The 72,089-nt window shown below is 32.0% G+C and overlaps 2 protein-coding genes across 2 annotated transcripts; one reads left to right on the top strand and one right to left on the bottom strand.

Moving 5' to 3' along the window:
- Positions 1–21,357: 21,357 nt before the first annotated feature.
- On the top strand, positions 21,358–27,572 carry LOC8286286 (polyadenylate-binding protein-interacting protein 12). Its single transcript, XM_002532007.3, has 11 exons — positions 21,358–21,758; positions 21,893–22,486; positions 22,750–22,860; positions 22,969–23,013; positions 23,113–23,185; positions 23,329–23,441; positions 23,580–23,639; positions 23,746–23,793; positions 23,878–23,946; positions 27,084–27,145; positions 27,253–27,572. The coding sequence occupies exons 2-11, from the start codon at positions 21,968–21,970 to the stop codon at positions 27,308–27,310; spliced, it is 1,158 nt and encodes a 385-aa protein (XP_002532053.1). The 5' UTR covers positions 21,358–21,758; positions 21,893–21,967; the 3' UTR covers positions 27,311–27,572.
- Positions 27,573–45,102: 17,530 nt separating this feature from the next.
- On the bottom strand, positions 45,103–46,667 carry LOC8286284 (small heat shock protein, chloroplastic). The gene is made up of 2 exons (XM_002532008.4): positions 46,308–46,667; positions 45,103–45,749 (listed from the first exon to the last, which is right to left on the bottom strand). Exons 1-2 carry the CDS (start codon positions 46,573–46,575, stop codon positions 45,313–45,315), a joined length of 705 nt encoding a protein of 234 aa, XP_002532054.2. The 5' UTR covers positions 46,576–46,667; the 3' UTR covers positions 45,103–45,312.
- Between the last annotated feature and the right edge of the window lie 25,422 nt (positions 46,668–72,089).

The raw sequence follows: 72,089 nt of genomic DNA on the forward strand, positions 1-72,089 counted from the left end.
TATGAGATATGTAATGGTAGGGAACCCAGTCTTAAACATGTTAAGATTTGGGGCTGTCCAGCTTTTGTGAAAAAGCTAAAAGTGGACAAATTGGAAGCTCGATATGTTAAAGGAAGATTTGTTGGATATCCTAAAGAATCAAAAGGACATTATTTCTATCTTTCTTTTGATATGACCATTGTTAATAGCAGAGATGCTCTCTTTCTTAAAAAATAGTTTATTCAAGATAATGGGAGCACAAGAAGATAGAACTCGATGAAGTGTCATCTGAACAATGAATCAGTCAAGGACCAATCAATGAACCAATGCCTATCAACCCTGTCATTACATTATCTCAAAGATCTAGTATAATTTCTCATCCACTAGAGAGATATGGCATGCTCCATGAGAATGTAAAAGAGTTATTCATTTATGGAGATGCAGATCATATAGATGATCCTAGTAGTTACGGACCAATATCAAATATTAATTCTAGTAAATGACATGAGGCAATAAGATCAGAAATGGATTCCATGTATAAGAATGAAGTCTGAGATCTTGTAGACCTTCGTGAAGGTATTATACCTATAGGGAATAAATGGGTTTATAAGAGAAAGATTGGTTCTGATGGGAAGTTTGAAACCTTCAAAGCTAGCCTAGTGGCGAAAGGGTATCGCCAAAGGCAAGGAATTGACTATGAGGAAACTTTATCGCCTGTAGCTATGTTTAAATCCATTAGGATTTTATTAGCCATTGCTGCACACTATGATTATGAGATTTGACAGATGGATGTCAAAATAGTCTTTCTTAATAGATACATTGAGGAGGACAAATATATGGACTAACCTAAGGATTTTGAATCCAAGGGTACTCATAATCAAGTATGCAAGCTCAAGAGACCCATTTATGGTCTTAAGCAAGCTTCATAGAGTTGGAACATCCGTTTTGATGATGCAATCAAATTGTTTAGTTTCATAAAAAATATGGATGAACCATGTGTGTACAAGAAGGTTAGTAGGAGTGCTATCACTTTTCTTGTACTTTATATAGATGATATATTGTCGTTAGAAAATGATATAGGGATGTTGACTTCCACAGAAGTATGGTTGTCAAAGATTCTCTTCATGAAAGACTTAGGTGAAGCAACCTATATTCTGGAAATTCATATCTACAGAGATAGATCGAAAAGGACTATAGACCTTTCCCAAGGTCTTTACTTAGATAAGGTGTTGAAGAAATTCAACATGCTTAATTCTAAGAGAAGATTGTTACCTTTTAAGCATGATATTCATCTTTCAAAGAACATGTCTCCAAAGACATCTAGTGAAAGAAAACAAATGGCTAGGATTCTATATGCTTCAGCAATTTAAAGTTTAATGTATGTTATAATGTGTACTAGGCCAGACATTGCTTATGTTATCAGTATGATTAGCAGGTTTCAGTCTAACCCAGGCGAGGAGCACTGGGCAGCAATCAGGAATATCTTTAAGTACTTGCGAAGGACTAAAAATGTATTCTTGACATATGGTGGAGGATAATTGAATTTACATGGTTATACGGATTCTAATTTTCAATCAGATGTGGATGATAGAAAGTTTATCTTAAGATTTGTATTTATATGTAATAGAGGAGCAGTAAGTTGGAAAAATTCCAAACATGATACTACTACAGACTCCATTACAAGGCCGAGAACAGATGCAGCAAAGGAAACGGTTTGAATTAAAAAGTTCATGATAGAACTTGAAGTGGTTCCAACCATCGAGTTAGTAGTACCTCTCTTTTATGACAACAATAGGGCTGTTACACAAGCCAAGGAACTTAGGTATCATCAGAAATCTAAATATATCAAAAGATACTTTTATCATACGTGAAATCATTGGTGGAGGCGACATAGTCATGCAAAGAATAGAATAAGATCATAATGTAGTTAATCCCTTTACCAAAACTATGATGCAAATATAGTTAGAATGCCATCTTATGAAGATGCTGTCCTGATTGGCTTTAGTACAAGTAGGAGATTGTTAGATGTAGGTCCTAAAATCCAATTGGACTTTTGCTTTTTAGTTCATACATTGTGATATTGTTATGTAATGAATATCATTTTATTAATGGTTCAAGAGTTGAGAATATGAGTGACAGATGATCTTTAGAATAAATATTATAAAATAGTCCTTCGTTGTAGGATTAAATATTGGGAATCTTTAATCTGAAAGACCAACATAATGTGTTTAACTTTATGATTAGTATAAGATACTAATACATATAGGATGGTGAGTCTCATGCCATTTAGTATAAGTTACTAAGTTAATCATTATGGGTCACTTGTAAGATGAGTGGACTGAACATGACTTGAAGAAATAATGAATCACATAAATGATTTACTTATGTCACTGATTCATTATTAAGTTATGATGGTGTAACTAATCCTCAGACTTGAGTTGACAGAATTGTCTCATAAATATGTAATTGGAATTTGGTTATGCTTTAGGTATCCGTTCATACCTAGAATGGGTACTTCCAGATAGTAGCTCCAATTACATATGCATGGAGGCAGGTGTTCATCAACAGGGAATCCATTACGTTAAGCAAACAAGAAGAATATCCTATGTGATTTGATAATATCTTGACTAAAAAAATTTTGGCTGAGGTAATTATAATTAATGGAAAAAGGGTTTTCGCATTAACCATATTAATCATATTTAATCGAGATGTATTCTGGATTTGGTCATAGAATCAAGTTAGTGGATTTGACTATTTTATGATCCTACTTGTTCAGGATATTGTTCAATGGAAGGATTTAATTACACGGTAATCATAAATAAAAGATTCATGGATGATCAATGCCTTTACTTTTAATTGGATAATTATAATATGTTGCTAGACCTTACGTATAAGTTATGGGAACGATTGAGGGACAAATATTTAATTGTTTCCTTAGTTGATTAAAGTATTTTAATTAATATTAAAGAGTTTAATATTAAATTTTCATTGCCGATTAATAATGAACCTAGAAAGTCACACACGTTAAGATTACCTCAAGCACGGCGATGGACTTGACTTGTACCTCGAGTAAGAACACTAGCATCTTTGAAGGTTAAAGTCCGTAAATGTCCAACGAATGATAATATATAATATATAAGTATTATTTATTGAAGGAGCTTGACACATGTCATTATAAAAGAGTTTGTAATGACATGTATTTGTACAGTAGCTTGACCCGTGTCATCACAGAAGGATTTTATGATGAGACATATTAAGAAAGTAACTTGACACATGTCATCATAAAAGGATTTATGATGACATGTATGGAAATAGCATCTAGACATATGTCATCACAAAAAGAGTTTTATGATGACATGTGTTAGGAAAGTAGCTTGACACATGTCATCACCAAAAGAGTTTTATGATGACATGTGTCAAGAAAGCAGCCTGACACGTGTCATCACAAAAGAGGTTTATGATGATATTTGTCAATATAGCTTGACACATCTCATCACAAAAGAGTTTGTAATGGTATATATTTGTACAGTAGTTTGACACTTGTCATCACAGAAGGGTTTTATGATGAGACGTGTTAAGAAAGTAGCTTGACACATGTCATCACAAAATGGTTTTATAATGACATGTGGAGAAAGTATCTACACACGTGTCATCACAAAAAGGATTTTATGATGATATGTGTTAGGAAGTAGCGTGACACATGTCATTACCAAAAGAGTTTTATGATGATATTTGTCAAGAAAGCAACCTGATACGTGGTGTCAGTATAACTTGACATGTGTCATCACAAAAGAGTTTTATGATGATATGTATTGATATAGCTGGACATGTGTCATCGCAAAAGAGTTTTATGATGATATGTGTCGATATAGCTTGACACGTGTCATCACAAAAGAGTTTTATGATGACATGTATCAATACTGCTTGACACATATCATCACAAAAGAGTTTTATAATGGCATGTGTTTGTATAACTGTGTTGAGGATTATGAATCCTTAACACTATATAAGAGAGTTTCTTCCTCTTATTATCATGAGAAGAAGAGAGATAATCAACATACTTACTATCATAACAAGGTTATCATAGTAGAAAACTTGAGAGAGGAGAATGAGTTTCCTCATCTTCAAGAATTGAATAGCTTTACTTGAGGTTGGTTGTGTGAGATCTAGAGGATTTGCAATTGCAAATCTCTATTTGATTCTCTAACAGAAACATCATCAACAATCAAGAATTGAATTCTACTCTTCAAAAGTTATAGTCTTTTTGTTTATGTTCTTCACGTTCATAAAAGAAAAATTATTTTCTTTTTCAACTTAAATCCTCAATTTCAACTTGTAACCTTAATTTTCATGAGATGTGAAATGTTAGAGCTTTTGATGTGCCACTGTATGTGTTTTTCTAACATTATATTGAGCAATTTATTAACTTTATGTCTTTCTATTAATATAGATTGTCAGCAAAATTTATATGTAATTTATAATTATCTTTATAAAGTAAAATTATATAATGAATTTCATAGCTATTATAAAAGTTTATACCAAATAAAAATAATGTATATTAAAATATGATTTGGTTTTTATATCTGAGGGATAAAAATAACTAATTATTTCATATAATTAAAAAATTTAACATCTAATTATATTATAAAATTATTAATATTAAGATATTACCAATTATTAAAAATTATAAAGTATTATAAACTCGTGATATATTAGTAGAAAAATATTAAACATTCTGTCTTGATTTATCTTGATTTTTGCTCATATAATGCAATATATAATGTTTTCACAAAATTACTTTGTCAACAAAAAAATAACCTTAAAATATCAAGACTAATTTATAAATACTATATCAAATGAATATAAAAATATTATATATCATATTAAATAAATAAAAATTATAATAAATTAAGAAAGTTACATATCATTCCTGATATTAGAATGACCCATAATTTAAACACATAACAATATTTATATTAGATGCGTATCAGAAGAGTTTGTCTAAATATTAACTCAAGTTTTATATATTTTTATACATATATATGTGCCCCACATGCTCCTTTCTATCTACTCCTCATTTTCTATTGTGTGTATGTTGCACATGATATATAGTGACGTCTTGGATTTTTGCTTTTCTTTTTAATTGGGAAAAATCATTTTTGCAAGAAAAACAAATAGAGTGGTGGAACATGTGGAACAAAACAACCAATACAAAAATTAATTATATTAACTTTAATTAATAATTATAATATAATAAGTATATTTTGGTGCATTAGGTAAAATTGATCCTCCACAACTATTAAAAATATAATTTATTTATCATTTACCGATTATCATCCAAATATCATTTTCTTATCTTCTTGCAAACTAAGTTTGTATCCTCATTCCATTCCTTGAAATTTGCAACTAAACTGCAATTATATTATTATTCATATTAATAGAGAATATTTAAGATAATACAAAATGTGTATTAATATGAAGGTTAAAAATTAGCTTTAAAGCACAAATATCAAAGATTTGAACATCACAACATATTCTCCTTTAGACAGAATATGCGCATCAATATCTTTCATATGAAGCTGACAGATGAGAATATTCTAGTTTTTGGAAAACTGTCCCCTTTAGACCCATAAACTCTCTAGACTAAAATATCTCTAAACACATAATGCTTCTCGCACATAATTTTCAATTTAATACATATAGTAAGTTTCTTTGAGCAGGCTGTTATATATAATAAGTTAAAAATTATTCACAAAAGTTAGAATAATTTTATAAATCTTAATGAATACCCATTTTGATAGTACTATTCATATTGACCTATAAAAGTATTTTAATTAGAGATTTATTTAAATCCCATATATATATATATATACAAACTTATTTAATACGTTTACAAAGACACAAGCTTAAACAAAATTATATATATTAATAATAAATACATGTCCAGAGCACCATTTTATAGACACTATGGCATAAAATAACAAATAGCCATTTTATAGACACCATTTTATATAAAAAATTGCACGTTTATGATTTAAAAGTTTATAAAACAAATAGCCGTCAAAATGTAAAAGATAAAAAAATAATCATACACTTTTCAATGTATTATATAACTTGTTCTAAATGTAGTAAGAGGAGGTTTTAATTCTCTTCAAAATTGTCAACAAACATAACTTTGACAATCTAACATTAATTTCTGGATAATCAATGTTTTGCGTGCATTTTTTTAAGTCAAACAAAGATTTTCTATTCACCGGGATGAAAATTTTGTGAGGCACGCTTTGAAAGCCACCCAATAGGAGGACGGTAAAAAGGTGATGCAAGATTGGGGAAGTTACGACAGGTGCAATTATACTAATGTTAATGCTGTGGATTCCTTCAAAAGTCTAAAGGTAAATGTGCTTGGATGAAGATAATATTAAGATTGGTGATTTTTGGGAAGTTTTTGTGTTATTTTTTATTTTTTAATTTTCTTAATTTCTCTCATATAAGTCGGTTTTTTGTATGTTTAGAGACAAAGGAGAAAAATATCGAATAGGAGACGACAGGGAGGCTACGAAGTGATGATAAACTAAGACTGAGTAACATATGACAAATACGATCAACAGAATTAATGCATTGGAATCTATCAAAACTCTAAAGTTAAACGTGCTAGGATGAGAGTAATACTAAGATGTAAAATCTCGGTATTGCATCTCTCATTTTTTAAATTGATATCATGCAACTTGTTTTTTTTTATATTTATAGAAATGTGAGAAGGAAATTTCGCGAGGTACGCTTTATCCCAGAAGGATTAAAAGAGTCGACTAGGAAGGTAACAAGGGGGCAACGAAGTAGTGATATACCATGACTAGGCAGGATATTATTGGCGTGATTATACTAGTACTATTGCACTGGATTCAATTAGAATTTTAAAGTTAAATGTATTTAGACGAAAGCAGAACTAAGATATATGTGACTTTTTTTAGAAGTTCTCTTGTTCCACCCATCATATCGTGCTACGGGACGGAAATTCTGCGAGGCACGCTATAAGACCCTGTAATTTAAAAAAAAAATTGTTTCAAATAATTCTGAGGGTATGTTAGTAATTAATATTTTAATATCAAATATAAACATTAATAAGTACTTAATTAATCAATTATCAAGTGTAAAATTAAATTCTCTACCTTATTATTTTTACAAATAAATATATTTTCTTGATTGATGACTTCAAAATGGGTATGAATATATGTGTGTATATATATGTGTGTGTAATGGAGGGAGAAAATGGGCACATAATAAGGTTGGGGGACTTTTCTGTAACTAGGCTTGATTAGAGGGATTAAAGGAGCAATTTTTCCTTAAGAAAAAATCCAAATCAGCCCTCCCCCTCTCTTCTTCTTCCCTGCATATACCCACCTCCATCACCTGTCACCACCATTTCCAACCATAACCACCACCCACACCTCCAACCAACCACCAAAACTTCCATCCCCTCCCTCTCTTCTCACCGGCGATCCATTTCCCTCTATTTTCTTGCTAGAAACTTGTTGAAGGAAGGGAGAAAGAGGAGGCCACCTATTGCCACCGTCGATTCAGCCCCTTGCCGGCCTTATTTCGCCAAACCTACACCAGCATTGGACTCCCCATCATTAAAAACTTCAAGACCAGCCCTCCCCATCATTTTTCTCTCGCTAGCAAACTTATATTAGCCTCATCAGAGCTGAAACTTTCCGGCCTTGATTTGATGAGTTTTAGGCGGTGGTTCTTGCATTTCTGGACTCCACACTTCACAAGCTTCGCATAGATATCTTTGGAACCAATTTCCTACACCATTTGTGATATTGGCTATCTGACCCCGATATTTTTGGGACGCGCGTGTTAATGGTTATTCGTCTCGGTATAAATCTTTTGGACTCGAAAAATTTAAATCAATATTGTTGGTAATTATTAGATTACTAATTTTAAAATTATTGATGTAATCAATGTTATTAATTTTATTAATTAATAACTAGTTGAATGTATATTATTGTGGATGATTTTAATGAATTAATTATTAATTGATAACTGTAGTAGATAATTGATTGCGAGTAATTTTGATTAATTTTTGAAAGTTGTTTGTAAATTAATTGTGGACTTTGAAAATTAACTCGATTAATTTATTATTATTTATTGTATTGCGATGTGTTGTTGAGTCAAAAAAATATTATAGATGTGGGTGAGTCGACACTTGCTAAAAAGAGTAATAATTATTAGAAGTATTTTTAGCAGGTTTTAGACCCGTTCTATAGGGGTAAACGTCTGTACTTTAGGGGAGGTTATGCCGAATTTTTCAGTAGAATTTTCCGATCGGGAATAGTCAAGATTTCTAGGAGCCTAGATATAAAATTGATTATGAAATACTTTATTAATTAAATTATTTCTGAAAATAGATAATTCAATGGTTCAACTAATTTCATCGAAGGCATAGGAGCAGCTAGAGGGTTCAGTAAAACTGTGAGTTAAAATTATATAATCAACCATATTTATGTCATATCATTATTAAAATTCAATGTTATTTAATTAGTAATATTATTGCTGCTATCACTATTAGTATTAGTATTATTATCTTTATTATCATTATCATCACAATAATAATAATAATAATAATAATAAATAATAATAATAATAATTATTATTATTATTATTATTATTATTGTTGTTGTTATTATCATCAACTTAGTTGTCGATATCATTACCATTACTTTTATTATTATTACTATTATTTTGATTACTGCATTTTCAATTACTATGTCTGTTTTAACCAATGCTATTAAATCTAACACTTAATATTAGATTGAATAATGTCATGGTTACCTTTGTGATTTATCACTAAATTTATTATTGATGCTATAATTTTAATATTATTCGGGATGAGGAAGGCAGTAGAACATGTTGCATGATGGTTTGTATTAGGACCGCGTGCACATTGGTGTAAATCATAGACAAGTGATAAAAGTATATATATATGATATACTCTGATCGAGCACAACTCTCTGGGCTTACGGGATTCAAAATTGCCAAAGAAAAGGTTCATGTTCGAGCATAGCTCTTTAGGCGCCGACTGAATTAGAAATTAAGTGACCAGACTGGACTTAAGGACTCTAGTCGAGCTTTGCTTTCTTTACACCAGTCTTATTGGAAATAAAAGAGCCTATTGGGTGATAGAATTGGAGTCTAGGATTCTGCTATTGTTCTCGTCATGCTTCTATAAAAATTGAATTTTAAAAATAAATGGCATGACGCGTGATTTATTATTTATATAATTATTTATATATATTTAAATAATTATTCTATTACAGTGTTGCATTTATATTTTTGGATTATGTGATTTTAACTTACTCTCGAGACTAACAGTCTCAAATTTAATTTTTCAAGTAACAGTTAGGACTTCCTGCAGCTCCTCTATTTTGCCATCCTGATTTTCTATCCTTTAGGCTTAGCATAATTTCTAAATATTTAAAATTCTAGATACTCCGCAATACTTTTATAATTCTGATTTAGCATGTTATACCCTTTAATGTCGTATTAACTAGTATATTAACAAACTGATATAATTTATGGATATATGAAGTGGTCTCTGATAAATATTATTAAGTAAAATATTGGCATGTTGGGCATGAATATGTTTACTTATGTTATTGATTAGTCATGCTTGCTATGGGTCTTGGTGGTTGTATACCTACCATTCCTTAGCACCGGTCACGGGCCTACAGATCGAATCGTAACAAAGTTGGTATCAAAGCCTAGATTTAGATTTTCTTCGACCTATGTTAGCTTCTTTGCTATTATGAAGTTAAGTTTGAGTTTGTCTTTGCATGTTTTCGTTGATTCTAGTATCTACATTGTATGTTAGAGAGTCGATTGTTGTTTTGATCTTTTGCTTGTTTATTTTCAGTTTTTGCTATGCCGATGACTAGAGCAGCAGCAACGGCCTAACAGGCCCAGGATGAGGTCTCTACCCAATCGACCCCGCCAACGACAGTTCGTGATACTAGGAGGCGAGGTAGGCCTTAAGCTGCATCCCAACAGTATCGGGTTGAGGCTCAAGAGGCACCCAGTGTTGATGGAGTCCCAATGATGCTTTTGTGGCTGATATAACTATGGTGCAGCGGGCTTTAGAGTAGCTTTTGGTTTATCAGTAGCAACAGGCTGCTCAGGGTTCAAGAAGCAGTGGAAGTAGGTTTGGTACTAGAGATCTGGACGAGGTTCTTATACTGAGTATACTAAGCTGAGGCTGATGGAGTTTGATAGGGTATTAGGGGACCCTTTGGATTTTCTAGATGAGGTTGAGAAGACAACATCAGATTTACGGTGTTTAGATAAGAAGAATATCGAGATGGCAGGTTTTTTTCTAAAATGGATAGCTTCTCAATGGTTCAGGGATTACATTCATCCCTTTTAGATGCTATAACTTAGAGGCAGTTCAAAGACATTTAAGGAGTTAATTAATTTCTTGATAACCTCGACATAATTTAATCGACCAATTAAATTCTCCAAATATAATAAATTACTCAATTAACCCTAATTTCTCAATTGAGTCATCACCATAATTGACAATTTAATAATAATCACTCACGAAATTGATAAATTGGCTAATGTAACTTCTCAATTAAAATATACTAATGATAAATTCCAATTTCTAATTAATTTATAATTAATCTCTATTAAGTCTCCAGTTATCAATTAATCCTAATTTAATGATTATTATCTAATTACTAACTAAATATTAGCAAAATAAATAAATAAATAACCAAGTTGGGGTTCAAATTTTTCATATCGAGCCGAAGAAAAAACACTAATATCACACGAGAGTTCGAAAACACAAGTTAGAATTACTGCCCGATGGCATACACCGGAATGACAATGAATGGAAAGGGAAAGTACATCGCTAAGAGAGAAAGTCGATATAAGGGCCAATATTTACCTATGGTGAAAATTGTTGTTAGGTAGCTGAGAAGTTAAGGAAAATTGCGTTATAGATCTAATATATATATATATATATATATATATTTATATATATATATATATATATATATATATATTTATATATATATATATATATATATATATATATATAATAATAATTAAAACTCTATGAGTAGAATAGTAATTTGATATTGTAAGTGTCTAATTAAAAAATAAATCTTTATTTTAAATACACAGGTCTCCAAAATATATTTTACAATCTTAAAACTGTTGTAATTATATATTTTTATCAATTAAATTAAATTAAATTGGATTGGGATAAAAAAAAATACCATACAATGAAATAAAATAAAATAATTTAAGAAAGAGACAATAATTTAAATTAAATTCATGAATGGAAATAAAAATAACATGTCCAATTGTATCTTGAAGTATTTATTAAGCCAAAAAATGTTAAATTGCTGAAATATCTCTAGAAAACAGTAAATAAATGAAATAAATATTCTGAGTATTATAAGGAATCCGACAAAAAAGTACAAGCTCAACATATCCATTCTAACACATAACCATAGTTCAAAGCATCTCCATAAACTCTAACCACATTCCTTGTTTTTAACTCAATACAAGTCCACCCAACACAACCATTGTTAAATGTATGTAGAGTTATATGTTAAAAAAATATTATTTATTGAGATCATAAGAGTTACATACCTTGACCATTAAATTAAAATTGAATCGAAATAATAAGTGGATAAAAGAAAAAGGCACTGTACCTTCCTCTCTAAAAACAGGACCTAAAAGCTCATTTCTGAGGGTATTGTCGCCTCCATGGTTGGTAGTAGCCTCCACGTCTCTTTTCTATATTTGTTTCTTCTTTTTATTAATAAAAGAGTTTAATTTCTTAGATCTATGATATTTAGATCATTGATCTTAAGATTTTACTCTTTTATATTCTGATTCAATTATTTTATTGTAAATTTTTAGTTTATTCTCTCTAGAAAAGGTATTAGTATCTCCCATATTAAAGTTTTTTTTTATCCATCTTTTGTATGAGGAGGATTTTTTTAGAATTAACACCATGTATATGGTTCATACATGAAAAGAAGAATTCTTGTGTTATTGAGGGAGTCTTTTGAGTCTGTTTGATTTTTTTTATTATGTTTATATCTTAGTCTCAAATTTACTATTGAACTGGTGGGTAAAATTGAAAATATCATAACACTCCATTTACACCAAAAGTGAAGCTTTGGAGGGCGATGTCCAAAACACACCGTGATCGTGAAGGCCATCATTAGCATAGCTACTGGTTATTGATATAATCATTGATGCAGTTAAAGATTTCTAGTCTAGGATTTCATTAAGCTTAGAGAAGACAATGTAATTTGAGCTTGGTTTTAATTGGGTTTTAGCTTTTCCCTGTATTTGGGCTCTTAATGAAATGATTCTCATTTCTCTTGATAAAATAAAAATACCTTAGTCGTTAAGTATATTGTAAATCCCTTATTTATTGCCTTTAAATTGATGGAGATAACTAGTACTCAATTGCAACTTAACTCAAAACCACATAAATAGATTCAAAAGAAGCAATTAGGGTTACAATTTTCAATTATTTTTATAGTTAGGAAATTCAACAACCAATATTGATCTTTTTGTATATTTAGAGATTTTTTCATAATGATATAAAACGGTAATGATATGTTCATAATTAGAGATTTTGAGTTATATCTTTACTAATCCACATTATTGGTTATTGATTAGGCATGACGTACCATATTTTATAATATATTTATGTTAGGTCAACTATTTAATGTCGTAACATAGATTTACCTTTATATACTAATATTGGAAATCACAAGATAGTCCCTTATACCAAATAATTCCATTATTCTCTATATATAAAAGGATCAAACCACAAGGCAGTTTTATAAACCTTTTTAAATCTAATATGCTCATTAATTTACAAAAATAGCAAAGAGAATTTAAAAAAAAGAAAAGAAATAGATGGTTAAGACAATGAGAGAAATATGATACACAAAAGAAAGTAAAAAAAAAAAGTATTTGCACAAAAAGATAAAGAATGCAAAGAAAAAGATTAAAAAGAAAAATGCTCTGGCTCACTCAAATATATTTAATATGATATTCTATACTATATCAAGAATGAAATGTTTATTACTGACCTATTTTATAAGTTGAGGTGTTTGAGAGTAATTTCTTTTTGTTTTCTCTCTTTTTTTTTTAAATTTTCATACATAAATTATAGAATTATTTACAAATTTAGGCGCCCCAAGCTATATTGTGTTTAATATAACTACTCCTTAGTTATATGTTGACTATATGAGTCAATATCTTTTTTTTTCATATCTATATATAAACAATAAAAGAAGAAATACTATGAACATTGTTTCTAAATCAATTGCAACAAATAAGTTCACTTTTTTATCCTTTGTTTGGCAGGGAGAAGTCTACAAAATCCACATTGCATGGATACACTTTTTTGTCATTTATCAAAATGCATTCACACAAATAATTTCAGCATAAGATTTACCTTTTCACCCCTCGCTTACCTTGAAAACACATTTCAAAAAACTGCGTTCACACTCATTAGTTGAAAAATTACTCATTTGCACTTATATCATGCAAATTGAAGCTACGAAATGGTGCGCATTAAAGGATGCAATGTCTTCTACACCCCAAACACATAATGGTACTAACACATGTGGACCCTTTCTCAACAAATATTCTTTTACCCCTATACCCTCCATTTAAAAGAATGAAATGCTTAATATTCTAAGTGCATATATGATATTTCCTAAAGAAGTAGTGCAAAGATCCAAAACCATACCCACGTCCCACTTGCTACCAAAATTACGGGTGCAAACGAGCCGAGCCGAGCCGAGCTGAGCCGAACTTTTCAATGTTCAGGCTCAATTTGCAAAGATTTAACTGAGCTCGAGCTTGATAATTTTTAATGTTTCAGAGCTCGAGCTCAACTCGTTGTAATTTTGATATGCTTGAGCTTAGTTCGAGCTCGGCTCGTAATTGGCTCGATAGTATATATAAACAAGTCAAACTCAAGCTCGGCTCGTTATTAGCTTGGTATTTATATAAACAAGCTTAGCTCGGGCTCGACTCGATTTCAAGCTCGTTAAGTAAGCTCGTTAAGCAAGCTCGTTAAACAAGCTCGATTTCAAACTCGTTAAACAAGCTCGATTGTATCAAATATGTAGCTGTAAATTTTCAATTATAAATTATACATAAAAATAAAATATGCATATAAATTCAAAAACTAAAATATTTAAATCATGTTCTTGATAAAAAAAGAGTTCAACAAACTCCACAGAATTCTATCTCAAACTCATTCCAAATTCATTTATAATTCGATAAGGACTAGGGGTGCAAACGAGTCGAGCCTACCTTCATAAGTTTCATATTAAGCATATTGCAAAATATTTAGTCATGTTAATTTATAATAGTCTTACTATAGTACTTTTTCTTTATCAGTTAGACTATAACACTTTTTATATTAATATATAAAGTTCTTACTCTATTTACAAGCTTGACATTAAGCATATTGTAAAATCATTTATTAATGCTTCGTTAATTTATAAATGTATAGATTATAATTTTAAAATATCTTTAAGCATTTTTATAATATATGTTTGTTTATTCAATACTAAAACTACTAAGTTTTATAGTAATATATGCTTGTTTATTCAACATTAAAACTGCGTAATAGTTTATGTTGATTTAAATTAACTATATTATACACAAAACTAAAATATTATTTTCATACATAGTTTTTATTTTATATTATACTTAAATTAATTTATGACAGAAAGATAAATTGGTAAGACATTAATAATAATTAAATATGCATAATTAAATGCCAACTTAATTAACAATGTTATTAAACTAGCACTTGCTTATGTGACACTAAAATTATTTAATTAAAATATTTATAATTAAAACCTAATTTATTGGTATATATTGTTACTTTAATATAATAAAAATTGAGTTCTTATGATTTTTTTTTTATTTATTTTCTAATTAAAATATATGAGTTATTTATTTATTTATTGAGCTAATACACAAGCTAGCTCGTAAGCTCTTTAATAAGCCAACTCGCGAGCTCATTAAAAGAGCTAGCTCGCGAGCTCCTTAACGAGCCAGTTTCCGAGCTCAGACGAGGCAAGCACTATTAAGCTCGAGCTCGGCTCATTTGCAGCCCTAACCAAAATCGCATATTGAGACGTGGATAAAGAAAGTAAATGAGAGTGAAACTGGAACGAAAAAAATGAATTTGTAATTTCTCTATTCTATTTAGCCACCTTCTTAAAGAGGATATATAATGAAATGACTGTCATTTTTATCTTTTTATCATGTGTCATTGATAAAGATTTAAATGAAAAGTCATTAAAATCTTGTAAAATGTAAATTAAGTCATAAAAAGTAATTATTTGGAATTTATTATGAATTAGATTGATATTTTAGTTTTAAAATATTAATGAATAATTGAATTAAAAAAATAATGAAAATACTTAATTTTTATATGTGTTATATATATATATATATAAAAAAATAACATAAATAAATAATATTTTTATTTAATATTTAGCTATATTTTGTGTAAATTTTTATTAAAATGTTTATATGATAATAATAATAATAATGAATATAAAAAAATAAATTAACAATCGAATCAACCGCTAAAAATGAGTCAGATACTTAATCGGTATAAAAGTTTAAATTTATAAAATTGCTAAATGTGTTTGCTAAACGGACCACAAATACTTTCATTTTGGTTGGAAGCTTTTTATATTTTTATTTTTGTTTTGTTTATAAAAGTAAAACTTAAATTATTATAAAAAGAATAAGTCTATTAAATTATGAGAGCATTAAAATTAATTAATTTATATTTTAAATAAAATTATACTATATTTATAATTAATTTTATTTTATATAATATAATGTTTTAAAAACTTTTTACAATGATGTTTTATTATCGCAAGTCACAAAGTATGATGATTAAGCTTACATGGATTTAAATATATAAATTTTTAAACAAAATAACAATTTAATTTTACAAGCAATAAAAACATTTACAATAATTATAAAATTTATTAATTTTTCCAGCTTGCTCGGAGTGAAACATTTTTTTCATTTTATGTATTATCCTCATTTTGCTGTGTAATTAGATACGTAATAATTATTAAAAAATATATATATACCTTTCAAACAATATATATAACAAATGCTTGAAATCCTCTCCTATTATTAATATATTATATATTTTAATTATATTTATAATTTATATAATATTAGATTTTGCTTGCAGCATCACGCGGGTAATTTATCTAATATGAATATATAAGAAAATCCATTAGATAGTTTATCAGAAGAAAATATTACACTGAAATCACTCGATTAAGGAATTACATATAATTATTAATTAATTTTCTCAATTTCTAATATCCTCGTTTCTTCTTTGAGATATTAAATTATTCATTTTTAATAGGTTGAAATGGAGTTTTCTCTGATTAAACATTTCTCATTGCATTCGAACTTTAGAAAAAAAAAAAAGTTATTTACAAACAATATAGCTGATCAAATGATTAAAAAAAGAAGAAGAATTGGCTGATAATCCTACATTCATCCTAATATTTAATTAACCTATATAACCCCAATAAGTTATAAAATTGCTGTCTCTCACTCTCTGTTCAAAACCAAATGGAATAAATACCTATTCTCTATCCCTTTTATTCTATCTTATCATAAATGTTTCAGACAAATATAATCTAAAGATAAAAACAATAAAGTAAGACATAAAGGTTAATAACAACAAATCATATTTCCTTTTCAATTTTGGTACGCATAATTTTTCTTTTCAAGATTCTAAAATTAAGAAATTACTATTGAAATGGGAGAAGTCATAATGAAAGACATGTTATGTATTAAAGCACTGCTACTTTCTCTCTTAATTATAAACAATTTTCTTTTTAATTTTGTTTTAAAATGTCATTTCGTTGATAGAAAACTTCTGAAAAGTACTAGAACTAATTTGATTGTTATTAAAAAATAATCTTTGAGCAGGTTATTGTTATTTAGAGGTTTAAATTGTGAAGTATAATTAATCAAATGGTGGAAATTTTGGCACTCTTCAAAAGGAATTTTTTGTTTTAAATTACCATTTGAGACCTCTCAAGTGTTATATTAAAAGCAATTTAGACAAAAATATAATTTCTTCAAGTAAACAACGGCATTTTTGAGATGTGTGATTGATAATAATAATTTTTTATTTTTATATTTTCAAAACTTTTTACTTTCATTGCACCTTTTTTTTCTGGCAAATCTAACTTTTCCTTATAAAAATTATGAATTTCTATTCATTGAAAAATATGAATATAATTGGATCAATGAATTTGTGCTCATGCGAATAATAACAATTTATGCTCATTCTTTTAATTTTGCTGCTTAAGCTTTTCTAATTTGCAACCAACCGATTGGTGCACTCTATTTAGTAGCCACGAATTTACTCTTTAAATTTTAAATAGTTCCAAAAAAAAAAAAACAGTAAATTTTTTTTCTGATTGATGTTTTAGGTCTATTAAACTTTACGAATATATCCATAAAATAAGATTTTTAATATTTCATAAAGAATATCATCACAAATTTCACAAAAATAATTAAAAACTTCATAAAATAAGTTTAAGTAATTTTAATAATTAGCAAAAATACATCTAAAGGTATATATTTATTGAATCAAAATATAATAAAATAAAACAAAAACAAATAGATAAAATAAAAATAAGAAATTTAATGAACAATAAAATAAAATAGAGAATTGGTTAACAAAAGAAATACTTTTTATCAAATGAAGATAGATGATATGGTAAAGTTCTTTACAGTGGAATTCTAGCTAATTTAATAAAAATGTAAATGAAAGCATTAGAGACTTTAAGTTTATTTATTACTCGAATGTACTACATCCAATGGTTGGAAGAGTAATAAATTATAAAAATTTAAAATATTTTATTTTTTTATTATCTAAGTATAAAATATTTAATATTTACACGAAGTTTGATATTAAATATATATTTCGATTTGTGTTAGATATTAAATTTGAATTTCTTTTCTCTTAGTTGTAATTTATAAAATATTAATCATTTATTTAACAATCTGAGGCATTATACTAAAATTAGCCAATTCATTCTTTTCAAGAATATCAACAATATCCTTACATATTTCAAAAGAAGGTAAATAATAAATGTGTCTAGAGAAATAATCACAAGTATTTTATATTTTATTTTTGTTTATTTCATGCTATCCAAATTTAATGGCTGGCCATGTATCATAAAATAACAAAATTTAGTTGAATGAAATTAAGAACTTAGATTTCATTTGATACATAATTAAACAAATAGGATGGAAATTACAAAAGTAACATTTGAAAGAAAATTGTAAGAAAGTAAAACTTAGGCAGCAACATTTATGTTTGTTATATAAAATTAATAGCTTTGGACCAGAAATATAATTAATCAAGTGGATTATTAATTATTCAATAAATTAATAATTTATTAGTTCATAACTTAATTGCATGCATAATTTTTTTACTTGAAATCTGTATCTTTTTTTAACCAAGTAAAGTTCATGAACTATTCATTATTTTCAAATAAATTGTATTTTTATTTAATATTACAATATTTCATTTTATGGGCAATTAACTAGGCAACAATTTCATTCAAATAAATAAATACCATGATATAATACAACACATAATAATTATTCATCTTAGATCTGTAAAGTCAGAGATGATTCAATTCGGTATTAACTTAAAAAACAAACAATATTCTCAAAAGAAAAAAACAAGCAATTTATTAATATATTCAAATTTACTAATTTATAAATTGATGGGTCTTTAAAGATTTTTTCAAATATGTATAGTTAAATTTTTATTTTATCAAAATACTGTAATTACCGACGAAAAGAGAGCTAAGAAGGGACAAAAAGAGATCTTCTCTATGTTTTCCTCTTTATCCTTGCACTAAACATATGAACACTTTTAATCTAAAAAAAAAAATGTATATACCTTTTGTTTTTAAAAACATTAACAAGAAAGAACATACTTCCTAGACTTTACTTGTTTCTATCCACTTTGATGTATGGTTATTAAAAAATCTAAATCACTTTGAATTCTTATATCCAATGAATGGAAAAGGATTTTTCATATCATAATAAAACTAGTTTAATATACGCACATTCCGCTCAATTTAATAAAAAACTATATATGTTTTATTTATAAATTTGTATTATATTAATATTTTATGATTAAATTTATTATATTTTATATAATAATTATATTATTTAATTTTCATCTAAATTATTATAAATTCTAACATAAATTAAATAACTAATACAACATATATATTATATATTTCCAATTGATATTAATTTGTATATAAAATATAAATATAATAACTATCATGGTATATATAAAAGAAGATATTTTGACAATAGAGCTGGCTGATTCCAGTTTCAACTTGATCCAACAAATATTTAGAAAATAAAAATTTTACGAGTTGGAATTGAAACTAATAGATCTGGTACTAGTTGAAGGGAAATCGATCTTGACTGGCTTCTGATTTTGAGCCGATTTCAGTCTGTTTTAACCATCACGGTATTATTAATCCAACTTATAAATTTTTGATCTGAATATTGAAAACTAATATAGATAATATAAAAGTTTATAAAATATAAAAGAAAATAAATTCATACTTAAACTCTAATTTTATGATAATATAAAATATACATGAAAAAATACAACTGATTATTTATTATTAATTATAATTCAGTAATATAAAATAAAATAAAAAATAAAAAATAAAATGGAAATATTGAAGTATTGAAACATAAAGAAAAAAAGTTCATACGATTTAAAAAAAGAATCCTAAATGGCTTCAATCTCTACCTTATAATTAAAATTAAGTTTCTCATTTTCTTCTCTAAGGCTGTTTCTTGATAGAAATCATAAAATATTATAAAATTATATAATATTTAGATTTTTTCCTACAATTAATAAATTAAAATGAAAAATAAATCATTGAAAATAAAAAAATAAAAGATATAAATAAATGTAAATTTTAGATTAAAATGAATAAAGCAAAAAAATAATTAAACTACAAAAATATAAAATTCATTAATGAACTTAAATAAGTAAATAAAAAAATAAAAAAATATCAAATAGATAATTAAGATTTTGTAATATAGTAAAAAGACACTATATGGAAATAAATAAATTAAAATAATAATAAATGAAGTACATATAAAAATTAAAATTTTAAAAATTATTGTCATTATAATAATAATTTAAAGGACAAAAATATTATTTTTTATTATTAATATTTATAAAAAAATAACAAATGTCATTCTTTAGTAGTCCTATGTAGCACGCTTTAGTTAAACTATTCTCTTGGTTTCAGCTTTAATATATATTATTTTTTTAGAATTAGAACTAGTATTTAATTAGAAATATAACTTATAAATTAATAAATTAATAGAGAAAAACAATAAAACTACACATAAGCTTAAATCTTATGTGTCAAAAATTAAATATACAAATCAAAAAGTTTTAAATCTCAAAATATAAATAAATATATATATATATATATATATATATATATATATATATATATATATATATATATATATATATATATCTAAATTTCAATAATCTGATTTATTCTTTAATGACAACATTTATTTTCTTTAACTTAAACAAGTAAGAGATAACGATGAATAAGCAATTAGAGGAAGGTAGATTTTATTCATACAAATGGAGGAAACCTATTTGATGTATACTCAATTATCTTATATTTAATATTTAATAAATCAAAATTTTTATTAATCAATGAATTTTTAAAAACTAATTTCAGTATTTTTTAAATAATTAAATGTAATAAACTAATAATTTTAATATCTAATGATTTTTTAATCTATTAAATGTATTCATTATAAAAATATCAGCTATATTAAATATTATATTTTAATTAAAATGACACAACTAAATACCAATTTGGTATGCACCTAATTCTACCTACTCTTCAAACCTTTTGATATCAACTGATAAATAGTTGGACTAGAAATGTGAATCATATTATGGCATGGCTATAAATCTTATAATTGCTTAGATATTAAAGATTTCAAATGCGTTATTTGAATGGTGAGATTTCGAGTTAGATCACGATTGATCGGAACCGATTGAATAAATTCTTTTAAAGTAACTGATTAATAAAAAAAAAAGAAAAGATTAGAGGATATTTATGAGAGAAAAAATAACAGGAAAGGGAAAAAAAAATGATGGGTTGGTCACGGTGATGGGTGCTGTGGGTTTTGCTTACCCAATGTAATGTATCATCAATTTGGGATTTTTGTGAGGAAGGTCCAAAAAGGCAGTGCTGCACAAACGGACGATCCTAAGAACAGACTTTCTCTCTCTATCTCTCTTTTCTCTCTCACAACTGTCCTTTATCTACAGAAAGAAGAATCATCGCTAAAATCAATAATAAATAATAATATAAATATATAAATTAATTATTGCCCTTTCTCTCTCATATATAAAATATATACACATTATACCAAAAAAAAAAGAAGCAAAAGTTGCTCTCTGTTTTACCCATTTCTTTTCTCTCTATCAAGATTGTGTGTTTTTATTGAGTCTTGTTTCTATTTTTTTTTTGTTACCATTATAGTACAGACGATCTCAACTGGGTGGGTGGTGCTTTGCTCTTTTGCCTTTTTATTTCCATCAATGGAAACCCTTTAGATAAGGCAGACAGGTAGAAATATATGTGGTATTATTGAAAAGATTTCTTTTGTTATTTATTTTTATTTTGAAATTTTCATTTTGCTATATAAAATCATAACTGAATCGTTTTCTTTTTAATCTTTCTATATAAAAAAAACTTTACAGGAAAATCTGAAGAAGAGATCTTTTGGGTGATTTTCATTTCTTTTTGATAGAAAAGTTGTGTGTTTGTGCTTGATCATGGCGGTTGCTGAGAATGCTGGAGCCAAAAACGCTACTTCAGGTCAAAATTTTGACAGTACTGTAACCGTAGTATCATCGGACTCCAATGATCTTGAAAGATCAAAACCTAGAAATGAATCTTTGGTCAACTCTAAGGAATCAAAAGATGATGATGATGTGGCTGTTAATAATAACAGCAAGTGTGAACTTCAAGAAAGTGTAACTAACGGGACCCAGATGCAGAAAAGGTTTGATACGAGTGAGCAGCAGCAACAGATTGTGGCGAAGTCTGTTGTTGTTAATGGTGGTGGTGGGTATGGGACCAATCATCAGATTCAAAGGGCTAAATCTGATAATGGGTTGAATGATATGAGTGATTTGGTTGAGATTTTGTCTAATTTGAATCCTATGGCTAAAGAGTTTGTTCCTCCTTCACTTGTTAACAATCATGGCTATCTGGGTAATGGGTTTGGCTATACTAACAACTTTCCAGCTCAAACTAATCCTGGGAATGCCATTGGAAATACTATTAAAAGGGTATGATTTGATTCTTCTTATTTGTTTTTGGTGGAAATACTATATGATTTGATTCTTCTTATTTGTTTTTGGTCTCAATTTAGTTTTTAGCCTTGAAAAAATATAAGTGAAGAACTAAATTATAGGTTTTAATCATGAGTGTTGAGTAAAGAACAGATTGATTATGAAAGTGTTTCTTTGGAACTAGAAAAAGGTGTGATTTTCCTATATATTTTCTTTATTTTGTTTGGTCATTCACTTTTCATATTTATTTTTTGTGGCAGAAGAAGAATAGCTTTAATCAAGGAAGGCGAAGGATGAACACTAGGACAAGTATGGCTCAGCGTGAGGATGTTATCAGGAGGACTGTATATGTTTCTGACATTGATCAACAGGTAATAAGTTGTATTGGGCTCTTTTGTTTTCTTTGAGGTTTCTTTATGTCTTTGGAGATTGCTTGCACACTTACTCTGGAATCACTTTCTCTTGTTGTTTGCATGTAGGTTACTGAAGAGCAGCTTGCAGGTCTCTTTGTTCATTGTGGACAGGTATATGGCTCTGTTTGGCTCATGTTAGCCCTTTCAGTTTCCCGATGATGGAAACTGTTTCCAGCTTAATTATACTCGTTTCCTTTTTCTGGAATAAAGGTGGTTGATTGTCGAATATGTGGTGATCCTAACTCTGTTCTCCGATTTGCCTTCATTGAATTTACAGATGAAGGTAATGTTGAAATCTTATATACCTTATCCATCTTGTCCAACACGTGTTAATAGACTATGAATGTGCTTGTCTACACGTGATAATTACATTAATGAAATGTGCTTACCAACACGTGTTAAATACGCTATGAAATGTGTTTGCAGAAGGGGCCAGAGCTGCTTTAAATTTGTCAGGAACAGTGCTTGGTTTTTACCCTCTAAGGGTGCTGCCTTCCAAAACTGCAATTGCACCTGTTAACCCCACATTTTTGCCAAGGGTGAGGACTTCTGTGTAATTAACAATTCCATTCTGTGTCCCTTTTATCAACAAAATCAATGCTTTGTACTTGAATCTCCTGTGCTACCCTTTTTTCTAGAAGTTGGCTTTTTAAGGTAACTGTGTTTGTACTTGGCAGTCCGAAGATGAACGTGAGATGTGCGCAAGGACTGTTTATTGTACAAATATTGACAAGAAGGTAATGTATGAAGTTGCATTTATTCACAATAATTTTATTATTTTTAGAAGCAAATATTGGAAACTATTTTCCTTCTTCCTTGATTATCTTAGTTTAATTGATGCAGGTTACTCAGGCAGACGTCAGGCTCTTCTTTGAATCTTTTTGCGGAGAGGTTTGTTGATACTTACACACCCAGCCCTAAAGCCTGCTAGTAATTGGGTTATGTTATTTTTCTTATTAAATTTTTCTTTGGTAGGTTCAACGCTTGAGGCTTCTCGGGGACTATCATCATTCGACTCGCATTGCTTTTGTTGAATTCACAGTGGTAACTACACTAATCTTGTACTTTTGGATGCCTTTTTTCTTCTAAAATTAATTTGTCTGAATTGAACAGATATATCACACATTTGTTTTGAACTTTATATGCAGTAATTATAACTTATTAGATGTATTTTTATAGTCTATTAGAGCCTTAATTTCTATATATCCTTGTCTGTGCTGTCTTCTTACTGCCAGTGGTCGTCTCATACTGCAGTTTCACCTTTAACCTGAAACATTTGCAGTTGAAGCATAATGTATATAACTTATTAGATGTACTTTTATAGTCTATTAGAGCCTTAATTTCTATATATCCTTGTCTGTGCTGTCTTCTTACTGCTAGTGGTTGTCTACTGCAGTTTCACCTTTAACCTGAAACATTTGCAGTTGAAGAATAATGTATGTTTCTTTTCTTATCAAAACGTTACCTATATAGTTGTAGCTGTCAGAACTGGATGGAGGAGTTCTGGTTATTAGCCAGCTCTCTCATTTTCGGATATTTGAAGTCTGGCATCTCAGGGTGCTTTTTAAAAGAATATGCATCATATGTACTGACAATAATTCTGAGTTTGACGAACAGAATTTGTTTTCCCCCGTTTTTCAATTCATGAAAGTCTGATATGTTCATTGTAGAAAGCTAAACATTAAAAATATTGTAAATTTAAGTGTATGATTTCATTATGTTCTAGATGGTGTAGGCCTACTAATGCTCTTACGCCTCTTAATATATTGATAAATTTTAGAGTAAATTGAAGGGTATTTTGGGGTTTAAAAGTAGAATAAAGCTGATTAGAGTGAGAAAAGAAGATAAAATCTTCTTGTTATTCACGTGCTGTGGATGGTAAATCAGGGTATTGTAGCAGAAGACAATATCTGAAAGAAACAAGGAATAAAAGAAAGAAGGAGAAGGAAAAGGAGAGACAGAGGCAGGTAGAGGGAGAGAGAGGGAAGAGAAACCAGACTAGGTAGATACTGCTCATAATAGAGTACATCGGAATTGCATATTACATGGGCATTAATAGACATCTTTATATTATTCAACATCCTATCAGTATTAGTAATCCCAGTTCATAATCTACACAAAATTGGAAACAGTAATATAAGTTCCTAAATTTTGTGATCACGGCCGTGTTACCTAACTAGCAAAAACCTGAATAGGAAGTGAAATGATAGTTAAATTTGTAAATTTAACAAGCAAAACCTTGACTATCAAAATCTTGAATTAGATCAAAATAGCAAATCTTGTTTCCAGAGTTCAATGAGGGGCCGTTGGAACGAAAGTAAAGGAGTTTATCTATAAATTATTGCAGTTGCATTTTTGCCAAATGATCTGTAAATGATTTTGAGAAACGATGATGCACCTTGTTGGAATGGCATCATTATAAAGCCATTTAATCTGTATTATATTTGCTATAACTATTTAGTCTTAGGAAGTGCTTAAAAGTAAATCTATATATAAAAGTTAAGTGGCATGACCAAGTTCCTTCCTTTCATTTACTTTGGCTAGTTATACATATTAATTTTCGCATGATTAAACCATTTGTAAATGGAGTGTTGAAAATGCATTTATTTTAGGAAAATAAAGGCTGTGTTTGGGGTTGCGTTTCTCAAAGTTCTTTTTCTTTTAGAGTCTTGAAAATTGCTTTTAAAAGGAGGTAAATTGATGCTTTGTCTAAAAGCAGATTTGAAAAACGACAGTTAATAAAAGGAAAAAAAAAATCAATTAAATCAAAAAATTCTAAACCTATTTTTTTAACACCGAACAGTAATCCCAAACAGGCTCAAAATTCTGTTTGGCAGATGATGCATCAACCCACTTGTATGGGGCGCCCCATGAATGTGTGATTGCCTCACATGCACAATATCGATTAGTTTATGAGTTGGTACATCTCATGTATACCCTTATCTGAGTAGAGACTCTTTTTATCGTCAATAGTTATTCCCCTTCTGTTCTGTATAATTATTTATCATCCACCCTGGAGTATATTGTTTGGACTATGCCATTTTTCTTCTGTTTAAAAATCTTCTCATTGATATGATTTATTTTTACATGGTGTACATTCTAAGGAAGATTGTTGCATGGCTCTGTTATTGCATAAATTATATTGGTTTAAGAGAAGCTTCATTTTTCATTGCAACATCTGATTTACTTCATCATAAACATTTTGAAGTAATGGTTGGATAATTAGAGACGCCATTAGCCACAACTATGTATAAATTGGTTGATGCAACTATCTTTAAAGGGTTAGTTCTGAATAATGGATTGCTACTTGCTTTTAAAGAAAATATCCATAGACTTCTCAAAGGAATGAACCTAATTCGAGATTTAAGAGGGCACATCTCATGTGGAAAAATAGAAAGGTGCTTTGTGGCAATATATGCTTTTAGCATAACTATGGGCATATATCAAGTATACATATTTTTTAGGGGGTTGATATTGTCTCAGGAGATGTATAATTGTCTGATAACATGATCCTTCGCAGCTCAGGAGGAAAAATACTTAAAAAGAAAAATTCTCTCCAAATATAAGTAGGATCAGCAGGAATGGGGTTGGCAGTCCGAGTAAAGAGTGTATAGGATGCAGGAAATGAGCATAAATTCACTATAGCCAGGAGTTTCTTCCAAATATTTGTCATTCTTTTTAACTTTACTGAAGTGGTTTGCAGGAATTTTCTCATTTTTATTTATCATGCGCTGGTGTTGCTTTAAAATCTGCATTTTATTGTAAATGGTTCCTCTTTTTGGTTATTGGGGTAACATTAGATGAAAAGAATGAATAGAGAATGAGTTGCATAGGTAATTTATTTGGTTAATCCAATTATATTATAATGTTTTAGATGGAGAAAATGAATATCTGTATGAAACTGGAGTTACAGATTTGTACCTTCACGTAAAGGAGATTATCTCTTTGTTGCAGACTCATTATAGTAGATTGAAATTAATTTAGATGTTTGGGTGATTATAATTAGATAATCAAATTGTAATCTACTGGAACTGCTATTAGATTGGCATATGCTGGCCTTGATTTTCTGGACATATAAATGAAGTTGGGTCTGGTGCATCAGAATGTTTCTTATGATGTTTTTCAAACTCGTGCATTTATAATAATGCGCTCTTTGCGCTGATTCCTAATTCTTCTTGCAGGCTGAAAGTGCAATTTTAGCACTCAACTGTAGTGGTGCAGTTCTGGGATCTTTGCCGATAAGGTAACTATGGAAGAATCATTATTAATGCTGCGGGTATTTTTTAATTTTTCCCCATATCAGAAAGGTCTTCAAGTTCCTAAGAGAATTCTTTGATGTTATGAATGCAGGGTGAGCCCATCAAAGACACCAGTTCGGCCTCGCATTCCGCGCTCTCCCTTGCACTGAGTCATGCTTAACGCCTCCCTGGACTAATCACCCGTTGATAGAGATATATTTATATATATACATACATAGATACTGAAATATTTTAAAGGTACTTGTGGCGTTTGTCTATCATTGTCCTTGCATCACAGCCCGGTATCTTTGTTTCCTATAGAGGGTTGTTTATGGTTGTTCTTAGCTCATAGAGTTGGATGGGATTCCGAGGATATGAATGGCTTTATTTAACGATGCACAATTGACGTTTGAAAACTGACTCATTCTACTACTCTGTCCTTGATTTGTTAAAGATGTTTTCTTCTCCGCTGGTGAAGTCTGCCAGATCCGATAGCGGGGAAAAGAAAATTTTCATAAATATTCGGCTGGTGAATTCTGCCAGATCCGATAGCGGGGAAAAGAAAATTTGCATAAATATGCTGATCGGGGAAATATTTCCTCAGCTATGCATCTTTTTTTGGCCACGAGAAGGGGAGAGAAGTCAGGTCCAAATGGTCGACACTTTGTCTGACTGGATATGGTCAACGCTGAGCAAGTGTTAATCCTGCATGTTTAATTTTGTAGAGGCCACAAGGGTGCAGTAATCTTGTATAGGCTGCAGGGATAGGAGACAGCCTTACATTGATCAATACTCAAATTGCTAGAATGACTAGCGATTATTGTGAATCTAATGCCCCTTCTTATTACAGTGTAGACCATACGTGAAGAATCATATGGAGGCCACAAGGTTACATTAATTTTGTCTAGGCTGCTGGGTTAGGGAACATACTTATATTGATAGTTTCAAATTCATATAAGTAGAATTTTTAAATGAATTCAGTAAGGAAATATATTCTATAAGACTAAAAATCTCTTTTAAATTTATCATTTTTATTTTATTATCTCTTTTTTATACTCATTTTTATTTGAAAAAATGAGTTATAATCATTAGAAAGAAGATTAATTTATTATTTTTAATAACAGATGAATGGTACCTGCCAATGCCACTTTGCATTACATAAATGGATATCAGGCTAATAAACTTTGCCTTAAATAGACATCAGGCTAACAAACTTTGCCTTAATACACACACCTAATTACACAGTTTGACTAGGTTTGATTGTTGATTAAAAAAGAAAATATCTCCTGTTAGTCTTCCTCAAGCTGGAGCATATATATTGTGTATGTCCAGCTTGAAAACAACATAAAAAAGACCAGGTGCGAAAGGCTTTTTGAGAAAATCTACTAGCTGATTAGAGGAAGTGACTGGCAGTAATAGATAACACCATTGAGGAGCTTTTGTTTGACTAGGTGACAATCAATCTCTATATGCTTCATGCGTTCATGGAAGTAAGGATTCTGAGCAATGTGTAATGCTAATTGATTGTCACAATAGAGAAGAGCTGGAATCTCACACGTGGCAAAAGCCAAGGCCTTTTAATCTTCCTCACTAGAAGATCTAGAAATTATACTTTGCTTATTAGATTCCAAGAAACTAGCATCACCAATAAAAACACAGTAGCCACTAACAGATCTTCCAGTGTTAGGGCAAGTGGCCCAATTAGAATCTAAAAAACCTTTCAACTTGACAGAATTCTGAGATGGATAAAAGAGACCTTGATCCGGTGCTTTCTTGAGGTACCTCAATACTCGATGAATAGCTTGTAGGTGAACTCAAGTCGGTCTATCAAAGAGGGTTGAGCAAGGTGACAACTCTTCATGTAGACCTACTTAGCCTTTTTTTTTTCAGTTGCTTTCTCCTTTTTTTAATTAATTAAATATATATATTTACTATCTCTTGTTTCATTTGTAGTGATTGATTGAAGCAGCTGAAGAAGATTAAGCTGGTCAAAGGCAAGAGATCGGCTAGCATGCTGTCAATTACTCCAGCTCCTCCAGCTCCTTCCTCGGTCCCGGTGACCTGAGCTTGGGGGTTTCTACAAAGTTAATTGATCGTGCTATCATGTTACACTCACCGTCCTCTGTGTGGAACTCTTGGAAACATCCCCATCTAGTGGATGAGGACGACTGTATTAAAGTGGAAAATTCCTGACCTTCTTCTCAGTGTCCTAATCCTCGGCATTTTTTAGAAAAAAAGTATACCACCCCTTCCATTTAGACGCATCCTTTGGCTGAGGAATTGGCGAGCTTGATTAATTTCAAGGCTGACTTGATAGTGCTGGAGAATGTTCATCCTTCCGAGCTTCATGCCCAGCAGCTGTCTCTCATTCTGCAAGTAAGTTCTTCTCGGCTAATTTCTGACTCTTATATGTTCAACAAATTTCTTTCTTGACCTGACCATCAATTTTTTACTTTTCTTTACGTTTACAGGCTGTGACTCTTGGGAATGCTCGGAAGCAGCTTGAAAGGTAGCTGCCCGAACAAGCCTCCCATGATCGTACTAGGGCTGAGACAATGGAGCATATACTTCAATAATAGTCTAAAGAGTTTGCCACTAAGGAGCGAAAATGGGAAGGCGAGCTTCAGGTTGCAAATGCTCAAGCTAAAATGCCACGACTCAGCTTAGGTCGATCGCGGCTGAGAAGAGGACTGTTGACCTTCGGATTGCCGAGTTGGAGCTCGAGTGCGCTGCATCACCTCTAAACTTACTGACCAAACTCGAGGTAGCGAAGGATTGGAGGCCGAGAAAGAGAGGCTTTATAATAAGATGTCTTTTCTTCTCAACAACTACGAGGAGGTTGTGAAGGAAGTTTCGAAGGCTAAGCTTCCAGATGCTGATATGAGCTTCTTGGAGGAACTAGACATCGAGAAGATTGGTAACAAAGCCTGGGAGCGAGCTGCTGAAGGTACTGAGGATGGAGAGCAAGTAGGAGCTGAGATTGCTAATGTAGTTCCTCCTTCGGAAGATGATCTAATTGAAGAGGGTGATCTCGACGAAGCTCGGGACATTGTAAATGAGTTCTGAGCTTCATAACTTTATAACTATTTTTGATATTTCAATGAAATTGACCTCCTTTGTCTTGACTTGATTTTCTGACTTGTTCTCATTATTGATTATAATATTTCGCTAAGTATAGCAGCTCGGTGATATTAAAGATATGACAATTTCATACAAACATGTCAAAAAGATCAATATTACTTAAAATGGGAAAAACTTCTACCTGAATCCAGATATTTTACTAAGTATGATAGCTCGACCATTTTAATATATCTTCATTGGTCACTCTAAGATGAACTCGTATGCTCGGGGTGGTGTCTTTATGATAACGCACTGACATTATCCTAAGTATTTTGAGATGAGCTTGATGCACCTAGAATGATGTCTTTAAGATAATGCACTGATTTGTGCTAAGTGCTTCGAGATGAGTTCGGTGCGCCTAAAGTGGCGCGTTTAAGATAATGCATTAATGGTGTATTAAGTGCTATAAGATGAGCTCGATGCGCCTAAAGTGGCGTTTTTAAAATAATGGACTGAAGATGTGCTAAGTGCTCTAAGATGAGCTTGGTGCGCCTAAAGTGACGTCTTTAATATAATGTACTGATTTCTACTAAGTGCTCTAGGATGAGCTCGGTGCACCTAAAGTGGCATCTTTAAGGTAATCATTCATGATGTGCTCAGAATGAGGTACTGTACTTTATTAATGAGCAAAAAAATAGGAAATCAAAATGGGAAATGAAATGTCAAAAACTTTAAACTTAAAATATGCCTTGTACTGTGCTATCCTCAGATGTTTATTGATAATACTTCTTGAGTACTTGGACATTCCATGATCGAGAAAGCTCTCTGCCTACCATGTTAGCTACTCTGTATACACCTCCTTTGAGTACTTTCACGACCTTGTAAGGGCCTTCCTAATTAAGCTGTAGTTTGCCAACACTAGCTCCTCCTTTGCTAATGTCGGCTCTCCTCATTACTAGTTTGCCTAGGCAGAATGACCTAGGTCAGACTTTCTGATCATGGTACTTTTCCATTCTGTGCTTATAGACTTCATTCCATATGTTAGCTTATGCTCTTCGCTCTTCTAGTGAATATAGGCACAACCTCATATGGTCATCATTCTTATTTTCATCATAATAGTGCACTCTTAAGGTCAGCATTTCTATCTCCATTGGTATCACGACCTCTGCTCTATAGGCTAATTTGAAGGGCTTCTTACTAGTTGCCATTCTAGGTGTTATTCTGTACAATCAAAGAACACTGTGAAGCTCCTCCACCCATCAACCCTTTCTTTCATCTAATCTTCTTTCAACCGTTGGAGGATTATTCAATTTGTGACCTTGGTTAGCCCATTAGACTGAGGATGAGCTACAGAGGCGAACCTTAGGTTGATTTTCACACTAGCACAGAATCTCTTAAACTTTTTATTATCGAACTGCTTTCCATTTTCGGTCATCACCGTGAGAGGAATGCCATATCTGCACATGATCTCTCTTCAGAAGAAATCAGTTATTCTTTTTTCTGTAATAGTGGATACAACTTCAGCTTCTACCTACTTTCTGAAGTGGTCGATTGCTATAAGCAGGAATTTCTTCTGTCCTACTGCAGGAGGCAGAGGTTCGAGGATATCCATGCCTCATGCTGCAAAAGGCCAAGGACTAGTGATTGTACATTGTAGTGCGGTCAGTAAATGAGACGTATTCTTATGTTCTTGGCATTTCACGTAAACTTGTACGAGCTTCCTTGCATCCTTGTACATGGTCGGCTAAAAATATCCTTGAAGGATAACTTTTGTTGCTATGGTGCTATCTACCTCATGAGCACCACAAATCCCTTCATGAATTTCTCTAAGAACATAGCCTGCTTTTTCTTTTGTGATGCATCTAGACCAAGGATGAGATATTGACTTTCTATATAGTACACCCTCCAAAAAAGAGTACATAGCCGAGGTATTTACTATCTTTGTTGTAGCATTCTTATCTTCTGGTAGTTTTCCCTCTTCGAGGTATTGTATGATCTCTATTATCCATTGGTCATACTCTTCAATGACCAGTACTTCTTCTCTTGCTATGCTAGGCTCCTCAAGTATATAGAACAAGATGTTACTACTTGGCTCCTTTGTGAGGCGAGCTTAGCTAGGAAGTCTGCTTCCTTGTTTTCATCTTGGGGGACTTGGATGATATTTCATTGGCTGCCATTATCTTCAATTCTCTTCAACATAGCTTTTGCTCGACTTACATACTTGGTTAAATTGGGGTCTTTAACTTCAAAGATCCCCATTACCTGATTTACTACCAGTTGTGAATCACTAATGATGCTCAGATTCTCAGATCGTACTGTTAGGGCCATCTTTAAACCAGCAAGCAATGCTTCATACTCGACAACATTGTTAGAAGCTTTGAACTTTATCTATACTAAACTCTTGAGCTGGACATTATTCGGCCCCTCAAGGAGTATCCTTGCTCCTGCCCCATAGATATTATAGGATCCATCGACATGCAGTGTCCATTTTACAAGAGCTTCATCCATGCTTTCTATGCTTTCAGGCATGCTTATCTCAGCCACGATAAGCTAAAACATGTGCTTTCATAGCCTGCCTGGTTTTCATACTGAACATCAAAAGCCCCCACCTGGATGGAACAATGGACTAATCGTTCAGATGTCTCTGGCCTCTGTAATGCCTTTCTCAATGGCTGATTTGCTCTGACTACTAATGTATGTGCTTGAAAGTACTGCCCGAGCTTAATGATTGTTGTTATGATTTCTAAAGCCAGCTTCTCTATCATAGGGTATCTAGTCTCTGCCTCTTTCAAAACCTTACTCATATAGTATATAGACTTTTGCTCGTCATTATCCTCTCCGACAAAGATGGAGGCTATCATTTCCTTTGTTGCTGCCAGATACAAATACAAAGTCTCCCTATTCAGTGGTCTATTGAGTAGGGGTGGCGAGCTTAAGAACCTCTTCATTTCTTCAAAATCCTTCTGGCATATTCCTCTGTCCATTCAAAATTCTTAACATTCTTTAAAGTTTTGAAGAACGACAAACATCTTCGTGCCCGAATAATAGATTAACTAACCAAGAGCGATTATCCTGCCATTTTACTTTTGCACCTCATTAATGTTGCTCGACGACCTCATTTCCATAATCGCCTTTATTTTCTCGGGATTAGCTTTACACCCCTCTACGAGATCATAAATCCTAAGAACTTGCCAGCTTTGACACCAAAAGAACACTTCTCAGAATTCAATTTGAGCTGGTAACTTTCTAGGATGTTGAATGCTTCTTTTAGATCTCTAGCATGATCCTCGGCCCTAGCGACTTGATGATCATCTCGTCCCCATACACCTCCACAGTTTTGCTAATCTTATCTTTAAACATATTGTTTACCAGCCTTTGGACCACAAGGCATAACTGTTAGCAGAAGGTGCTAATATCCGTTACAAAAGAAGTCTTCTCCTCATCCGACTTAAATATTTTTTTATCTGATGATACCTCTAAGCAGTGTTAAGGAAACTATGAACCTCATAACCGCTGGTGGAATCTACCAACTGATCATTATTGGGCAGAGAATAGCTATCTGTTGGACAAGCCTTATTTAGCTCTATAAAATCTACACACATTCTCCATCTTCCGTTTGGCTTTTTTATCAATACCACAGTTGCTACCCAGTCTGGATACATTACCAGCCTGATGAATCCAGCCTTTAGCAGCTTATTGACTTCTTTGGTTATGGCGATCTGCCTTTGAGGAGCAAAACTTCTCTTCTTTTGCTTGACAGGCTTGGAGCTCAGATTCACATTTAGCTGATGGGAGATGATGCTCGGATCTACCCCAATTATTTCGGAGGGTGAGCTAGCAAACATGTGCTTTTTCTTTGTAAGCACCTGCTCTATACCCTGAGTTATTTATTTTGATAATTCAGTGTCGACCTGGACAGACTTCTCTGGTTCCCCACTTAATCCAAATTTTCTTAATTCTCCCATTGGCTCTGCCTTTGCTGGGTCTTCCTCAATTGGATGTAATGAAGCTTCTACAGGGAGTGTATGACATGTCCCCTTCAACTTGGTAAGGTAGCATTCTCTCACCATCTTTTGATTGCCAAGCACGGTTATAACCCCTCTGGAAGTCAATATCTTTAGCTTCAAATAATTGATTCTCGTGGCTGCTTCAAGTTCCATCAGCATAGGTCATCTGAAGACTACATTACATGCAAATGGAATATCGATTCTCATGAATGAAGTTCTCCACTTCTTGCTCAACCCTTTTATCCTATCCACTTTTTCAGTTTCCTCTCAAAGCTCCACAATTAGCTCCATAATTCCAAAAGGTTATACTTGCTGGCTACCTAGACCTAGAAGTGGTGTTGTGCAAGGTTTCAGATTCATCACTCTCCCACTAATGGCCTTGTAGCACACTAGAGTCATGATGTTGACTGCGCTTCCGTGATCAATAAGTAGCCTCCTTACCCAGTAGTTCTCAATGAATCCTAAGATTACTAAGGCATCTTAATGAGGCATCTCAATCCCTTCTCCATCCTTTTTCGAGAAAACTATATCCAAGAGCTTCTCATGCTCGACCGTGATAACATGGACTCTCTTCCTTTTGGAGCTCTTAGCAATGGACATAGTTCTGCCAAAGATCACATTCATATCTTCTCTTTCCTCGTCTCTTTTCCTCGGGGACCTCTCTTGATCTCTGTCCTTTGATCATTTGGAGCCCCCAAGACCTTTATCTCTATTAGATTGATCTTCTCTTCTAGTAATAAATCTCTTGAGATGACCTCTCTATCTCCCTTTTGAAATGAATGCAGTCCTCGGTGTCATGACCATGACCATTGTGGAACTTACATAACTTATTCTTGTTTGTAGAGTCTGTAGTTACTCCCTCATAGGGTTCAGATATCGAATGTCGCCCTTATTCTTTTGAACCCACTCAATATACTAGTTCTTGACGTGTTTAAAGAAACAAAGTCTTTCTCACTATTGCTCCTTGAGTCACCCTTTCTTTTGTCATCCCTGTACCCTTGCTTGAGTTGGTTAGCTCTGCCTCTTGATCAATTATCATGATCGGATCTCCTTCCCACTCTATAATCCGACCAACTTGATGAAACTGTGAGCTCGGTCCGTGAGCTTGGCATACAACTCTGTTAGATCGATGATTAGAGAATCCTTGAACTTGTTCATATATGTATAGTCTGTTATTGCATCAATAACTGTGTCCTGGTTAAGCTTTTCTACCTAGAAAACTTCCCTATTGAACCTCTCCATAAAATCCTTCAAACTTTCATCACGCCTCTAAATACACTTCTTCAAATCACTAGACCTCTTCTTCGGAGGAATATTGGTGATGAATCGAGCTTTGAATAGTTCAAAAAGTGTACCAAAATCGTATATGGAGCCATCCGGTAAGCTCTAATACCACTTTGAGCACTTTCCTTTAGGATTATGGAAAAAATCATGCACCTAATCAGATCTGATATATTATGCAACCCCATCTTAATGTTAAAATTGTTAACATGGCCTAATGGATCTCCCAAACCATCATAAGAATCCAAAGGCGGCAGTTTCAACTTTTCAGGAAAGTGCTCTACTAGGATGCTCGGACATAGGGAGTTGCCCTTAGAGATGACCTCTTCTTTCATTATCCTTCCTACATGATCTCTTTCAGAGCATCATTGATTCTTTTATTGATAGTTGATGTAGATGATTCTATGCATATTTATTGACTGTTTATCAGTCGTTTATTCGTGTATTTGAGTCATATTTATTCTTGTTTGATCGCACTTTGGTATGTTTATGAGTTTTTCAGGTTTTCAGACTCCTTGATGGGAAACTGATTGATTTTCGGGCAGAAACAAAGCTATGTGAATGATTTACGCATATTAGATGTTTTTCAGATTTGATTCCTTGATTGGCATGCAATTTGAGGCTTTTGCACGGGTAGTTGCACAGCCATGCACATTTACACGGCCCGTGCATATTTGCACGGCCTCCCTTGCCCGTTGTATTTGCCGTGGCACGGCTATGGCTCTTCTGCCTATAAGTAGGCGCACGCAAAATGAGACAGGGTTCCGCTTCTGATTTCTGAACTTCTCTACGCACGCGACCCCTCACTTCTACACCTTTGTTCTTGACATTTTGGGAGACCAACGTCAGTTCAAAGGATTGATTTGGGAGATTCAAGCAAAGATTGAAGGTTCTAGACGATTGATCGAGACATCCGAGATCCACACTTGAGGCTGGTTTCAGAGTTGGCTTGCGACATTTCCACTCCGATTCGAGAGAAGAGGGGTTACATGTTCCATTTTCTTTTCTGTTGTTTATTTCCTTTTGTATTTGTTTCTTTTATTATGAGTAGCTAGGTCCGCCGAACCTATTGGGGTTCACCTTTGTTGATGGATTGTGTTTAATTATTAGATTTTTATTTGCCATTCTTATAATCTTCTTGCTGTTTAGTAATAAAGTTTGATTCAGTTAATTTGAGACGTTGAATTAATTGTCTTATGGGTTGTTTCTTGACATTGAGAAATGCTTGTTACAACTGAAAATTGAATAGTAAGAACTGGTAGTTAACACTTAGAGATAAGGTTAATTCACTCGCCGGATTAAGGATTAACAACTCTTAATAGATCTAAATCACGTTTAATGCTAATCTGTAATAATCTGATAAGAAGAGATTCCATTAAGTTAGTGCAGGTTTAGGAACTTGGTGAGCTCGAGAGAGGAGCCGAGTTCGATTCAGGATTTAGGCATGGGTAGCAAGATTGGTAATTTATAAAATCAACCTTAGAATTCCATCACTTAGGTCCCCTTCGGGTTTGCTTCTTTTGTTATGGTTGTCGTTCGATTGTCAGTTGCTGTTTATTCCTTTATTTGCATTTATAATCATTAGTTAATTAATTTAGACTTCTCACACCTTGTTTCAGACTAGATAACATAGCGAACAGTGGTAACTTTAGGTTCACCCAATCTCCAGGGACACGATATTGATACTCACTAGTGCTAGACCGCATCGATAGGTTCACTGCCTTAGGTGTAGGTTACATCAGTAGTCCATCAATAGTATCCTCAATCCATGCAGAATCATGGGTTTGAGAACTAGAACTTTCCTCCTCTATATCCCTAACTCGGTTTTCCGTTTTCGAGATCTATTATCCTTCATCCGAGTATTTGTCATTCTTGGGATATGTATGGTCGGTAGTGGACCATTCTCTATGGTATGCTCAGTTATCGCAGGAGTCCAGCTGGTGCTTGCTGGTGTAGGTTGCCTTGTAAGTGTCTGAGCCAGAACACTCTCATAATACCTTTTCATTTTTTCACCTGCCAATTATACATGGTGATGATGTCCTTTGGTGATGGCTGCTAAAGACTCTAAGGAAGACCTAGGGCCGGAGGTTGGCTATGAGGTGTGACAGGAGAAGTAAAGATTGAAGCCTAAGACAAAGGTGTTGGAGGTCTTTATCCTATCTCCCTCTGCCAAGCAGCCGAAAGATTTTAGACTAGGGGCAAGCCTCTCCAAGTGTAATTTCCACTGAAGATTTGCTCCAAGGCTGGGAGGACGGAATGACCTGTCCAGGCGAACCTAAGGATGATTGATTTTCCTGCAGAGGAAATTAGGGTCCAGCTGGAGAATCACTGGTTCCATCCACAGTTCCTAGTGGACGAACATCTCCACTCTGACCTTGATCTGATACCATTTAGCTTGATGAGGTAGGAAAATAAAGCTTTTTGCACGGAGTTCTCCATAGACGACGCCAATTGATAACTCGGTCAACAAAGGCGAGCCATCAACAAAAATCTTCGAAGACTGATCTTAATCTTCGAAATACCTGCAAGGATGGTTAGAAAGCGCCGGACGGAGTTGTCCATCCACTCACTCTGATAATAAAGTCAGTAATTTGTAAAAGGGTGGCTAAAGTGTATAAGAGTGTAAATAGCATGTACCTGCAAGCGTGGTGCCTCCATTCCTTATATAGACGTTGAATGTCTTCTAGTCCTTTTAGGAGAGAAACTCCATATTTATAGGATTTCTATTATTATTTATTAGTAGAGTTCAAGGTCGGGTTGGATTCTATGACTAGAGTCCTCCTAAGACACGATCTCTTAGAGTCCCTATTATAGTGGGATGAAATCTTTGGTCAACCCTGCCTTTCTCGAGTGGGACATGTTGGCTTTATGGTACTCGGTTATCAATTTTGATGAAAAGAAAATAGTACTTGTTAAAGATCTAATATACAAAAAACATCTCCTTGAAAGAATCTATTATTCATATCGTTCCAAACATCAATAACATTATCCAACCAAACAATACTTTTATGAATTTGAGAAACATAATGATATAACTAAGAAAGTACCATAATATTGCACCTTTCCCAAACTCTATAACTAGGATCATCCTGAGCTTGTACAAAAATACTTCTATCAATAAATTTCAGTTTGTTTTTGAACAGCAGAGCCATTTTCATTGCACTAGACCAAGAATAATAATTCAAACCAGTGAGAATAGTAAAAATGAGGATAAGAAAAGAATTCTCATTAGAATGCATGAAATAGGAATTTGTAACATCTTCTTTCACAACAACAATACCACATGTGTTAGCCTTGAAAAGGATTTTTGTTTGGTTACTAAGAAAGCTTTGTTGAAGAAAACTAGTTTGGGTTTTTTATTAAGACTCTTGAATTCTATTTTGATTCTATATTAAATTCTTGAGAGAGAATTAGCTTTTATTGATTAAGCTGAAAAAATAAATTACAACCATTACAAGGAAGATTAGTATATTATTTATAAGGGTTAAATACTATTTATCCCCAAGGTTGAGTTTAATATATGACTCGGTCTTTGCATTTCTTCTATTACATTAAAATTCCCTTGAGTTTTAATAAAATTAACTATTCTTTCGTGTTAGTCGAAAGACTAAACTGATAATATAAGATTACAAGTTGATCCTTCAACTTATTATAAAGCATCAAACTCGTCCAAAATTAATTTTATTATCAAATAGAATAAAATCTTATTTTTAGCATAACTTAGTTTTAGTATCTAATTAAAATTAGAATTTATATTCTTTTACTTATTTATATCTTTTACTTTTTTAGCATAATTTAATTCTAAAAAAATTTAAACTATTAAAAACACTTATTTCTTGTGTAAGATTATTAAATTACTATGCAGTTTAATTTTAAATTTTTAAATAGAATAAATAGTTAAAATTTATTATTTTTATTAGACACTAAAGTTAAACTATATTAAAAATAATAATCTTACTCGTATTAATCTCATTTTCATGGTTGATAAAAAGTTCCATTTTTAACATACAAGATTATCATGATCTACGTTATTGATAGTGAACTTGTCAATTTGGTGTCTATATTATTTCACTAGAATAAGATATGACTGTTTAATTTAATTTTTACTTTTTATATTATTTAACTATAATATATAACAAAAATAACAATAGGATGATATTTTAATTAGAAATGTTTATTTTATATTAATAATTAAAACTAAATTATATACTAATTTAATAATATTATTGTAAATATAAGTAGTTTTATGAAATGTTTAAATTTGCTTGAATTAAATTATATTAATAATAAAAAGTGAGAGCAGGAAAAGAATATTAAATTTATTATTTTAATTAGACACTGAAACTAACTTGTGCTAAAAATAAATTTTTAATTTAATTTAATAAGAAATTAATTTTGAACGAGTTTGATATTTGATAAGTAAAAGAATCAAATTGTAATATTAAACTATCAATTTAGTTCTTTAACTAATACGAAAAGATTAGTAGTTAGTTTTATTAAAACTCAAATGGATTTTAATGTAATAAAAACATATAGGAACCGACTCATATATTAGATCAAACCACACGGGATAAAAAATATTTAACTCTATTTATAATCATATATAATTAGTAACTACCCTTACATAAGTGGATATCAAGCTAACGAATTTTGATTTAATACAGATCTAATTACACAGTTTGATTAGGCATGATCGTTGATTAAAGGAGAAAATATCTCCTCTTAAGAGGAGGATTCCTAATAGTATTATATATTTTAAAAATTATTTTTATAATAAAAAATTATATTAATAAATATTTAAATATAAAGAATAAATTTTAACTTTTTTAGGTTTAATCTTTTTATATTATTTTTACCTTTTTAATGATTTTCAATTCTCTATTTGTTTCCTTTTCTTTTTTAGGTAATGGAAAAAGTAAAATTGAAAATGTTAATTAATAAAGTTATATGGAAGTTTATAATGCAATTATTAAATTTTAAAATAACAGATTCAGTAAAACTTGATTTTTTATTTTATATTTAAAAAATAAAAAATATACTAAAAATATTCTAAACAACTATTATAGATTTATAAATCACTAATGACTAGCGATGATTGTGAATTTAACACCCATAAATCTAAAAAGAGTTGCTATATATAAAAACTAGCAATTTTTGTTTGTGCTAATACTGAATTTTTAGTTTAAAAAATTTCATGTTAATTATAAATATATTATATTATAAACAAATAATTATATGTAGCTATTATTTTATTTTAATAACTACTTAGAATTATCATTTTATTTTAATAACTTTAAGATATAATAGTTATAGAAAGAAACAATTAAAAATATAGTAAATTAGTGGCATTATATAATTACTATTTTTTATTGTATTTAACTTTCACATTATTTTAATAAGCATTTAATAATATTATTTTATATTATTAATATTTAATATTATTATTTTATTTGATTAGAATTTAATATCATAATAAATTATTAGATAACTATATTAAAGACACATGTATTTTTTTATTGAAATTTTATATGATGTGGCTATATAGAATGTTACCAAGTGGAGTTGTATTAAAAAACTTGGCTAGCGATTTACTCATGTTATTGTATGATTATTTTATTTATTTTATATTTTATATATTATATATAATTTAATTTATAATAATATTAATATAAAATATAATTTTTACTTTTATCTTTATTACATTTGTATTTACATCTATATTAGTCATTTATAAAAATTATATGAGAAGTAATTTTAATTTTGTATCTTTTCTATTGCACTAATAAATTTTCATACGTTTATATAATAATTATTTAAAAAAATCAGATTATTAGAACTCTAGCTAATTATTTATTATTATTATTATTATTTTTAATATCATGTACATATAGATTCAATTTTTTTAATTATTATATCTGACCAATAAGTTTGCAACCGTGTTACAATTTTCTTTTAACTATTTTTTATGATCCAAATTTAAAATTTTTATTCTTTACTATTATTATTATTATTATTATTATTATTATTATTATTTATTTATTTATTTATTTTCATATGCATGAATATAAATATATATTTTATTAGAAAGATAATAAAATTTATTATTAATATATAAAAGCTATGAAAATTATTATACTTATTATAATTATTTTTTAAGAATATTATAGTTTTATATTTAAATAAGTCATAAATTTTTACCATATTCATTATTAACATTGAAGATCATATTAATTGTTTTACACATATTATAATTAATATTTTTATAAATGTGCCATGTGTCATTTTTTATTGAAAAACAATATGACTTGCCTTTACAAAATTCTACCACGCGGAGTTTCATGAAATTTTTTGGCATCGGGATCGCTAACTAATACTAATGGAATACTAACAGAATAGAAAACACTAATAGAATAGAAAAGAACTGTCTTTTCTGTATACTTTCCCCGGTTCTGTTGCTACCGCGTGCTTTACGCAATCGATCGGATCATATAGATATCCCAACATAGGTCATCGAAAGGATCTTGGAGACCCACCAAAGCACGAAAGCTAGGATCTTTCAGAAAATGAATTCCTATTCGAAGAGTGCATAACCGCATGGATAAACTCATATATATATATATATAGATTTTATTAAATGGACTTATATTTTGCTATTATTACAAGTCTCCAAGTTTATTTGTTAGAAAAGAAAAAAATTTGCTACTTAAATTAAAGATATAATTGGCAAATATATATTATAGATTTTATTAGATGAACTTATATTTTGCTAATATTACAAGTCTCCAAGTTTATTTATTAGAAAAGAAAAAGAAGAATTGCTACTTAAATTAAAGATATAATTGGCAAAATAATTTCCCAACACATCTATATACTTATTTCTTATACACAAGGAAAAAAAACCCCTTCGCTAATTAGTATTGAAGTGTCAAATAGTTAGTTTACACTAATTCTAGAATGATTGTTAGGGCGTAATTTCATGAAATAGTCCTGCAAAATTAGAAAAAACCATAAAGAAAACTATTCTCACAAAGTTTTATGAGAAAATTATAAACCAAGAATAAAGACTTCAAATGCTATATTGATATCCTGTCACAAATTTGCTTGTTAAGGTTGTTCCGGAGACATGTGAACCAGATTTCTCCAAAATTTTTCACCTTTTTGACGGTGTATTTATATCCCCACTGGACAATTTAAGTCCCTATCTGCACGTGATAAACTGTTCCTATGATTGCTGAGATGGATAATTGTTAACCCTTTACACGCAAAGAAATGATTTTCTTGATACCCAATTTGGGGTAGGGAAGACAGTTAAGGCGGTTAGATGTGTAGCCCAATATGTAACTATAATTTTCCCAACTAAATCATTAGATAGTTGAGTGATGTCGGCTGCTAAGAAAATGCCGGTCTAAGTAAGAAGTCTGGATGGACTATTTCTTGAAAATATTTTACTTCAACTCAGTCTTTTATGTTATTTATAAAGAATACTATTACTAAAATATTATATGGATTTATTTATTAATTATTATGTTTGTATTCATTAATTATTAATTTGGTTGGCAGAGCCGGTTGAAGAGGTACTATATTCGGTTTGGACAACTTCTAAATTCATTTTTAAATAAATTTATAAAAAATCCGTCGATCCGGTTGCATAAACTAGTGACCCTGTGATATGGTCATAGGTCACACAGGCTTGGCGAGTCTATTCTTTTTTTCTAAAGAATTAATTAAATAATATATTTTTATAACAAAATAGTATCGTTTTGAGAAGATATATAAACACTTAATTAATTTAATTATATCTTGTATTAGGCTTTTTTTACTCAATTTCTAAATTTTGTGTTTCAAAAAAATTCATTATCTTCTAATTAATTAATATATTGAGAAATTTTGACTAAATTTCTAAGACAAAAATATTAAATTTTAAAATTTTATTTAAGGCTAAAAATATTGATATACAATATGCAAAGACTAAAATTATAAGTAAAAGAAGTTTGTGATCACTCATTTGAATATTTTTAAATACTAAGTTTGTGCTTGAAATTTTCTTATAGGATAAGAACATTAATATATATATTAGATATTATATTTTATTAGATTTCACTATTAAATGATATTAAGCATTATATTGCATAAAATGTGTTTAAAACTATGCATACTTTTATGCAACATCATATATAAATATACATGAAATTTTGTTCAGTTTGGGTTCAACTGGGGTCGGAGCTCCGACCTTTAATCCTTGGTATTCTACAGGTCAATGAGGGGGCCGGGTCTAAAAACCATAATTTTAATCACGTATAATTAGTAATAATAATAAATAAATTAATCAATACAAATATAGTAATTAATAAATAAAATGATATATTTATATAAAAATAATAAATAATAAATAATATCATACATTATTATATAATTAATTTTGTCCATAAATATCATCTATAGATAATTTTAATACATTGAATCTCGTTTTCAATAGCATAAAAGCTGCTTCACTGGTGAACGTGTTTGGTAAATGTAAAAGTAAATAAATCAATTTTTGCAGGTGCCTAAAAGTTATATTTGCAAATAATTATTTTTACCTTTTTCAAGTAAAATTGTTGTTAAGATTTTATCAATAAATCCCTAAAAAATACTCTTACTGACATAATTACCAATTAAAAGTAATTATAGCATAAAAATATCTATAAAAACACTTTTTAGAATATATTTATTAAAGTGAGTAACTTTTACGAAATTCTGAATGGACACGCGTCTCTTTTAAGTATTTGAGAATAGTCATTTGACCACTTGAATATTTATTTGGTCCTTGTAACCATTTGAACTAGTTTTTTTGAACTATATAAATCATATTTTGTTAATTCTAGAAATGCATTGAAAACAAATGCTATGATATAGAATTGACTTATGCAAGTGTTAAAAGAATACGATTGAATGTATATGTGGTCTTTTGAACTTTTTAAGAATAGTCATTTGGCCATCTGAATTTTTTCTAGTCTATATAGATACATGAATTAGTTTTCTTGGAATTCTAAATTTCCATACCTCTTTGTGCTACCAGTTTTAGTTGACATGTATTCAAATATAAGTGATTATGAGAAATAAAATCTTTTAAAGAAATACTGTAACTTGACCAGTAGACATATTTAAAATAATAAAAAAATTTTAATTATTATAAATTTATTGAAGATGAAAAATAGAATTTAAATTTGAGAGTTTAAGACCCTAAAAAAGACTGTTTTGCTTTCCTAACTTATTTTTTTAATTTTTTTTAATATATGTATAAATCAATTTTATATAATAGTTCTTGTTCTATACCTGTTCTTAAAAACAACAAAATAATATTTGTATGATCTAAAAGAATTAATTAAGGTGACTATAAAAATTAAATAAAAATTCAAGTGGCCAAATAACTATTCTCAAAAAGTACAATGGCTATGTATTAGGTGGATATTTATATTACAGTGATTTACTTGCTTTTATTTGCGTGAATGCATACATAAGTCAATAAAAAAAAAAACCTAATTCAGGTCACTATAAATACCAACCAAAAATTTAAGTGGCAGCGTATGCGTACCCCTTTTCAAACTATCACTTTCATCAAATAAGTACAGCAATTTCAAATAGTTGTACCAAACAACCTGATAACGTTTTCTGTTATTTACTTATATTAAGAAATTAAACAACTACACATACATTCGTCTCTATGTACAAAGGGTGAAATAAAAGATGCACCACATGATGCCTTCACGCATACAGAAGCTATAGACCAGACTCCATGATAAAAAATGGTGCATTTGTTTTCAGTTATTTATATAGTCATTCTCCTACTGAACGTGAACATCTATGACCTTACGTTCCACTCTGGTCTTAGGAATGGAAATAAACAGAACTCCATTCTTCAACTCAGCTTTGATTTTGTCCTTTTCGCAGTTATCTGGAAGCTTAAGACGGGTATCGTAGGAGCTGAAGCTCTTGCCACCACCAGACCATGAATCTTGATCTCCAGTTTCTTCCCTGTTACATTCTCCCTTTATGACAAGTACATCGTCCTCGACAGAGACCTTGACATCTTCCTTGGAGAGTCCTGGCATGTCGAACCTCATCCTGATCTCATGTTCTTCGTCTTTGATGTCCCAAGGTGCACGTACTTCCCCTCCTGCCCTGCTTCTTCCAGGGAATGTCATTGCATCTTCGAACAGTCTGTCCATTGTGTCCAGCATTTGGCGCATTGTCCTCATAGGGGATAATGAATCCATGAAACCTGTTTCATTAAAATTCAATGTTTAAGGTAATTATGATTTAGACACTGAACTATTGATGTCTACGTTGCTGAAAAGCGAGGTTCTGACATAATTAAAATAATATATCTAACATTTAATTATATATAAAACAAACTTTTAGAAACTGTATAAATAACAATGTCAAGATTAAATTTAATATTTTAAAATTCTTTATAAAATTCTAAGTTTTTTTTTCATTTTTCAATATTATTAGATAATATATCAACTACATTACAAATTAATTATAAATATGTAATTAATATATTATTCTTTTAAAACAATAATTATTTTTAAATTAAAAAATTAATTAAAATATTAGTTATATTTATATAAATTAATAATAAAAATAAAATAAATACTAAACTACTTTATATATATATATATATATATATATATATAGTTTATTGGTTAAAAATATGAACAGCCAATTGCTGAACCTTAAAAATGCAGCACTACCGAATCCTGGTAAACTGGTGTCAAAGGGAAAAAACCCAAAAAAGAAAAAAGAAAAAAGAAAAAAGAAAAAGAGAAAAACTCACCAAAAGGTGAAATATCAACAGCCAGTTGCCTACGGGGCTTTCTCTCAACTGCAGTACCTTGGTTACCTTGATTGACATGAACATCCACAGGAGCATTCTTATTATCCCCAGCTGCCTGAGCTCTCACTGGACACAGTCGCGAAGGCCTGCCAATGTTCAGGCCCCTTTGTGGGAAGCTGACTGAGCAAGGAGCCATTGGTTTAATTGTAGCCATAGCTTTCCTTGACATCAAAGGAGTAGTTGACCAACATAACGCTGAAGAAGTCATTACCTTTATCTTGCAATGATATTGCCAAAAAAAAAAAAAAGCCAAAGTGAAAGTGAATTAAGAGCAGAAGATTATGGATGAAGGGAATGAAGGTGATGAATATGGGGAACGAGGATCGGAAATATATAGAGAAAGGGAAGAAGAGTGTAGATGGGTCTGGGAAGTCGGAGAAATAATTTTTGAAAGTTCTGGAGTGGACCCAACTCAACATATTTGGACTTATTGTCCACACTCGTGATGGATTGGTATTCAGAATTACATATTTTCTGTCATTACTTTCTCATTCTTTCCGGAATTATCCTGAAGCTACAGATGTGAGTGGAAAAACAGGTCATTCAAATCGAACGGATGGTAAGGGTCTGTTCTCTCTCTCTCTCTTTTTTTTTTCTCTTTTGGTGATCAAAATAGTAAATATTATAATCAAGAAAAGGAGGAAGCATCCGCAGCAATAATAGAACAAAGAGAGGGAGAGGAATATCCTCCATTATAATCTGCTCCACATGAGCAAGATTGGCTGATTCATGAACATAAGAAAACTGACAAGCCTCAAACATACTAGCTGCTTGCAATATATCATCAAAAACAAGCTGGCGAATGTCCCTATTTCTGTCTCGGCGAAGAAGTTTTGCAATAACCGTGTTGGAAAAATAATGATAAAATTAAAATGGTGAGAAATTTACAAAATTTTATTATTTTTTTAGATAATTGAAGATAAATTCGGATATATATGAAATATAATATATAAAAACTTTTTATTCTTAAATTTTTTATAAATAAATATTAATATAAATTGAAAAAATAAGATCTAGAATTATATATTTAATTAAATTTTTAACTTATTAATTCTTTCTAATAATAAAACATTCTTGTTTTAATAAAGAAAATCTTACTTTCTAATATCAAATTTTTAATATTTCTTTCAATTGTGATTTATAACAAGAATGTTTAATATTAGCAAATCTCATAATATTATAATATATAAGTTAAGTTAAAAAAATGTAAATCAATCATTCTAATTTATAATAAAAATTCTATATAATTCTTAATATAAAAGGAATAATGAATTTTAAATATGAAAAATTAATTTTTAAAATCCATCTATAAAAAAAAAATTTAAATTCTTAATAATTGTAAAACTCAAAAAATTATGAGTCTTAAAAATTTAAATTGCTACAAAAAAATAATTCCTAAACTAAAGTTTGATTATATGAGATGACTAATTACGTTTTAATTGAATAAAGTATACAAGATGAACTCCCTATGAAATAGATAATGGCGCTAATGCTTTACAGCCTGCAATACTACATAAAACTCAATATCATATGTACTGTATTTGAGCTTAGCGCCTAACAGTTTCTCACTAAAGATTGCTACAGGTCTACTATGTTGACTTAACACTGCCCTAATTCCTACATTCAAAGCATCTATATACAACTCAAATGGCTGTGAAAAATCTAGCAACAATAAAATTAATGCAGTGGCTTGGCATTCTTTAATTAAGTGAAAAGCTGATTCTTCCTCATCTATCCACTCAAACCTGTTACCCTTCATAAGTCAGTGATAGGTGCCATAATACTGCTGAAATGAGAGATAAATTGCTTGTAAAAAGAAGCACGACCATGGAGACCCCTTACTTCAGTAATCGTTTTTGGTCTAGGCCATTGCTTCAATACTTTAACTTTAGTTTCACCAACCTGCAATCCTTCTCGAGAAACCACATACCCAAAAAAAAGAAACACCTTAGGAGTCATGAACATCACTTCTTCATTGTTGTATAAAACTTCTCCCTGCATATCACACTCAAAACCTCCCTCGCAAAGATACCAATTGCTGATGCAGAGCAGCAAGCTTTGAAGATTTTAGAACGATGAGATAGGAGGCATTAATGACAAAGGTCATATCTTAATGCCATTAGTGTTGGAGGTTATTAAACTCGATAAATATATTGTAAAATACTTTTAAATTTTGTTAACTTATGATATTAATATGATATACTCAAAACTATAGTGTGGATTATCAAATTTTTTTGCCCCAGTTGATAAAATGAATACCATTTGGATTTTGATTTCTTTGGCAGCTAACTTTGGATGGTCTATGCAGCAATATGATGTTAAAAATACTTTTTTATATGGTGACTTAGAGGAGGAAGTATATATGGATACTCCACCTAGGTTCAATGTTTCTTTTCCTAAAAATGGAGTATGTCAATTAAAGAAGGCACTATATAGTTTAAAGCAATCACTACGAGCATGGTTTGGCAGATTCACTAAAGCCATGTGAGGAATGGGGTACAAACAGGAGATCATACACTTTTCATAAATCACTCTACCTTAGGAAGAGTTACAACACTCATTCTTTATATAGATGATATAATTGCGACAAGTGATGATCCATTGGAAAAGGAATCCATCAAGAAGAAACTAGCTATAGAATTTGAGATTAAAGAGCTTGGTAAAATAAAATATTTCATCGGTATAGAGGTAGCTCAATCAGAAAAAAAGAGTGTTTATTTCATAACAAAAATATGTCTTAGATCTATTAAAAGAGACCGACATGATGGGCTGCAAGCCATGTGACACTCCAATTGAACTAGGACAGAAACTTGACATGAATGATGAAGAAAAAGGGTAGACAAGGGCAAGTACCAAAGATTAGTTGGCAAGCTCATCTATCTCTCACATACACGGCCATACATAGCATTTGTAGTAAGTGTGATAAGCCAATTTATGCACAATACAAAGAATTCTCATCTTGAATCAGCCTACCAAGTATTTAAGTATTTGAAAGCAGCACCGAGCAAGGGAATTCTTTATAAAAGAAATGAAACTCTAAGATCAGAATGCTAAATAGGTGCAGATTGGGCAGGTGGAGTGCTAGATAGAAGGTCTACCTCGGGGTATTGTACTGTATTGGCAGAAAACTTGGTGACTTGGAGAAGTAAAAAATAAAATGTGGCATCCATATCAAGTGCAGAATCTAGATTCAGATCAATGGCATTAGGAATGTGTGAGTTGTTATGGCTTAAAATCATCCTAGAAGATCTAAAAGTAAAGTGGGAAGGACCTATTTGGTTCTATTGTGACAACAAATCTACAATTAGTATCATACACAATCTAATACAAGATGATCAAACAAAGCATGTTAAGGTGGACAAACATTTCATAAAGGAGAAACTTGATAGTGGACTGATTTGTACTCCTTTTGTTCCAACCGGTGGCCAACTTGTTGACATCCTCACGAAGAGGCTCACTAATTCTACATTCAAAAATATGTTGGACAATTTAGGAATGAAAGATCTTTATCAACCAACTTGAGGGGGAGTGTTGAAGAATCTGAATGATAGGATTAGATTTTATTTTTCATTTATATAGAACTATTTTTTCGGTTCTATATTGAGAAATAAGATTTGTATTTATTTATATTTATTATGTCCTATTGAGAAATAAGTTAGTCAACTTTCCTGTTATAGATATCTAGGGCTGTATATATGTACCTTCTTACCCCACTTTTTATATAAATTTGAGAATGAATTTCACTTTACTTCTCAAGGAAATGCTTTTCTCAATAAAAATATTAATGCATATCGCCCTATGCATCTCTTTCTATATATATGGCCTTTTAATCAAAGTCTTTATCTCCTTCTCTATATATGGCCAATTCCAAGGAGTGCTTCTAGCTTTGTTAGTTCTTGGTTCTTCAAAAATGATTGATGCACTTCCAACCTACTCAAATGACCAGCTTTTTTTGGTGATCCATACAAGCTTCTAAGCAAAGATATCTTAAACAACTTTTAAGAGATTGAGAATAGATATAGGAGATTGAATGCTAGTTCCAAGCAAGGGGGATGATTTAGTTAATTTTTTTGATTGATTCACTTAGTGTATTCTTCTCAAGAAAATATTTTTCTCAATAAAAACATCAGTGCATGTCGCCCCATGCATCTCTTTCTTTATATGTATGCCCTTTTAATCAAAGTCTTTAAAGATTTTAGATTACTATAAAACCCTAGCTTATATTAAGTTTAACATTTAATTTTCTTGATTAATTAAAATATAATCCATGGATAATAAACCTATCATAGGCCCATTAACTCTTAATTATTTAACCTTTAATTAGGGCCAATATATACAAGCTTAAGCCTAATGCTTAAAGCCTTATTTTAATACTCATTTAAAACCTCTTTGTGTGTAACTTAAAAGGTTCCTAACATATTGTCAATGAATTTGGATTATGAATTAAACTCCTTTAATTCAATGTTAATTCTCTAATTTAACTTACTCTATATTCATAGATCAAAATTGGTATATAACAATGCATCATGACTAAAGTGCTTTAATGGGGCTTTATAATAAATGGGGGCGACGGTTTCGGGCGTACACCCAAGTGTCTTTAGCGACTACGGTACCGCAAAGCTTTTCAACTTAATCAGAAACACGCTAACCAGTCATAGAGACTAGCACGGAGATGGGAGTCGCTACCCGGGTAATCCATCGAGACACTTTTACTAATGAGTTTCGTTTCTTGATTCCATAAGTAAGCTTACATCACAAATCTAGAGATAGATCCAGAAGCCATCTTTCTTATTTGTATATATTTATTTTTAATTTTATTATTTAACGAGCTATTCCCCATAAATGCAACAATTATATATTACATATCAAGCACTACAAGATGTGAGGTCCACCTGAATCTAGCCCATTAAAACCTAGCCTATATTCAAAGTTATTAACTTAATTTATTAGTTAATTATATACAAGGCCCGCCTAGTCTAGCTCGATTACAGATTATGCTTTGATTTCTAACCTTTAAGCCTAATAGACTACTTTTTATGAAAAGGCCCAATTCAATGATCTTAACTCTAATATGGCCCAATTTAACCTAACTAAAGCGTGACGAAGCCCATTAAGTCTATGTTGATTTTAAGGCCCAATTACCATCTAATTAACCTAATGGACTACAATTTTCATATAAGATCCAATTTTAAAGGCTATATCAATATCAATTTTAATCAAACAATCACACAACAGATATTTAGCATCCATCACAGATAAAACAAAAAATAAAGAGTAGAAAGTAAATCTTGCTATTACAATCCGCCTACAGATTGAAAAGAAAACCTTAAAACTAGGTCACAGTACATGAAATTACCAAAAATACATCAAAAACCCGAAAATCAGCCTAAAATTTATGCACAACTGATCGACTCATGGTGTAGAGCCGATCTACTCAACGCACAGCCGAACCAGCTTTACATTGAGCCGATTAGCTTTAGGGGCTCCAGATGGCTTTCCTATTATTTTCCTCGATTTCTCGCATCCATAACCAATTTTCATATGTAAAGAGGGTAAAAATTTAGTTAGAATATGTAAAACTAACAAAAAAATAGAAATATAATCTAATTATATTTACTATTAACTAATCAAATTCAAAACCCAATCAAATTCAAATTCAAATTCAAAGCCCTATGTGATCTTATTATCAAATTTAAAATCTAATAAAATCAGCATGTTAAATATAAAGGAATTCTAGTCTAATCATGTGAATCATGGAACAAACATTAAAAAATATTCCAAATATATTTCTATAAACAAATATATATAAATAAAGGAAACAATTGGGGAAGAGATGTTGATAATATGGATGGAGGGGAACCCTCAGGTTATCACCTTTCTTTGATGTTCTATGAGTCTTAGGAGACGAGGAAGCTGCTGAATCAAAGAGTGGTTGGAAATCCAATTCTGCTTTTGGGATTTTAAAAAAGCATTTATATCATTCTTCAATAGGTTTCCTATTTTGGGAGCTCTTTCTTAGTGGTTTGCTAAGGGCTAACTCTCTGTATATGTCGATATATAAAACTTTTCTATCTATGCTCAGCTCTGCTAATTAATCAGTGTCGCTAGCCCTAGACTTAGGCCATATTATTCTATTTATAGGAGTAGAGTTAGGAAACCCTAGAAAATACTGATAATTATTTAATTATTTAAAAAATAGACTATAATTATCCATTTCCTTTATTAGATTAATATCAAATAAAGAAGATTAAATCTTTTATTTTTAAATAATTATCATAAAGAATATTTAAAAATCTTAATAATTATCATAAATACTTTCTAAAAATTTATCTTTACCAATTTTTTTGTATTTTAGGTCGAAAATATACGTAAAACGACGTCAGATTTGAAATACAGTTAATTAGCACAGAGTAGAGCCAATCGACTCTGTATAAAGCCGATTCAGCTATGCACTGAGCCGATTGGCTCTAAGGAGTGAAAGTTATGAAAATTTTGATAATTTAATCCCTGAACTTGTGACAACTGCCATTTTATTCCTCAAACTTTATTTTTTTTGTCAATTGGATCCCAATTGATCTAGAAAAATAACTTGAAGTCTAATTATTCCCATCATTCTCTCAGATTCGCCCCTTCTTAATCTCTGAGACTCAAGAAAGGCAGTAACTTTCATCATCGGATTTTTTGTAATTCCCTCGATCTCTAGATCTTGAAAATAGGTGCTGACAACAAATAATCTTATAATGTAATTCAAACTTTTTATTGTACTTCTATTCCAATTGAGAGCATGGATGCAAGTGTCAACTCTATAATTGAACCAACCATATTTATTTTTGATAATTGCATATAATATTTTGAATAAGATCTATCAAACACTTTTCATAATCTTCATTCATATAGCCTTGTCTAAGGATTTCTATGTTAAAGTATATCAGAGTAAGGTCTCAGACATATTACTTTGGATAATGAATTCTTTATTGATAACTTATTATCTTTATATGATTTTTACTATACCTAATGACTCTCCCTTGAGCACTCCATGGATAGAGGACATAAGATAGTATCAAAGTATAGTAATCCTCATATAAGATAATATATTATTATCTCAAGTCTAAGGATCACATCTTACATGGTTATCACAAGAATATTGTCCATAGACACTTGCAGTAAAATCCATATGGACTACTCAGTAGGGTCGTGTTTAATGAACTTGTTCTTGTGACAAGCACCCATATGCTTATCTCGGAATCCATCTTCCTCAACTTTATGAGATAGATTACTTATTTTATAAGTAAATGATAACACATTATGATAGTCTTGAGTGTTCGATCAATATCCAACGATCAATATCTAATTTTTTATCAAACATCAACTATGAACAAAGTTTAGAATCGCATGTAACGAGAACCTCATAAATATAAACTCACGTTATAATTTCTCTTACTTTGCGTTTACATTCCATGGTGTTCATCTCTAACGGTTGCGATTATTCCTTGATAATACCATGATTACTCATAACATTAAGAGTTAAATAATACCTTTGGTATAATTGTATGCCATCAATATGATGTATAAATTAACACAGATCATCTGACAACTTTTTATCTTTAGGGCATTACTCTAATATGTAAAGCTTGGGTCTTACTCCACACTACTACTACACCTGGTCTTGCAAAGGATAAGAGGACCCAAGAGCTGCTTACTAAGTCCAAGGAAGCTAGTGCAAAGAGAATAAAATGAAATATACTTCTATTTTTATTTTAAACTGAATATATTCTCTCTTTATTTCCTTTTTTGCATGACCGACCTTTTTAGGTTTTTGATCAATGGGTTTTTTTTTTAATTATTTAATTATTTAATTTTTTATTTTTTAAATATAATATTTATTAAGATGATCCAAGTTGATAGGCTCGAAGAATTTATTCCTTTCTAGATCAGAAATTTTAGCGGTACCATTAGGCATAATTTTCTTCATAAGGTACGAGCCTTCCCAATTTGGCCAAAATTCCCCTTTAGGATCAAACGTTGTAGGCCTCGTCTGCTTCAGCACCAAATCACGAGCTCTAATCTTTTTCGCTTTCACTTTCTTATTGAGTGCCCTAGCTACCATCTTCTAATACAGTTGCATGTGATACAAGATTTTCATCCTCTTCTCATCAATCAACGCCAGCTACTCATATCTTTGTCTAATCCATTGATTTTCTTATTTATTAGCTTCTAGCATAACCCTCAAACTCTTCAATTCCAACTCAATCGGCAAAACCGCTTCGGTTCTATAACCAAACAATATGGTGTCTATCTTGTTGATGTTCTTTTAGTAGTTCGATATCTTCAAAGCGCAAAAGGAAGATGAAACACCTAATCCTTATAGTTATCTATGATCTTCGAGAGTATCTTCTTAAAGTTCTTATTAGCCACTTCGACTACGGCATTAGCTTGAGGATTGTATAGAGAGGACTTGTGATGTTCGATCTTATATTTCTCAAGTAGATCCATTATCTCACTCATGAATTGCACAACATTATATGTCACAACATGGTGCGTGATCTCGTATCTGCAAATCAAATTCCTCTTAATGTACTTGACCATCTGTTTTACCCCCATGGTAGTGAACGACTCAACTTTAGCCTATTTCGAGAAGTATTCAATTACCATAATTATATACCTATGACCATTCGTAGGAGGCTTTACTTCTCTAATAATATCTATTGCTCAAGCTGTGAATGGCCTAGGAGACGTCAAATTGTGAAGCTCTATTGGAGGCAAATGATTCAGTTTACAATATATTTGACACTTATGTCACTTCCTTAGTAAAGCTATACAATATGTCTCCATTATCATCCAATAATAGCCTTGATGCATGACTTTCCTAGTCTGTCCTATCCTATTCATGTTTAGCCTGTATACCACTTTGTGCACTTCTTCCATCATTGCTTGTGCTTCTCTCTTAGTCAGACATCTAAGTTGAATACCTTAGGCCATTCTTTTGTATAGTATTCTATCATGACTGATGTAGTTCTTGGCTTGTATCTGTAGCATGTACTTTTTTCTTGCAGTTGCCTCTTCTACAGACTCTCTATTCTCTACAAACTTCTACATATCATAAAATCAGGGCTTCACTTCTAAGCCCATCTAGATATCCATAATCCTTTTCCCATAGTAGAAAGGTACTCCAGATTTTATAATTACCAACAGTTTCATCGAAAGCTATACATGATTGTCCCACAGCAATGATAAGGTAACCAATGAATCCACCATTTGGTTCTCGTCCCTTGGTAGGTGAAAAAATGAACTTAGAGAAATTGTAAACTAGAGTCCTAAGGTACTTGACATAGGGTTTCAACCTCTCTTTCTTTACCTCCCACTCTTCTATACCTTGTTGAATTACTAGCATGGAGTCCCTGTAGACCATCAGTTCCTTTATTCTTGCCATTATAGCTGCTTCCAGCCCATATGATATGTGCTATCCGCACACGACAAAGTGCACTGATCATATCAAGTAATAATGTGATAAGTAAAAGTATCGTTCCACTAGGGACTAATTGTGAATACTATTTTCAATCATATACTAATGTTTAGTGAACAAGATGTTGTTTGGATTTTGATGAAATTTAAAAGTAAACTAAGTTAAAAGTAAGAATTAAATTAATTGGAATAGTTATTAAGGATAAAGCCTATTCAAATAATGAATCCCCCTAACAAGTTAACTACTTCATGAATCAATTACCAATATGATCAAACTCAAAAATTGAATTGGCATTCCACATAATTAGGTAAAAAACTTTTTCCAAGTGATGAAATTCCTAATTCCTAAGAGGAAGAAAAAAAATCTCTTCTCAAACCCACTCACTTAGGTCATACATTAAGAGTAAGAAACTATTAACCAAAGGATCTTGTAGATCTATCTCTAGTATCCCAATCAATCCTCAATCCCTAAGATATGATTAATCCATAAATAGTTATCTCTAATTAATTTATGAAAACAAATCCCAATCAATACATCAACTTATCAATTGAGATAGATGATTAAGTAATCAAAGGAATAAGACAACACATAAGAAAGATTTAATTGTATAAACTTGAATCAATCCATACAATACAAGTTATGGTTCATCAAAACCCAAATAGCAAGAAAATTAGTTTCTATACATTGTAATAAAGAAATAAAAAATAGAAAAATAAGATCTCAGAGCATTCATGGATGATTAATGCTAAATTGAATCTTCAATCTTGAAAATAAAGGTGGAATTGATATTCTTCCTTAAAGAATACCCAATAAAAACTTAAGAAATAAAAGAAAAATGAATTTTCTAATAGTTTCTCTCTCTAGAAATGAAGTAATGACAAAATCCTCTAAAAATGAAACCTAAAAGTTCCTTAGATAGTGAAATAAGACATTCCACATAGGGCTCGCACGAGTAGCCAAAAGGCTGTGTGGCATTTTGACTTTTCATAGCTTGAATTCTCCTTCTAGGTCACACCGAAGGGTCACACGGGCGAGCTTCCTGTGTGAATCCTCTAGAGCTTCGGCCAATGTGGACTGGATGACATGGGAAGACACACGGGCGTGCCATCTTCCCGCGTGAGCTTTCTTTGATTCTGCCTACTTTTCCACCTTACATGGGCAAGCTACACGGGTGTGTGCTTCCCGTGTTAGTCTAAAAAGTTTCTACCCTTTTGATTTAAGTCACTCCAAAATCTGACATGGGAGTGTAACTTCTCATGTCATGCTCGTGTAGAACTTATTCTTGGATAAAAATGTCTTTCCTCTATCCAATTCTCATGCTTTTCAATTCTAATCACCTTTTTAACATGTATTATCCTTAAAATGCCTGAAAGAACTGAAACCAAGCTTAAACAAATAAATTAAATTCAATTGAAGGTAAAGTTAATATAGAATAGAGCATTGATAGGCTAATTGTGTAGCTACAATCTAAGGTAGTGAACCTATCGATGTAGACTAGCACTAATGGCGAGTATCAAGGTCATATTTTTGGGAAAAGGGTGATCCTAGAACTACTATAGCGTCTTATGTTATGTAACCTTAAAAAATTGATGAAGTGGCTATTCTATGATTAAATGCAAGCAAGTGATTAAATAAGTGTCAGACAGTTTGAAAGGATTTCGTAAAACAATCAAAGGAAAAAGCAAACCCAAGGGGACCTAAGTTAGTTGGATTTGAGTGAAGGTAGAGATTATATTGATTACCAATTGCGATTACCCGTGGATGAATTCTTAACTGAATTCGGTCTCCCTCTTGAGATAACCAAATTACCAAACCTAAGAACCTAAAGTTGGAATCTCTTCCTAACGATCGATTATTAAATTAACATTAAGCTTTAATCCGCCTCTTTTAAGCTTTGTTAATTCTTAATCCGGCTAGTCAATTACCCTTATCTCTAAGTGATCATTAACCACTTCTTGCTATTTAAATTTCCAATTGCCAAATGAACTTCTCAATTACATAAAGCAATCTAAACACCACAACTCACAACGTCTCATGAATAATGTGATTTCTCATTAATAATGAAAGCAAGAAGAAACAAGCATTGATAATCAAAGTCTCATAAACATTAAAAGCAATCCAATAACATAGGAACCTCAATGGGTTCAACAATTCTAGCTACTCATGCTAATAAGCAACACAAAGTAAAGAACAAATAGAGAGAAGTAATTTGAAAGCATGTACACCCTTCTTCTTCAAGTTGGATGAAAACCCTAAATTCCCAATTCTGAATGATGAACCCTAAATTGCCTCTTGAATGCCTCCAAATCCACTCTTGATCTTTAATTTGATGTTTAAACCAATGTAATCATTCTTTCAATAGGCGAAATAGTCTCATAAAGTAGAATATTGAAGTCTGGAAAAGGATGGCTTATGCATATATGTGTAAAATCAAGTCAGAAAATCCAACCCCTTACAAAAGAACTCAATTTTGCCTATATAAATGTTTCAGATGGTTTAAAGCTACGGTTAGCACAGTGTGCTCAAGCTGTCGATCAAGACGGCCGTGCTCAAGCCTCAGGCCGGTCAAAGACAACCGTGCTCAAGCCTATGCTGGACCTTCGAGTCCCGAAAAATTAGCCTCTTCTCCCTGACCGTGCCCTCGCCAGTGTTGAGCCACTATAGGCTGTGATGGAGGCCGTGGTGCCTCAAAAACTGTGCCAAAAGGTCACTTTTGATGGTCAAATGTTAATGGTTCAGCACGGCCAGAGTCCAGGCCGTGCTTAACCTTGAAATGCTAGCCTATGCTTAATTTTGATGGATTCTAGTACGTATTCGCACGTATCTCCCTTAAATACTGATAATGTCCATCGATGATCACCTGAAATATGAAAGGAACTAGAACACAGGTGATTCTGGCATAAAACAAGATAACTATGCACAAAAATGGAAGTAATTAGGCATATAAACATGTGTAAAACAATGCATATAAAATCACCCCACACTTAAGCTTTTACTTATCCTCAAGCAATCAATAACTCAATACATATACAAGCAACAATCACCCCTCAAAATCCATGCTAAAGTTCACAACTTAACCTTATTCAACATATAAAGAATGAAACTCAAGTAGCTAAACAAATTATACACCTTCAAAGAAGAACTATAGTAAAATCATCTCGAAGTACAACTTATATAATAACCCAGCATTAAAGACCATGAACCATTGACTCACAGGAATCTCTCAAATCACTCACAGTGTTTACAGGTAAATAAGAAAATTCTCTCAATGCAGCTGCACAAAACTTGTTTACCATAAGCTTGCTCATAAATCTCATCTTTGCTATTGCGAATAAATGAATACCAAAATCAAAGGGTCTTTACAAGGTTTGAAATATGGCCAAGGTAAAGGTAAGAATATTTGGATAGAAATGTAAAGTATACTGAAAAATCATGTAATTGTTTAAAATGAATGCCAAATCAACAAAAATACTCACTAAGCCTTATCTGAAGTAAATGATGCTCATAAGAATTAAATCCAAAAGAGCTAAGAGCTAAGAAATAAGTTAGAAATTTTTTTATTTTTGTTTTTCTTCCTTTTTTAGCATATATATATGCCACAGTAGCTTACACAGGGGCTGCATGATTAGTGACATAAACAATGAGAATAGTTATCCAATTTGGATTGAAGGGAGCATCAAAGAATGACTAAAAAGACTAAGTGAATTAATAACAAAATTAGGCACTATGATTCCATAAAAGAAGAAGCATAACACATAATTATTCAGTATACAGGGTGAAAGAAAAGATAAATGTATTGAATGGTGTAGATGTAGTGTATAGGTGCAAATCATGAAGAAAAGGTTAAGGCTCAAAACTGCCTGACTAATGGAAACAAAGGGTAGGCTTTTGGCAGATGTGGTGAATCCTAAGTTGCCCAAATCATCTAATGGTATTCAAAAGTTGATGTAACCTCAACAAGTATTATAGAGCAAGTTCTAGAAATAACATTAAGTACAGCGCACAGTCAAACAAGAAAAATCATGACCATAATTTGCAACGGATGCTCAAATTTTTGGTTCAAAAGCTTGCGTTTGAAGTGGTTGAAATTTGCAATTGGTTTCCAAACTTATCAATTGAATCATCACATAAATGGTATAAGAGATTGGCATAATCAAAGTTCAAAGATGAAGGCTGAAAATTTGCAAAGAACTCAAGCAACACTAGTTTAACCCGGCCAAAGTGACATATTGAACACAGTGAAATTGCTTTCCAAGAACAAAAATCGAGAGGGATAATCAATCTCAAGTATGTGAATTAAATCATTAATTACAAAAGGACGAACTAAAGCTTAAACGACATGAAGAACATAGGTCCTAACATCCTAAAAATAGAAAAAACTAGTGATAGCAATTCCAGACACATACAAAAGTCATAAGAAAGAGAAGAGAACATATAGTTCACCCACACCCACCCCACACTTGAAGAACACACTATCCTCAGTGTAAAATAAAGTGGGTACCCCGCATGAGATGTACAACTAAAGAAAGCAAAATCAGTAATATCTAGGTACATAACATGTATAAAAAATAAAGTAAATCAACGCAGAAAATAAAAAGAAGATCTGGGGGGGCTGCCCTGATCATTCATCAAAGCTGATGGAGTGGAAATTCAGTAGGTCCTCGGCAGGAGCTGAAAATGAAAAATAAAGAAATAATAGTAATTGAAAATAAAAATTAAATATAATATGAAAAATAAAACTAATAAAATGTTTCAAAACTAAAAAATAAAATGTGAAGAACATAAAATAAAGTTTGGGGTACCTCCCAAAAGCACTTCTTTTTGTCTCAAGTTGTTTAGCTGGACTCGGTCACCCCTCCTTTCGTGTGCGGGTTTAGTTTTGCTCTACGGTTCAATCGCCAGGTTATTGATGTTGTCTATAAGAATGTGGGTTGAGCAATAAGTGAGGCTAATCCTTGGATTGTCAGCATTTTTCCAAGCGAACTGATGTGTGCTACTTGTGTTAGCTACAATCTAAGGCAGTGTACCTATCGATGCAGTCTAGCACTAATTTTGAGTATCAAGGTCGTATTCTCGGGAAAGTGAAAGCCCAGAGTTACTCCTTTGTTCTTTGTTATATTAACCTAAAATGAGTGATGAATACTTTCTAAACTAACTAATAGCTACAAGCTAAGTTCTAAGGGAGATGCAGGAGTAATTGATAAATAAAATAACCAAGACAAGATAGCAAACCCAAAGGGAACCTAAACTAGTTGACAATCAAACAAAAAATAAAGGATTAGTGAGTCTAATTATGCTACCCGTGGACGAATTCTTAACCGAATTTGGTTTCTCTCTCGAGATAACTGAATTCCTAAACCTAATAACCTAAAGTTGGAATCTCTTCTTAACGATTGATTCTTAAATTAGCATTAAGCTTTAATCCGCCTCTATTAAGCTTTATTAATTCTTAATCTGGCTAGTTAATTATCCTTAGCTCTAAGCGATTATTAACCAGTTCTTGCTATTCAAAATTCCAATTGCCAAATGGACTTCTCAATCACACAAAGCAATCTAAACACACAATTCACAATGTCTCATGAATAATGCATTATCTTATTAATACTGAAAGCAAAAAGAATACAAAACTAACCCAAACAATCCAACAATATAATACTGAGCCAATATAGTAAAGAAATCCCAATGGATTTAATCAATCTAGCTAATCATGTTCATTATCAAAATCCACAAGAATTCAATTACAACAATGAGTAAAGGTAGAAAAACCCGATTAGACCCTTGGATGAGAGTAAACAGCCCCAATTCCTATTGCTCGAATTAAATCGATTCTTGTTCCTCTTGCTCGATTTGAAAACCAATCAACGAACCTTGCCCAATCTTGAATCTTTGAAGGGAATCCGATTGAAACCTTGATCCAAGTCTCCCCCGCTCTCCTTTTTCTTTCCTCTCTTGTTTCTTTTAATTAATTCTCCCTGTCGCAGCCAGCACGGCCGTGTTGATGCCTGTGTTCCCAACACAGGCTGGTGTTTATGCCCGTGTTACTCTCTGTGGCCGTGCTCCCTAAAAACTTCTTTTTCTTTGATGTTTGATGCACTCAACACGGCCGTGTTGGGAACACGGACAGTGTTGAAACCAACACGGCCATGTTCAGCTTCCTCATACACATACTTAGCTTGTTTCGGCAGCTTTGACATCCAATTATGCTCCAATTCTTCCCTTTATCATTCTTTGACTTCTTTTGAACCTAATGCACACAAAGAGACGCATAGGTTGAGTGTTGGGACCAATTCACATCCAAATATCCATAAAATCAATCTTAAAAATCCCATTTAGATGTGTGTAACAGGCAACCTAATAGGTGCTCCCTTAGAAAGGGTAAGGGTATCTCCCTCTTCTCAGGTGTCAAGTCCGCTGCTAGACTAACAGGCAACCTAATATCCTCATCCAGATATACATAGTTGAGATGCTATGGAAGATCTTTCAGCTTGAGGACTGGTGATTCCTCAACTGATGGTCTTAACTGATGCACACCTACCCTGTCAATCTCATGAAACTCCCCAGTATTGTCGATTGGCTCGTCTGCTAACCAAAATTCAAGCTGCTCTAATACCTCCTCATTTGACAGCTCATGCCCATCTTCCATTGGGGAAGCAACTTCTAAAAGATTTACTCGATCAGAATTAGACCTCCTGGTCATACACTACCTGTAATTAAAAGGCAGCAACCAAAGAACACAGAAATGAATAAAATAATGATGTGCGTAGAATACACACATCTAAATGGGGTTTTTAAGGCTGATTTTATGTACATTTGGATGTGAATTGGTCCCAACACTCACCATATGCGTCTGTTTGTGTGCATTAGGTCCAAAAGAAGCCAAAGAGTGATAAAGGGAAGAATTAGAGCAGAATTGGACGTCAAAGTTGCCGAAACAAGTCAAGTTTGCGCATGAGGAAGCTGAACACGGCCATGTTGGTTTTAACACTAGCCGTGTTCCCAACACGGGCACCAAAATAGTCGTGTTGGGTGCATTTGACAATAGGAAAAAGATGTGTTAAGGAGCACGACCACAGAGAGTAACACGGGCATCAACACCAGGCCGTGTTCCCAACACGGGCATCAACATGGCCATGTTCGCGACAGCTGGACGAATTAATTAAAAGAAATAAAAGAGGGAAACACGAAGAAAGAAGGGGTTAGGATGTCCCAAACTCATTTCTTTCTCTGTCTGAGGGTTTTCTGAGCTGGAACCAAGGAGAAAGGAGACTTGGACCAAGGTTTTAATTGGATTCCCTTCAAAGATTGAAGATTAGGCGAGGTTCGTTGATTGGTTTCAGTTCGAGCAAGGGGAACAAGAATCGATTCAACATTGGGCAAGAGGAATTCAAGCTGTTTACTCTCATCCAAGGGTGTATTCGGGTTTCTCTACCTTTACTCATTTTTGTAATTGAATTCTTGTGGGTTTTGATAATGAACATGATTAGCTAAACTTGTTAACCCATTGGGGTTCTTTATCTAGGGATATTTGTACTTAACTTTTGAATTGAATGTATTGATTTTCAATATTGGTTTGCAATGGAAGTGCTTATTGATTTGTTCTTCATAACTTGTTAAATGATTTTTGGAATTTGAATGTTCTTGAGAAAGACGTTTAGGTTTGGATTGTCGTTTGCAACCTAGAATTGAATTCGCCTAGAGATAGGGTGTTCGTTCTATCGGATTGAGAATTAACAACTCTCGATAGTGTTAAATGGTACATAATGCTAATTTGGATAATTAGAGTTAGGAAGATATTTCAACCTAATTAATCTAAGTTAAGATGTTAGTGTCCTTGAGAAAGGCATTAATTGCGTAGAGATTTTTCCCACGGAAATTAAATTCAATCAATCAATTCCATCTTTAGTTTCCATTCCCTAGAGACAAGAATTCCCAAGGGGTTATTCCTTAACTTGAATTAATACTTCCCTAGTAGGCGTAGTTGGATAATAATTGGAGTAGTTATTAGTTAATTTAGGAATTATTCATCATTCATTTTAGGCTAATATAATAGAGAACAAAGAAGTAACTCTGGGCTTTCACTTTCCCGAGGAATATGACCTTGATACTCGCCATTAGTGCTAGACTACATCGATAGGTACAGTGCCTTAGATTGTAGCTGCATAGATAGCAACCATCAAATAATAAAAAATAGAGAAATGAAAAGATAAAAAATAGAAATGGCTAGATTAACACAAACATAAATTCACTCTAGTTCACACAAAAGTGTCCCTGGCAACAGCGCCAAAAACTTTATAGGCTAATTGTGTAGCTACAATCTAAGGCAGTGAATCTATCGATGGAGACTAGCATTAATGGCGAGTATCAAGGTCATACTCTCGGGAAAGGTTGATCCTAGAACTACTGTAGCGTCTTATGTTATCTAACCTTAACAAATAGATGAAGTGGCTATTCTATGATTAAATGTAAGCAAGTGATTAAATAAGTGTCTGTCAGTCTGAAAGGATTTCATGAAACAATCAAAGGAAAAAGAAGGTAGAGATTATATTAATTACAATTGCGATTATCCATAGTCGAATTATTAACTGAATTCGGTCTCCCTCTCGAGATAACCGAATTCCCAAACCTAAGAACCTAAAGTTGGAATCTCTTCCTAATGATCGATTATTAAATTAGCATTAAGCTTTAATCCGCCTCTATTAAGCTTTAATAATTCTTAATCCAGCTAGTCAATTACCCTTATCTCTAAATGATCATTAACCAGTTCTTGCTATTCAAATTTCCAATCTAAACACCACAACTCACAATGTCTCATGAATAATGCGATTTCTCATTAATAATGAAAGCAAGAAGAAACAAGCATTGATAATCAAAGTCTCATAAACATTAAAAGCAATCCAATAACATAGGAACCCCAATGGGTTCAACAATTCTAGCTACTCATGCTAATGAGCAACAAAAAGTAAAGAACAAATACAGAAAAGTAATTTGAAAGCATGTACACTCTTCTTCTTCAAGTCGGATGAAAATCTTTAAATTCCTAATTCTGAATGATGAACCCTAAATTGCCTCTTGAATGCCTCCAAATCCACTCTTGATCTTCAACTTGATGTTTAAACCAATATAATCCTTCCCTCAATAGACGAAATAGTCTCCTAATGTCGAATATTAAAGTTTGGAAAAGGATGGCTTATTCATGTATGTGTAAAATCAAGTCAGAAAATCCAACCTCTTACAAAAGAACTCGATTTTTCCTATATAAATGTTTCAGCATGGCTGTGCTAAAGCCTGTGCTGGTCAGCACGACTGTGCTCAAGCCTGTGCTGGACCTCCGAGTCCCGAAAAATCAGCCTCTTCTCCCTGACCGTGCCCTCGCTGGTGCTGAGCCACCACAGGCCATGATGGAGACTGTGGTGGCCTCAAAAACCGTGCGAAAGGTCACTTTTGAGGGTTAAATGTCGATGGTTCAGCACGGCCAAAGTCCAAGCCATGCTCAACCTTGAAATGCTAGCCTTTGCTCAATTTTAATGGATTCTGGTCCGTATTCGCACGTATCTCCCTCAAATACTAATAATGTCCATCGATGATCACCTGAAACATCAAAGAAATCAAAACACAAGTGATTCTGGCATAAAACAAGATAAATATGCAAAAAAATGGAAGTAATTGGGCATATAAACATGTGTAAAACAATGCATATCAAGCACGATAGTTAGTGTTTTTAGCACTTATCAAATTCCTCCACACTTGAGCAATTTCATGTCCTCAAGCAAATTGAATAACATCAAGGAGTTGAAATGATAACCTCTCTCCCCAACGAATAGACATCAAATAATCATATTACCACAAGCTAGAATCATTAGTCAAGAATCGATCCTCAAATGAAAGATCATAAGCTAGGGTAATCTCATAATAGGAAGCAAAGGAATATCAAAGACTTGACATCTAAAGTTAGGGAAATGAGCATTCTTTCCAAACAACTCGAAACTTTAAAGAGATAGAAATAAGGAATTTCCATTAAGCACAAAATAATTTTTTCATGAAGCATAATTGCCTATGTCTTTCTATTATTATTTTTGAGAGGTTTCAGCATATTTGAAATTGTCATTCTATCCTTTTGACATGAGTGTAGACATTAATGATGCCAACCCCTGGTTACTTAACTAGAATTACAAATCCAAAATACTATTCATATTCTCATATTTCTCTTTTGATTTATCACTTTTATTTTGGATCCTTTTTTAGAATAGAGGAATAGAGCGACAAATCTCTTGATATTGCATATTATTTTTTTAATACTATCATTCTTTTTAGACATCACAAAAGAGTAAGAAAGTGCAAAAGGGTAATATATTTGTCTACTCAACAAAATTAAGCGAAATTTGAAAAATAAATAATGCTCATAGACATAACTAAAGTTTCAAGAAGTGAAAGAACTATACAACGACTATAAATTAAAAACCCTAGTATGGAAATTAAGTTTAATTCATAAATCAAAACCAAATCAACTAAATTACAATTCAATGAATAATTACCCACATTATTTTGAACCTATAAATTTAAGAGAGAGCAAATCATAACAAAATCTTAATAAGATTCAATAGGCTACAGCAGTCGCCAAAAGACAAAACGATATAATATATCCTTCTCCTACACTTATTGGACACATTGTCCTCAATGTGTTTGCATATATCATAAAAATGAAAAGAAGAAAGGGCTTCTTTAAATTCAAATGATTTGCATAATTCTGAGTCCAAATTTAATCCATGAGGCATCTGTTTAACTATCACAAAAAATGAAAATATAAGCATAGGTAAAAGCATATTATAGTTATCCAATCATGGAAAAGAAAAGAAAATAAAAAGACCCCAAAAAAAACCAATAATGTACTTAAGTACAATAATTCATAAATTAAAGAAAATCCTAAAAACAAAACAACACCAAATCAAATAAAATTGTTCAAAAGATGATAAAGAATAAAGGCTCAACCCTCCATGCCACCATCATCCCCATCGGTGTCATCCTCCTCTCCATTGCTAACCTCAAAATTAACTTCATGTACACCGGCTCCATCATCCGGCTATACCTAATGTGCTTGATAAAAACTCGATGGAGGCCATGATGGGGTGTACCCTTGAGATTGCCAATAATGCATCATCGAGTTTGAAGCCAATCCATGCTCATTTTTTGTTGGCACATCACCTCTTGTTGGTTCCGTAGCAAACCCATCATTTGAGTTTGATTATAGAGCAGCTTATTGTCTTGACACCGAAGTCCATGCATTTATATCTCAAGCTTGCAAATCTGCTGCTCAAACTCTATGGATTTTCTATCCTTATCCGTCCGAACATAATTATAAGCCATCGAGTCCTTTTATGGTTAACCTCCACTAGTTGGAGGATGGAAAGATGAAGAGGAAGGTCTAGTTGTCGAAGGGTTAATCAATGCACTTGAAGTACCCATGGTGAAAGCTAGTGAGTCTGTTGGCAAATAAAATTGGAAGTCATCGTGCAGAGGGGGTACGACATGCAATATCTGCTTATCCTTGTCCATTCATTGCAACGTCCCTAGGCCCATTAATTTTAGCATACCATCCAAAGTCATTGCGGATAATCCATCAAAAATACCAAATTCTTCGCTAGCCTAATAACATACATACCCTCGCATAAACAACCTTTATCCAACTTCTTTGCCTGCTTAGTCAAATATACCAACAAACATAAAGCTACATTGCACCAATTCCCCTCATCAAAACACATCAAATAAAATAAATCTTATTGGGTGCAATGTCCATTGCTCTCACCTCTACCCGAAATAGTTGTAATTAACAAGAAATGCAAGAATCGCAAAGGCAATGACTTAAAAGAAGAAGCTTTAGAAGTAACATACCTAGGTGCATTAGGTGCTAATTTTTCCCAAACACCCTCAGTAGTATGATTACCATAAAATTTAAAAGGTACATTTGATTAATCATCAAATATTTCCTCTACGGCCGTGTAGATTCCCATTGCAATAGCAAACTCATTAATGGACATGTCATAATACTTCCTCCTTAGTCAGAATTTGATCGTCTTCCCTGTACGATCCACTTTAAACCCGCTTCAAACCTTAAAGTGCAAAAGAATTCGAGTGTGATTTCTCTAAAGGTGGGTTCTGAAGTTTTAAAAAACTTCTTCCATGTCAGTTGATTAACCCACCCTCTCAATTGTTCTTCAAAGCTAATTAAGCGCATGAAATCCCAATCAAAGTGGCGTGTTGGGGAAAACTTTTTGTTTGCTAGATTCTCAAATTGAGCCTTTGATGTGTTGTCACTAAATTGGGCTAAAGGATGATTTCGGTCAAAGGACACTAAAAGGGCAGCCGCGAGTGGTGCTTGGGAGGAAGAATTTCCACTCCTTGGCCATTTTGAGGGTACTTGGGAGGAAAGTATCTTATTTAAGGCACTCTTCTTAGGACCCATGATAGCATTTTGAAGAAAAGAGAAAAGGAATAACCAAAAAAGTCTAAGAAAAGTGAAGAGAATAAGTGTTTATAGTTGATTTTAAGAGTGAGATCATGTTTAGAGAGAGAGAAAAGAAAAGAGTTGAGAGGTAAATTGAGAGAAAAGTGATGAAGGCTAGGGTTTATAAAGGAAAAAGTGCAGAAAAATCTATTTAAAACACTTTCTATAGCGCGACATAGGAGGAGACATGGCCGTGTGTTTCCCGTGTAGCGTCTTTGACTAATTTAAACGTTTCGCAATTTTGATGCACACAAGAAAGACACGGCGGTATGGCCTCCCCATGTGAAGTTCGTTATCTTTGGGTGATTCTGCAAAATCACAGGGCTAACGACACGGGCGTATAAGTCCTTATGTTTTGCAATTTTGGCTTCGAGTGGGTTTCTCTAATCCACACGGGAAGCTGACACAACCATATGGCTTTTCGTGTGATGTCTTTTTGGAAAATATTTTTTTTGAAAAATTTCCTTAACCCATGCATCAACACTAATCAACTCATGCTTTATTTAAATAAAAACAAGATACAAACTAAAATCAATAAGAACAAAACCCACATAATAAATAAAATTCAATTGAAAATAACTAAATTTTATTGATAAAGAAAGCATATTAACTAAAACCCAAAGGTTCAAATCAAAACCTAAACTAAAGAAAGTCAAATAACTAAACGAAAAACTAGTTAATGAAAAGAAAAACTAAGATAACTAATCCAAAAATCATTCAAAATCTATCTAATGACTTCACAAATACTTCATTGGGCATCCTCTCCCTCTCTTAACCATAGAAGGTTCCTCAACCTTCTTTGGACGTCCTCATCCTAATTTTGATCTTGCGATAACACGAGCATGCTTTCTAGGGCATCGTCTAAGTCTTGGAGTAGTAGAGGCTTCTCTCTCTGCACGATCACTAGGTTCACTAATCAAGACGAGAAGACAAACCCAAAGGGAATCTAAACTAGTTGGCAACCGAACAAAAGATAAAGGATCAGTGAGTCTAATTATACTACCCGTGGACGAATTCTTAACCGAATTCGGTTTCTCTCTCGAGATAACCAAATTCCTAAACCTAATAACCTAAAGTTGGAATCTCTTCCTAACGATTGATTCTTAAATTAGCATTAACCTTTAATCCGCCTCTATTAAGCTTTGTTAATTCTTAATCCGGCTAGTTAATTATCCTTATCTCTAAGCGATTATTAACCGGTTCTTGTTATTCAAAATTCCAATTGCCAAACGGATTTCTCAATCTCATAAAGCAATCTAAACATCACAATTCACAACGTCTCATGAATAATGCATAATCTTATTAATACTGAAAACAAGAAGAATACAAAACCAACTCAAACAATCCAACAATATAATATCAAGCCAACATAGTAAAGAAATCCCAATGGATTAAATCAGTCTAGCTAAACATGTTCATGTTTAAAACAATCTAGGAAATCAATTACAATGAAAGAATAATGAAAATAAAACATGTACACCCTTTTCTCTCGAATTGGATGAATACCCAAACTGGATCTACACTTTGATTAATCTCCCAAACTGCCTCTTGAATTGCTTCCACTACGGTTTTGCACTCGGAACCTCGCGATTCCGGGATTCTTACTCCCTGCAACTCTCTCTCGCACTCAATACTGTACAGAAACTGAACCAGCTTCCAGAGCTCTATGTCACTCTTTTTCCCCCTCTTTCTCTAAGAAAAATACATTTTTCTTATATATTTAACTCAGCATGGCCGTGTTCAAGGCCGTCAAGACGGCCAAGTCCAGCCGTACGGAACTGTGGATCTCACTAAGTAGGGTTTCACCACGGCCGTGTTGCTCCCCGTGTTGGCCACCACGGGCCGTGCTGAAGGCCGTGGTGGCTACGGAAACCATGCCCAAAGTCCAAATTTCAAGAATCAAAGCCAATGGTTGAGCACGGCTAGAGTCCAGGCCGTGCTCAATGTATGCATTGCGGGCTCTTGTCCGATCTTGATGAATTCTCATCCGTTTCCACACGTATTGATCTATAATTGCTTAAACATCGATGATGGTCCTATAAATGTTCCTGAAATGCAAAAGAACACAAAACACGGGTGATCTGGGAATGAAAGCACAATAATTGCTAAGAACATACGCAATAATATGCAAGCAAATATGTGGAAAACTATGCTCATCAAGGCTTCTCTCTCTGCACGATCACTAGGTTCACTAAGATCACTCTCTATCCTATTGTTAGATTTTGGAGCCTCATATGAAGTATTGCCTTCATAGAGATACTTTTCTTGATAAGCTCTCTCCTAGTGTTCATTCTCCATTACTTTTTTCAAAGAAAAAGTATACTCATTGGGCTTAGGGTATGTCCTTTGATAAGCTAACATGGCAGTAAACTCTTTTGCTCTTGGATCCCATGGATTTCTTTTCCTATAATGTGGCTTCCAACTTCTAGGAGGTAATGAGCAGGACTTGAAAGAATCCTCGCTTTCCATACTTAGTTGGATATGGTGTAGATGATCTTTTGGGATGTGGGAATGGTGATTTTCACCTATGCTTAGATTTAAGTGGTGATGGTGATGGTGAAGAAGTGACATCATACACATGAGTTTCTCTAGAATTCATGGCTATTGCAAAAGTAGAAGGAATATAAAATCTAATGGGTGCAGAGAGGGTTCTATTTATAGAGCAAATCTTAAGAGTTCTAATCCTCATTGAATTAAAAAACTTATTGGACTATGATTAAGATTTCTAGTTATCTATTAAAACTAAACTATTAATTCTTAAAGAAAAAGAGAAAGAAAGGTAACTAGAATACAGCTACAAGTTTGTTTCTAACTAACTAAAAGACTAAGATCCTTATTGGATCTACTTAAAACTGTGATGAGCCAAATCTGTGGGACTCAGGCTAAGGCCCAATTTAATGGCAAATTTTAAGACTACCACTCCTTATATAGAAAAATGGCACAATAAAGAAATAAATTTATAAATAAAAATAAAAATAAAAATAAACTTAAAAATAAAAATAAAAATATAGTAGGTTGCCTCCTACCAACCTTTATTAATGTCATATTAGCTAGATATCTAGGTAATTTCTTACCTTGATTTGAGAAGTTGTAACACCTCTTTTCCTGAATTAACTTTAAATTTACCATTTTCAGGATGTGTTAACTCAACTGTTTCATATGGAAGAACTTGTTTAACTACAAATGGACCTGACCAACGTGATTTCAACTTACCCGAAAATAACCAAAGTCTCAAGTTGAATAAAAGTATCTTATCTTCAGCTTGAAACTCCCTCCTTGGCTTTATCCAAGAATCATGCGACCTCTTTGTGCGTTCTTGGTTAGCCGGGCATTCTCATATACATGTAGCCTCCATTCATCTAACTCATTAATCTGTAATTTTCTTTTCAAACATGCACTAGCTAGAACAAGATTAACCTGTTTAATAGCCTAAAAAGCTTTATGCTCAATTTCAATAGATAGTTGGCAAGACTTTCCATACACTAGTCTATAAGGAGTGGTGCCTAGAGTTGTTCTAAAACCATTCTTATAAGCCCACATGGCATCATCAAGTCTAATTGACCAATCCTTCCTAGATCACTCTACCCGTCTGCTAAAGAATTCTCTTGAGTTCTCTATTCATGTTCTCTACTTGGCCACTAGTTTGAGGGTGATGGGGGTGGAAAATTAATCCTTCTTAACACTTTCTCTAGCTGAGCATTGCAAAACATGTGCCTTTATCATTAATAATAACATTAGGGATGCCAAACCTGCAGAAAAT

The sequence above is a fragment of the Ricinus communis genome, chromosome 1, assembly GCF_019578655.1.
Source record: "Ricinus communis isolate WT05 ecotype wild-type chromosome 1, ASM1957865v1, whole genome shotgun sequence".
Lineage (NCBI taxonomy): Eukaryota > Viridiplantae > Streptophyta > Magnoliopsida > Malpighiales > Euphorbiaceae > Ricinus > Ricinus communis.

Bases quoted from the DNA above. Each gene is read 5' to 3' on its own strand.
- LOC8286284 (XM_002532008.4), bottom strand. From the start codon at position 46,575: ATGACTTCTTCAGCGTTATGTTGGTCAACTACTCCTTTGATGTCAAGG. The intron at 45,750-46,307 runs GTGAGTTTTTCT...TTAATGAAACAG, and splicing joins TGTTGATATTTCACCTTTTG to GTTTCATGGATTCATTATCC.
- LOC8286286 (XM_002532007.3), top strand. From the start codon at position 21,968: ATGGCGGTTGCTGAGAATGCTGGAGCCAAAAACGCTACTTCAGGTCAA. The intron at 23,442-23,579 runs GTGAGGACTTCT...TGTACTTGGCAG, and splicing joins ACCCCACATTTTTGCCAAGG to TCCGAAGATGAACGTGAGAT. The intron at 23,794-23,877 runs GTTTGTTGATAC...TTTCTTTGGTAG, and splicing joins TTGAATCTTTTTGCGGAGAG to GTTCAACGCTTGAGGCTTCT.